General features: G+C 45.0%; 3 protein-coding genes and 1 long non-coding RNA gene across 5 annotated transcripts; 3 read left to right on the top strand and 1 right to left on the bottom strand.

Annotated features, from left to right (window-relative positions):
* The first annotated feature begins 867 nt into the window (after positions 1–867).
* Positions 868–13,840, top strand: UBE2M (ubiquitin conjugating enzyme E2 M). The gene is made up of 6 exons (XM_083708446.1): positions 868–1,698; positions 2,931–3,025; positions 5,586–5,624; positions 8,926–9,029; positions 9,712–9,775; positions 12,765–13,840. Exons 1-6 carry the CDS (start codon positions 1,590–1,592, stop codon positions 12,903–12,905), a joined length of 552 nt encoding a protein of 183 aa, XP_083564572.1. The 5' UTR covers positions 868–1,589; the 3' UTR covers positions 12,906–13,840.
* Positions 13,841–18,681: 4,841 nt separating this feature from the next.
* On the top strand, positions 18,682–26,753 carry CHMP2A (charged multivesicular body protein 2A). 2 transcript variants are annotated; one of them, XM_083708441.1, is made up of 6 exons: positions 18,682–18,836; positions 22,582–22,770; positions 22,846–23,025; positions 23,841–23,971; positions 25,029–25,090; positions 26,019–26,753. In XM_083708441.1, the coding sequence occupies exons 2-6, from the start codon at positions 22,603–22,605 to the stop codon at positions 26,141–26,143; spliced, it is 666 nt and encodes a 221-aa protein (XP_083564567.1). In that variant the 5' UTR covers positions 18,682–18,836; positions 22,582–22,602; the 3' UTR covers positions 26,144–26,753. The 2 variants fall into 2 exon arrangements, with proteins under 2 accessions (XP_083564567.1, XP_083564568.1); XM_083708442.1 differs by lacking the exon at positions 18,682–18,836 and adding an exon at positions 21,644–21,785.
* Positions 26,754–28,653: 1,900 nt separating this feature from the next.
* LOC310829712 (uncharacterized protein) lies at positions 28,654–45,331 on the bottom strand. Its single transcript, XM_083708452.1, has 3 exons — positions 45,093–45,331; positions 29,883–29,988; positions 28,654–28,824 (listed from the first exon to the last, which is right to left on the bottom strand). The coding sequence occupies exons 1-3, from the start codon at positions 45,194–45,196 to the stop codon at positions 28,810–28,812; spliced, it is 225 nt and encodes a 74-aa protein (XP_083564578.1). The 5' UTR covers positions 45,197–45,331; the 3' UTR covers positions 28,654–28,809.
* LOC310829726 lies at positions 32,669–35,510 on the top strand. The gene is made up of 2 exons (XR_014557337.1): positions 32,669–33,922; positions 34,974–35,510. It is a non-coding gene; the product is annotated as an uncharacterized lncRNA (long non-coding RNA).
* Positions 45,332–55,309: the final 9,978 nt, after the last annotated feature.

Here is a 55,309-nt window from a genome sequence, read left to right as displayed (position 1 = left end):
ATTAATTTTTTGCTTGTTGAAAACAGCTGTTAATGCATATAATATCTTGTACAAACTTGGCGATTTTAATACAAGTAGTTATGTTTCAGAGTTTTGCTTCTGCAAGTCAGGATGGGATCAAAAGAGATTTTTTCATACTTTTTTAAAAAACATATTTTAATTGTTAATATCCTCGCTCTTTTAAGAAGCAGCAGGAAGCTATTTAAAAAGGAGCGGGTCAGGTCAGGTCAGATCTCCACCCGCCTTAGAAGCATTCCCTTCCCTTTTATTTGCATCAATTAAAACCAATACATGCGAACACGGAGTGGCTTTCCTCAACGATGCAACTGATGGAAAGAAGATTCCGGTTCGTAAAAGGGGGCAGAGAGGCAGCTGCGCGCTCTTAACAGAAAAACCACCACACTAATGTACCGATAGTGCAAAGCTGATCCACGCTTGAGTACGCGAAAATAAAGCCTGTGGGTTTCTACGAGGTTTCTTCCCATACAAGCGTGCACAGAATTGTACCCGTGGGGACAGAAGTCCGTTTATGCACAAAGGAGGCGGCGCGGCTTGCAAAGAACAGCCGCTTTCGCACATGCGGCTCAAAGAGACAAGAACAAGGGAGTTCCACGCTATTCCCTTACTGCCGGTTCTCGTGCGGGTGCCTCCTTTTGCGGGGCAGGGTGCATAGCGCAGAACGGAGCGGGGGAGGGCTCGTTGCTTTGCCCTCGCATTCGTCTCCGGTAAGGTTTTAAAGTACAGAACGGCAGCTTGGACAGTGTCTCGAAGCGGCGGCGTTTCTTCGCACGGCGTTCAACTGGGAGCCGGACGTGCCCATCGAGCTGCCTTTCGGGCTCCAGAATCCTATTGCTCGGAGCCCGAACGCCGGCCGGAAAGCGCCGACGCCGTTTCGTCACACGCACCCCGGCTCGTTGGGATTGGGGAGGGGCCTTCTCCCCCCCCTCCCACTACCCTGAGCCGTGTGGTAAAGAGAAGAAGAGGAGGAGCCGGAATTCACCGAGGGCAGCTCCGGAGAGTTCCGAGAGCTTCGAGCGAGCGTCGGGAGGACCCGAGTGCTTCCGGAGAGACGGCGGGCGGAGCTGGAGGGCGTGAGGCGGAAGTTGCCGACAGTCTTCCGGGAAGGGCCGAAGGGGGCTGTCCGTTGCCGTCCGACACACTCACGCACGAACAGAGCCCGCAGTAGGGAAAAGCGGCGGCGCTCTGAGGCGGGGCGGCCCCGGTTTCTTGGCCCCTTCGCTCCTTCCTTCTCTTTCTCTCCTCTCTCTTTTCTCCTCCTCGTTCTTCTCCTCTCCCTGCCCCGCTCCCTCCCTCTCTCCCCCCCTCCATCCCCGCCCCGGCCGCCCCGTCCCTCGGCCGACCCCGGCGGGCCAGACCAGGCCAGGCCTCGGGAGGCGCTTCCTCCGCCGCCGGCGCCCCCTCTTCCCCCCTCTCTCTCCTCCCCCCTCGTCCCTCCCTCCCCTCCCTCTCACCCCCCACAAGACGGGCCAGGCCGGGCCTCGGTAGCCGGGTGGGAGAGGCCCCGGCCGGAAGGGCGAGAGACCAGCCAGCCATCCCTACGCCGCCGCCAGCCAGCCAAGCCAGTCAGGATGATCAAGCTTTTCTCGTTAAAGCAGCAGAAGAAGGAGGAGGAATCGGCCGGCGGCACCAAGGGCTCCAGCAAGAAAGCCTCCGCCGCGCAGCTCCGCATCCAGAAAGGTTGGGGAGGGGGGAAAGGAAAGGGGGGAAAGTACCTTGTCCTGCCTATCACTCAAACACCCATAATAATAGGCACTCTGGACTGTAGATCAGTCCGAGTACGTGGCCTCTGTGCACACAGCAAGTGAGAATAATGTTTTAAGAGGACGGCGCCCCTCTCTCCTGGGGATATGAGGGGCTTGCAATGTGGGGGGAAAAGAAGAAGAAGCTAAAATAGTTTATGCACTGCTGATAAAGAGGTGCTCACTTGCTTTATTGGTAGGACAGTATGACTAGCGTTGCAGAACTGGGTGGGCTTTCCAAATGCCTCTTTATCGTTGTTTTTAGAGCATCTGTACCCCCACTGTGCAAACTACGATAAATGCTGCCTAGGGAGTGGCAGAGGTGAAACTTGGAACTGGAGAGTGCCCACTATTTTAAGTGACTGTGGATGTTGGGGTACATACTCTGGGTTGGAATTCTGAAATTCAAGCCTGAGGAAGTGTTGGATGAGCAGTGCCTCTTTGGCTGATGACGCCAAAGCACGGTTTCATGCCCAAGGTGGTCTCGTGTTCGTTTGAGTCCTGGCGCCCTTGCTCAGACTATATATTTACTTATTTATTACTGCTTTTTCTTCTATCCTGTCTTTCTCCAGGGAACTCACGGTGGCATCCATTGTGTCTTCACATTTTTACCCCTATGGCAAATCTATGACTTCAAATAGACTTTATAGAGGCCATCTTTAGGGAGCTTAATGGCTGAGCAAGAATTTGAAGCCCCATCTAACAGAGAACTAAGTATATAGTTCTTAAAATAAGCTCTTTCCCCTGTTTTGTCTTAGAGTGAGAAATGAAACAAATCTTCAGGTCCTCTTCCATGTTTGATTACTCATAGGTAGTTGCCAGCTCTTGTACATGCACACCCGTCGCTCTTTTTAATTTTTGCGTACGGTTCCATAGATCTCTATTTCCAACATGCTAGCATGGACTTGTATTCAGATGGAAGCATTTCCTTTTGTTCCTGACTTGTGACCAGGGAGCTGATGGTATGTCTGTGCCCCCTTTTTCTAATTTTTTAAAAAAAGAAATGGCACCTCATTTCAGCAAATCACAAAGCTTGCAAGGCCACTGGGAAAAAAGGGATAGAATAGATTTTGATTTAAAAAGTGGGAGGTTTATTTTGGTTTTGGCCTGATCACCAGTCTTGTGAAGTAGTCTGTCCCTGCAACTGACCACTTCTGCTTTTCCTCCCAGATATTAATGAATTGAATTTGCCGAAAACATGCGAAATAGACTTTTCAGACCAGGATGACCTCCTCAACTTCAAGCTAGTTATCTGCCCTGATGAGGTAAGTGGTAGAGAGAGGAGTCATGTAGCCAGACCACTCTGCTGGGGCTTGCCATTCTATTTGTCACCATAGAAAGGCCTGGTGGGTGTGCCAGGAAACTCCATTGCATAATAGCACAATTCTAAGGTACAGCTAAAGCAGGGAGGAGTCTTGCATCAGTTGACAGGAGATGATATCCACCACCATGAGGTTGACAGAATTCTAAGATCTGGCTGTTTTTCTTTTTATTCTGCCTGTGTAAGAAACCTGTGCAAGGAATCTATTGTTGAACTTTAGATTTCTGTGATTGTTTTACTTTTAAAAAATGTTTCTAGTCGGGGCTGTGGTGGCATTTTGAATTGCTTAAGGACTGTGTCTTAAGTGACACCAGTGATCAGGGATGCTCCATCCTTCCCTCTCCCATAGAACTCTCTCATGTTTCCTATTTTTTAATCTATCTTGACCTCTTTCTTACCTATACCTTTTATCCTCATTCCGTACAATGGAGGCTGCAATCTACCTGCCCAGCCTCTGTGCCTGCCAGCTTGTTACTTCTAGGTAAAATAATTGAGATGCTCCCAAAACTTAAAATATCAGGTACAAAATGCATGCCAAGTAAGTGGGTATTTTATTTTATTTTAATTTCACTTTGACATCTTACAAATTTCGGAGGCACAAGTTAGCTTCCTTGATCCAGAATACAAAAGTCCAACAATATCACATGATGCTACCCACACTTTAAAAGATCTTTTTCAGAAGCACTGTCCAGGATCCCTAGGCTGTCTAGGATCCAGAAGAGTCTTGGCTGGGAATGCTCTCCAGCAGGGGTGATTAACTTATGGTTCTCCAGAGGGTGATGGATTAAAACTTCCATCATTGTGGCCAGGGATGATGGAAGTTGTAGTCTGACAAAAACTGAAAGGCCACAGGTTAACCACCTCTACCCTGTGGGAAGGTTCCTTCTCTGCCCCTTTGCTCCTCATTCTTCGATTTAAAGCCAAGATCTCTAGAACCCTGTTATATCTGCTAATGTCTGCAAGGAATTACTTAAGTTTCTACTGCTTATTTAAATTGCTGTTTGTTACCTTGTTTTTCGTGTCTTGTAGTTGATTGTGTGTTTTGATTGTTTAATTTTTCACATTGAGCCACCTTGGAGACCTGCTAGGTCAAAAAGAAAGGATAAAATGTTTTAATGCATCCATATTAGTGCAATATATATTTTATCAGCAAGAGAGGTAAGATTAACCATACCTTAGCATTTTGTAGTGCTTATTCTTTATCTGCCTTGGCATGCTGTCCCTAAAGAGGAGTTCAGCATGTTTTATACACTTCATGATCAAGGTGCATCTTTATTTTCCTGTCCTAGGTCTTTGCTGTACTCAAGTGTACTCAAGTCTCCTGGTTTAGCTAATTCCATGCAACCAGAACTAATTGGCCATATTCCCTTCTATTCCGTAGCATGTTCATATGAGCATTTTTTTCAGGCAGTACTGCTTGCAATTTCAACTACATACACATACTCTGGCTGCAGTTCTCTCTTATCTTGGGCAGTGGTTTATTTGAGCACAGGTGTACTAAACCTTCAGACAGTGGTGTTTTTCTCTACCTGTGTGTTTGGCATTGTAACCCTGCATGTAGCGGGTTAAAGTGTGAGCTGTGAGATGAAAGAAGGAGATTAATTATGTGTAACTGACTTTGGGCCACAGACCATCAAATCTGGCATTTGATTTGCACAGATTTCAAGTATTGGCTGATATGATAATCTAGGTACATGGAACATTTTTGGATTGATTCTTATTTTGAGATGGCTGTTGATAGCACTTCATTTCAGGAAACTTCTTTCTGAATGTACCTTTTCCTCATGGTGATATGGCAAACGAACAAGGCCCGGGGTTCCTCAGAGTGGGTGTCACATAGGCGCACATTCGGTTTTCATGTTTTTGTGAAAATGACAGGAGGAAACTGCCTTGTGTATATTTACTGTTTCAAAAACTGGGGCCGTGAGTCACCATTCATTGTTGCCTTCCACCAACTGAGGCAAGCACTGAAAGTTGGAGCCCTGCTGGGGTGGCACAATAAGTAGTAATCTGTGATGATTGGTGCTGGCCATTACTGAAAGCCTCAACTTAAAAACCTGAGAATCTTTGTTTGCATTTTCAGACAAAGGGGTTTTTGCAGTCAAGGATACTGATAAGTGTTGGTAGATGGTGGAAAATAGAGAAAAAGCACCTCTGCCAAACACAGTCCTTCTACTATGGTTCAAAGTCTCTCTTCTGATCTTCTGTGCACATAAACACATTTTAGCGCATCAGAATTTCCACCCACGCCTGTTTTCCCAACTAGTTTACCATTTTGTTTTCTGGTTTGGGAAAATTAGCTGTACATCCATAATACTGGGTTTGCAAAAGTGCAGAGATTTATGAAGCTGTACACATTCAATTTTGACTGTTTGGATGAGGGATTCTAGAGTTGATTAAAATGTTTTATCATTAACCTGCCTTCCCCCACCCAAAAAGGTGAATCTTGTTCTCTTTTATATGGTGCCAAAATTGCTTAAAATGTTTAAATTTTTGCCTTGCAGGGCTTCTATAAAGGTGGGAAATTCGTTTTCAGTTTTAAAGTAAGTAACCTCCCTGTTTTCTCTTGCCCAAGCTCCAGGCTTTTAACGGGGTGGTGTGGTGGAGGTATACGTTTGGTTGTAGGAGTTTGTCTTGGCACACTATCAAGCTGCCTGCTTTTCACTGCATTTTAGCCACCCTTTTTTACTCGGGCTAGTTATAAGAGGCTATATATTGTGTCAACAGCGATGTAGATGAGTAAAAGTACTAATAATTGGGGCAGAGGGGGCAGGAAAGGAGGGGAAGTAATAGATTGGTTCATTGTGAGGTACAATGTGACTGTGTGCTTCCTTGGGTGTATCCCCAACCCCCAAATCTGACTTTACTTCTGGGAGTACCTGAGCTTTCTTGGGCACACGCAGAACCCTGTGGTTTATTTTATGAACGTAGATCCAGGCATGACTGGGAATGGGGTGGGGCAGCAGGACAGGGTTTGTCATTTTTCTGCCTCAAAGCTGCCTGGTTCAGGGAAAACCATTTGATGGGAAAGAGAGACCTTTTTTAAAATAAATAAACACCCCCCAAAAAACAACAACCAAGAGAGAATGATTGGGGAGGGATTGAAGGCATGTCCTAAATGGGCTGTTGCCTGATGTAAGACTTCCTACTTAGAGAATCTCAAACTGGGGATTGTCTGTGCTTGAAGACATGGTTGCTGAATGATTTATAAATTGAAGAAATTCTACTTCTTTGTGTAGAATAAATTCCGCAGCTACATGCATTGTTTGGGATTTTGGGGCTGCTTGTTTGTTTTTTACTGTTGTTGCTTTTACCAAACATATATATATATATATATATATATAGAGAGAGAGAGAGAGAGAGAGAGAGAGAGTGTGAGTGAGTTTGAAGTGACTTTAGCCAAGGAATGGGCTGGAGTGAGGAGCCCTTGTGTGAATTCTCTTGTTCTGCCTGCTGCCTATTCGAATGTTTTGGACTACAGCTTGCATCATCCCTGACCATTGTCCATGCTGTCTGGGGCTGATGGAAGTTGCGATCTGAAAACATAGAAGGGAAAGGCTGCCCTGGTTCTGATCATCTAGTAAACATTGTTTTTTTGTTTTCAAACTTGCCAGCCCCTTGAAACATGAGGTTTATAAACCAGATTTTTAAAAAAAGTGATCTAGGAAGTTCTTCTCACTTTAAAACATACCTGCTTCCAAATTGGGGTATCTCATAGCACCTAGTGTTTAGCCCCATTGGTCTTGAGTTAATCTATCTGGGGTACACATTCCATTGCTCAGAACCCAGCATCCCTGCAATCTTGGCTTTCATTTAAACTTTCCGTTTCACTTTTTAAAAACACCTAGTTCTGAGAAGATCAGTGAGCACACAGGCTACTAATGAATCAAAACAAAAGGGTAACTGAAATGTTTCCTCTACAGCTCTGACCCTCTCTATTTATTTATTTTTTGTTAGAAGTTTTATTTTTTTTAATTCATGACTTTCCAGTAAAAAGTGCTCAAGGTGGATCTTCTCTCTCCATGTCAGGGCCATTTCTGTGAAAGCCCAGTAGCAGCTGGGCTAAATGATGCAAATGAAGAAAAATGTTGGGTGTGTAGCTTGGCAAGGAACCTGGCTTGTTTTGAACTTGGAGGTGAAAGAGGAAAGAAACTTGGTGCTGTTTAGGCCTCTGCGCTGTCTTGGCAATTCTTAAAGTGTACTTGCCCAATGAGCCAGAGCTGTCAGTAGAAATTAGGAGTTCTGATGAGGATGTGGAGGAGTTAGGAAAGGGGCTGCCAGCCATGGTGAAGGGTTTATCTGCTAATTATTCATCTTTCTTGACTAGAGGGGGAAAGTGACAAAAGTATGAAATGTAAACAATTGAAATTAACTTTAATCACAGCTATTTAAAGGCAGCATTAATGGGGAAAACCTTGGAAAGTTTCTAGAAATGTAGTGAGGGTGTTCGTAATTGTGAGTGGGCCCCAAGATTTCCCTTCCTTTGTCAGTTGGGCTTGATGCATAAATGTTGGCCGTAATTATATTTTTATCCCACCCTTCAGGCTGTTATGCATGGTTCTTCTTCCTCCCTCACCTGCTGTTTGATTATTGTAACAGCCATGTGGGATAGGCCTGGCTGGGTGCTGGTTACTTGTCATAAGGCACCCATGGAGCTGCTTGGTTGCTTGAGGGATTGTTCCTGGGTCTCCCCAATCCATGTCCCAACAACATATTCTCTATATAGCCCATTGGTTCCTGAAGCTTAATCCACAATAAAATCTGTCACCAAGGTGGTGCCTTCTTCTATCAAGCTATCAAATTTGATTTTAAAGCTGTTTCTTTCCTGAAGACATTGGAAGCATTTATCTCAACCTAATTTAAAACAGACATAGATCCCTGTATCTTGAGAGCATGTTGGGCTTCTTCCCTTCACCTTTTCTGTTGGAGCCTCCCAGTGTCTCCACTCATAAAGATCTGGATCTCACCGTTTCAGCACTCAAGTCACAGCAGTTTCCTTGTTTTTATTTATTTAAAAAGTGTTTATTTATATGATCCTTGAGTCATATTCCCCAGGCAATTGACAAAATAAATATACACAATTACTATCTGAAAGGCATTCTGTAGAATCACCTGTTTGCTTCTGGAACCAGCGTTTCACTGCGCACATGAATAAGAGATGCCAGAGATTTCTAAGAGAAGATTGTGCATTAAGTGCTTCAAGGAATGACTTGATTACAGTCATACCTTGGTTTGCAAACAGCTTAGTTCTCGAATGTTTTGGTTCCTGAACTCCGCAAATCCGCAAGTTAGTGTTCCAGTTGGTGAACTATTTTTGGAAGCCGAACGTCCGACGGGGCTCCCACAGAGCTTCCTGCAGCCCATCAGAAGCTGCACTTTGGTTTCCAAATGTTTTGGAAGTCGAACGGACTTCTGGAACGGATTCTGTTTGACTTCCAAGGTACAACTATATTTGCATGTCTTTGGGACAAACTTACTAGAGGAAAGGTGGGGCACCTATCACTCAGCAAATATTGCTGGACTACACTTCCCATTGTTCCTCACCATTGGGCATTCTGGCTAGGTCTGATGGGAGTTGTAGTCTTAACAAGATAAGGAGTCTATCAGGTTCTACACCCTGTGACCTAGGACAAACAGGTTGCAAAACCTAGAGTGTATGAAGATAAGATACCATGTTAGGAAATTAGTTTGTTGGTATGAGAGAAGTTGATCTGCTAGGTATGGCTTATGTGTGTCCAGGATTTTGTGACTGGTAATCTTAAGGTTTTGCTGTGCATTATGGAATCTCTTATAATGAACCCAAGGAGGCCAACAGCTCTTATTTTTCTTTTATTTCATTTGCAGGTGGGACAAGGGTACCCACATGACCCACCCAAGGTGAAGTGTGAGACCATGGTGTATCATCCCAACATAGACCTAGAAGGCAATGTCTGCCTAAATATCCTCAGGTACAGAGGCTGCTCTGCTGTCCTAAGCCCTATATTCCATTCACTTCTATATATTGTTTTTCTGCAGCTGTCTGTGAACTTCTCTAAAATTATAAAGTAACCACATATGCCAAGCATCATCACTATGTCTCCCTATTGATTACCCTAACATTTTTCAATTGGATATGAAAACATTATTTTCATTTTGGGTCATCAGTAACATTTCCTGCTTTTGCCTTCGTAATAATAATAATCAGTTGATTTGCTGGACTTTGATAGAACTGCATTGATGTGAACAAACAAAGGAGAACCAAGGAGAGTAAAAGTTCGGAACTAGCTTGACAGTACTAAGGCCTGTTCTTGGGCTATTTTTTATGGAGTTTAAGAATTTTATTCAAATGTGTTTCAGTAATAGAGTTCTACTATATGCCCCTTCAAGCATTAAGATTTTAAACATAATGTCCTGGTCCTTAGGGAAATTGCTTCTTCAACCCGTTTGGTGCAGTGTCACACAGTGATCTTATTATTTATGACATTTGTTGTTTGCCTTATACAAAAAACATCTCAATATGACTTGACTTAAGATAAAATACAAAATAAATAAATAAATCTTGAATCCTATCCTACATTTCATTCTGCTGTTACTATTCCTTTTGGGAGGTTTTCCTTTCCCTACACTCACTTTTCTCTCTCTCACACACAGAGAGGACTGGAAGCCTGTACTAACAATAAACTCTATAATTTATGGCCTGCAGTATCTCTTCTTGGTGAGTATACGTGAAGTTGAAAGTCGAAAACGCAGAAAGAAACATGTCTTTCCTCACTTGAGCCTGAGCAGAAAGTGTGGGTGTAGGAATGGGAGACACACGGCACAGAAGGTAGAAGAAATGCAGCACTGGCTTGATGATTCTGTGGGTGTTAGTGTGAGACAGGGTGTGCATAAGGTAAAGGCAGTTTTGGCTTTATATAGTTGTGCTTGGGTAGGATGTGTGTATTGTGCTGTCTGTCAGCCTTCAAGAATAGCTTGAGATGGGGATTTGCCTTTGCACAGCAGTGTACTTGACAGATTTGGCAAAGAAGCGTTCTGACAGCCTCTGATCCAGGGTAGCTTGACGTAAACCAGTGTTTTTCATCCTTGTGTCATCACATGTCAGTGGACTGCAGCTCCCATATTCCCCAACCATTTTCACCAATGACGAAAAATAAGAGTTGTAGTTCAGTAACATCTGGGAACCTATGGTTGAAGAGTACTGACTGAAATCTTGTTTTAGCTTCCTAATACATTTATTTCCTAAACAGTTATGCATATTAATATGTGGTTGCAACAGTGAAAACATACCTGTTTGTAATAAGATGAAGCCCCAGGAGCATAATCTGGAAACCTCTCGTCATCCACCCTCTGATGCATTTTCCACTACAAAATCTATTAGTGCAGTCATGTGCATGTTTACTAAAATGCAAGTCTTGCTATCTTAATAGGGTTTTCTCCTACACAGAATTTCAGTCTCTCCTTAAATTAGGGACAGTTCGTAAAATTAAGTAGTTTTGTTTAGCTTTCTGTATATGTGTAAGGACACACTAATTACTTCCCTGGTGACCAAGTACCACCAACTTTCCGTATGCAGTAGGTGGTAGTTACTGAGCAGAAAGTCTATAAATACTCACTGTTCATACAATAAATACATTCCAGGAGCAATGAGCCCTGTAATGCTGGTCTGCAAGGTACCCACATCTTTTGCTCTTGGATTATAATTTTACATAGAAAATTAAGCTTTAATTCATTGCTTTTAATTGGGGATCCAGCTTTAAAAGACCTGTTTGTATTACATCAATATTTATTCTATTGTATTCTGAAAAACCAGGTTATTTTAAAGGGGTGCTTAATATAACTTTTTAAAAACTCTTGATTTAAAAAGTTTTTGCCGTTTTAAGGTATTTAAATCATTTTTTATACAGCCTGATTTGCGTGGATTTGCAATACAGCTGGTGCTGCTGTTCCTCTGGGTTGTGTCTCTCAACCCTTCTGACAACTGTAGATCTTGTTGTCATGGCCCCTCCCAGCATAGTTGTCAGAAAGCGAAATGATATACCATAATGTCTCATAACTCCCAACTCAGACTTGCCATGCTTTTTTGTCTATTATGTGCTTTTGGAGCTGAATTGGAGTGTGGTGATCATTATTTTCTCAAATAGGCTTGGAGCCTATTTGCTTCAGGGAATGGGGAAGCTGAAACTGACCCAGTTATTCGGTTACAACTCTCATTGGCAGGGTGAGAGGCAGAGGAACATTTGAGGTCATGTGCCCCGGTAGTTCTAAAAGCCTTGGTTGACCTTGTGTCCAAAGAGTGTAGAGGAAGAGGGTGTAGCACACTGTCTCCTAGGAGACAGGTTCGTGGTGAGAGGCTGGCAGCTCTCAGGTGGTGTGGGCTGTTTCTAGGCAAATTCAAGCCTCTCCTGGAAACCATCCCTGTGAGTGCTTTCATGAGGTCAGGAGGCAAAGTGCCAACGTAATGGGGAAACACAGCGTGTGGCTATACATCAGTTCCTACATTTGTGATCATTGCTGAGGTTGCTAGAGGTTATTATGCTATTTCTGTAGGCTGGCTAATGTATTCCTGCCCCCTCCTCTGAGTTCCTCACATGAAGCCTTTCAGAGGCTTCTGTGGACTTACTTGCCCCACTCCTTTTGTATTTCCCTCCCTGCTAAGTGCAAGAGGTGATGCTGGAAGGCGATGTTACATTAGGATAGCCTCAAATGTTCTCTCTGTTTGACGGGGAGGGGAAGGAAAAGGAGGCTGTCTTCCCTGAAGCCCCTCTTGTTATTCCTAGAACAGGCAAGGGGAATCTCCAGCCTCTGTGCTGGACTAGGTGCTACAGGGTCCCTAATTCCATTTCAGAGATTGCTTTTCCTCAGCCATATCCACCTGAAGTTGAGTGGCATTAACTGTTGGGTAGCTAAAGCTTGTCTGCAAAGGAACAACCAGGAGCCTTCGATTGCGCTCCTGCTTTTCTCCATTGGCATCATGGTTTGTGCTTGGTGCCTTTTGAATTCAGCACTGAAAGTTAGCTCTGCTGAGATAAGCTCCATTTGGGAGCTCCCAGTAGGAGTTCCTAAGTGGAGCTGATCACTGCCAAGAGCGGGACTTTAGTTCAGCTCTGAATTTAAACACTGCCAAATGCAAGTTCATCTGACAAGCAACAATTGGGAGCACATGGCTTAGAGCACACTCCCTGTTGTTTCTTTGCAATGGGACTTGGGTGCGGTTCAGATTCAGTGTTCAAGTGCAAGCCCTGCTTCTTCCTGGCAAACACTGGTCCGCCTGATGTCATTTGACTGGTGACTGACAGCTGGATGGACTTGCCCACCCCTTAAAAGTGGCCCACGTAGGGATGGCTGCTTTTCCCACCCGTTAAAAGTGGCCCATGTAAGGATGGCTGCTTTTGGATTCACCCTGCCTGCTCAAAGAGATTCTCCACCCCTGCTCTAGAACATCAGCTATTCACCTTGGACCATGAGTAAGGCATCTGCACTCCAGTATGGAAATTGGGATTTGTGATGGGCGGGGGGGGGGGGAGTCGAGTGAGCCCCAGGCAGCTCTGTGAACAGGTAACAGGAATGTGGGTTGGCATTTAATCTTGCATCTGACGAAGTGGACTCTGCTCCATGAAAGCTTGTGCCATAACAAGTCCATGTCTTTGAAGGTGCTGCAAATCTCTTTGGCATTTAATAATAGAGCTTTTCCTCCCTCCCCACAGGAGCCAAACCCTGAAGACCCCCTGAACAAAGAGGCTGCTGAAGTCCTCCAGAACAACAGACGCCTGTTTGAGCAGAACGTCCAGCGCTCCATGCGGGGTGGCTACATTGGCTCCACCTACTTTGAACGCTGCCTCAAATAGAACTGACCGGCTCCGGGCACAAACCTGCCCTCCCCATGCCCCTTCATCTCCCTTCCAGCTCTCCTAAGGGACTCTGCCAACACCGCTGCCTTCAGCCACCAAGGGGGGCACAGGAGTCAGAAATTGGCAGGAGGCCCCCTCCATCCTCCTTTCCCCGCTTCCTCACCCCACCTGCCCGCCTTCCTCCCCCCCCCCCAAATTGTCATCCTGGGGCCCCAGCAGCTGCCGCCTCACTAAACCCTCGTACCTTTCTCGCCACTCTCCCTGTGTGCTGCTGCGGGGCGAGGGGTGAGGTTACTGCTGCTTCTCTGCCATGCCCCACCGCATTGGGGTAGCCACCTGCCCCATGGGGCTGGGTGTGCGGGACCCCATGATGGTGCCCGTTTGCCTTTCTGGGGGCTGTGGTTTTGCTGCTAAGAACAGAAGGCTCCCTCTGTGCTCTGGTACCCCCTGCCTGCAGTGTGGTATAGCTGCACTGCATGATCTGCAGGCCATTTGCCTCTCCTTTCCTCCTCCCTTGCTGGGCACCACGGCTTCCGAGCGTAACTATTTATTACACAGGGGAGGCTCTCGAGGGCTGGGTGAGTCTGGGAGGCTGAGAGGGGGTGTTGAGCCATCTCCATCCTGCCCCAGGCGCCGTGGCTCTGGGGAGGCTGGGTCAGGCCTGGAATATTCCTTTTAGAATCAACTCACTTGTGTGTCTGGTTTTTAAGGAAAAATAAAAAAAACCACAACCAAAACAACCAGTGCTAATAATAATAGTAGTAGTAAAAATGTAATGGGGGGCAGCGCTGTCTCCCAACTGTGTCCACCAGGGCCTGCCCAGCAACAAACACTCTCTGCCTCTCCAGTGACTCCTGCGAGCCCCTGGCCAAAATAAAGCCACTGTACTTCTAGTGTGTCAGGTTATTAAAGGGGAATGTTAGCGCACTCAATTGGCCCCTTGCCTCTCTCTCTCTTGTGTTCTGCTTCCTTCTGCCCTGGTGAGCGTCCAGTGAAGTCCAGTGTCCATAGGAACCTCTTGCATAGGATGCAGTTTTCTTCAGCCCCCCATTTGCCACCCACTGAGACAAGCAGGTCCTGTGTGCTCAAGGAAGAAAGGGGGGGGGGCAAGAGTTGGACGTGTGTGCCGAAGAGGGGCTAAAGAAACAATACCTTTTGCGAAAAACTTCACCTCCGCACCTCATTTTATTCCTTTGAAGACTTGGTTCAGTTCTGCGTTAGGACACCTTCAAAAATTAAAAGCAAATCAAGGGTTGGATCTCTCTATGAGTGAGATTCAGGGTGATGCCTAATTGTGTCAGTCTGCTCAGGTAACAGCCATTCTGCCAGCAAGAGCCTTGCTCTTGGCATAGTGTAACAGCCAAATCCAAATGTCCCACGAAAGATGTGTGATTCCTAGTGCAAACATTTCTACTCTGACAGTTAAGCTTTGTGTGGTCTTGCGCTGCTGCTTGCAGAACAGTGTCAGTGCTCAAAGCTCCTTGAATTGGATCTGGCTCTCAGTTGTTCCATGATACACAGCTAAGAAGTGTGTGTACGCTTTGCATTTGTCTACATAGAGCGTTGTGACCACAATTCTTTGCATATTTACACAGAAGCAAGTTTTGTATTGAGTGGGGCTTATTACCTACTCAAAACTGCTTTGCTATTAACCATTTTGCACAGTGACCATAGTGTTCTCCCTACTTCCCATTTTACAGATACAAACACTTTCCTAAGTATAGTCTAGGGATGAGTGTCATGAAGTCTGATTTGATTCTGCTATGAGAATTTCAGATCAGCTACTTTGGTGCAGCTATGCAAAGTTCTGTTGCAATGTAACTACTCTTCTTGGTGCTGGTTTCAGTGAAAGATTATGAAGGAATCTGCATGTAAAAAGGAGTTCTGCTCATATTTTCTGTGGAGATTCCTGGAGTAGTTATTCTGAATTCTTGGGTGCTGTTTCCTGCACTGGGATACTTGCAAGCACTACTTTTCGCTTGAACCACTCCCGTTGAAGTGTGGCTGGTATGCTTTGGACATTTTAGCAGGAACATGCTATGGTGAATACAACCAAAGATAAAAACATTTGGCAGTCTTCGGTTGATTCATTCAGAAATTGAGGATGTGAGAATTTTATTTGCAGGTAAAGGAACTGCATGTTCCCTAGTGTGTGCTATTCATTCCTGTCAATCAAAAGTCTGGACAGAAATTATAAAGCACCTCCCAAGTGTTGAGACTGAATATGGCCTGAGTGTTTTGTACAGGAATCGGAAATTTGGGTCCCAAATCTCCCCCCTCCAAAAGAAAGAATGACAAACGGACTCTAAGCAGTTATCTTTATACTCTTTGTATGCCTTATACTGTTAAAACATCTTGGGTGCGTTGGCAAGAGTTCTAGAATGATAAGTAGCTGTGGTATACCAGAGATGGCAACTCTGATCCCTGACCATTGACCATGCTGCCTTGGACTGATGGGGCGTGTAGCTTAGGCACCCCTTGATAAGGCTAACATTTCTGACGTGGGCAGGCTTAGCCCTCTTCCACCCCACTTGTCCTCCCCCTGAAATCCTAGTTATTTATCAAGCCTAGTTTGTCAGCTCTGGTTTGTGATTGCTTGGATATGGGGAGAAAATAGCCCCATGCTGGCCACCGGCTTTTTGGTGTTCTGTATTTTTGCCTAGCTGATCTCAGTTTCTTACGATCTTGCTGGAGACAGTTCTGGCTGACATCCCCCCCCCCCCCATGCACTAACACATGGACAACTGTGACAGCTGTTGTAGAAATCTCTGCATGTGTTTCTGGACATCTGCATTCACAGCATCATGACCCTCTGAGCAAGCCTGACTTGGTGACCACTACTATGGGGACTGAATGAGGAACTGAAATTTCACCCTAATTAATCCTTGTTTGGTGACATCATTCCCTTTCCACATGATCTTTCTATTTAGGAAGTTTAGTTTTTCAGTTTGAGGGAGTTGCCATCTTTATGATGGTTCCAAGTAATCCAGGGTTGCTATGCTATGAAACGTGTGCCTTCTAGGAATACATTAACGGGGCAGATGTCATCTGCTCTGCTGCAATAAGTAAATGCTGGCAGTGCAAGGTGGGTGATGCTGGTTTTTTGCATAAAAATTACAGCCTGCAACCTTGCTGGTTGATTCTGAAAAACACTGTGAGTTTACAGTGCCGGTAAACAGTTTAGTAGGGAGTTGGTGTATGCTCAAGACGTGTGAAGGTAGAGAAGGAATAAAAGGCGATAAATATTTGAAGAGCCTTTGCTAGTAGGAAATCTTTTCTGCAGTAGCTCTCTGCCTGACTTTCTGATCCTTGTCTTTAAATGCTGCTCTTGGAAACAACAGCAAACCACTGACCAGGTCTGACAACATGCTATTTATGGAATAGAAACTGCAACCCTCTGGGGTCTGCCTAGGTTAGATAGCACAATGAAACATCACTCATCATAGTGGTTCCTGTGCATAGAATAAGCCTGTTAGAAACTTAGTGCTTTGTGGTGCTGATTTTTGTGATTACCTGAGGTCCTCTGAATTTCTCAACTTGCCTTAGACTGTTGATGATTTTGTTTCAATTGATATAAGTCTCATTTTTGGTGGTAGTGTAATCTTTCATCCTATTTTCTTGGCTGTTGATTGGGAGGTAGTGAGTCTACCAATGGAACCTGGGGTTAGCAGCTAGAATTCTTGGCTGCATCTTCTTTCCCCAGTGAGCAGTCTGTCTGAATACTTCCAAGCAGTAATCTAGCCCACAGGAACGAACTGAGACATAACCAATGCACAGCACCATGCAGACTGAAAATGTTAAGAGTTCAAAGGAGCTGAGGGGTGGGGAGAAGAGGGCTTATGAAAATTGGTTTCCCTAGGCTATAACCCTGAAAAAGGATTGTTTGAGGGCTGAAATGTATGCTCAGCTCCATCTGGCACTGAAATTTCAATAGCTACTAGGCAACGTGATAATGGAACACATCTTTTATTATCAAGCTGGCCCAAATTGCTGACATTAAAAGCAACAGTCTGTGGTTAAAATAATGCTCCATAAATTTTTAGGTGCTTTTTGCAGCTGCATCTCAAAAGGGAGTCTTTCTATTACCCTCCCTTTCCTTCCACCGTCATTGGTCCGCTATCCTTTCGTGCTGACTTTAGGACACATGGAGGGGGGTGTACCAGAAGGGAGGGCTGATGCATTTAGGTCCTGCTCTTCCAATAAACATCTGGCTCAACACTGTGAAATGGTGTTCTCTGCTGGATGGGACCATTTGTGTGATTTGGCAGGGCAGCTCTTAAATCATCCCTTACACCGAATATTCAGTGTGGTTAATACTATACATACCAACAAAAGCATTTGTTGTGCCTGTATGTAACCTGCCACTGCTTGTGCATATCACGAATCCCTTGAATTAATTCAGTGGCGTTTGTATGATACCAAGCTTGTGCATAGGGAGCTGCCTTCAGGTTTTTTTGTACCTCTAAAGCACTACTGCCTACTCTGACTGACAGCGGGTCTTGAGGTGTGGTTTGCTAGGACTTTGCTTTCAGACTTCCCCAAACAAGGGCAAAAACATTTGTAGCATTTGTGAAAGCCATACTTCTTTTGGATCCCAGCACACAGTTGCATAGCATGAATCACATTACAGAAATGACAAACATAATGTGTCAGTCTAGAAAAACAACACCAAAGGGATTCTGCTGGTTTACCTCCCACCTTGCTGCCCCAAAGCTGGTTTCAGGTGGTGTTGAGGGCTCCTAGACTGCTGGCTTTGGGGTGGCTCAGGACCTAGTGGCAGTGAAGGCAGCAAAGAAGATTGCATTCTCGCTACACCATCCAGAACTTGCCCAGGTAGTGCGAGGCCTCTTACAGCCTGGCCAGAAGGAGGTGGTGGATCAGCTCACTGTGACTTGTTTGCAAAGCATTCTGGAGAAAAAAATCACTTGCATCCACCAGGATCTTGACTCTGCTATTATAGCAGATTAATCTCAAGGGGTTGGCTTTGTTCTTGTTGCTCTTATTATGAATTTTTCATTTTGTATTTTTTATTTTGTGAACTGCCCTGAGATCAGTGGATGACAGGTGGTATGCACATTTGATAAATAATAATAATGCAGGGAGTTGGGGCACCCTGAGCCTTGAATGCTCCATGCAGGCTAGGGCTGATGGTAACTAAAGTCCAACAACATCTAGGCTGGAGGGTTTTAGACTCCTCGCTCTTGCAAAGCACGTTTCTGCACGGTAAAACATGTTCCTTAATCTCTAGAGTCTAGACGCTTGTCCCGAGCATTTCCACGAGGCAATTCTGAGGTCTCTACACGTGAGAGGGAACAAGAGATCGACCTTTTTCATTATCTGAACAGGGGATTTCCGAGTAAACACAGAACCCACATTTAACTCTCCTCGCCTCGAAGCTATTCACTGATACCAATGCAGAAATTAATTTTTTAAAAACATCCCCCCCCCAGCGAAAGAGAACGAATTCCTGTATGTGGCGCTATCGCCACATTGTTCCATTGTTCTGCCATATAGACAACCCTCACTTCCGGCCGCACTCCCCCTAAAAATTAGTAAATGTGGGGAATATTTAAATGTGGTTTCTCGATGGGGACCCGGAAAGGATAAAGGAAAATAGTGAGATTGCCTTCTCTACACTTTTCTAACTCTGGCGCGATAACAGGCTCTATTAGAAAACGGCCGGCTGTGTTTGACTCTCTAGCCTTTCCCTTCCCTCTGTGTCTATGGTTCCTCCGATGTCCGGCTTCCTCTGTGTCTATGGTTCCTCCGCTGTCCGGCTTCCTCTTCCGCCCTCCCTCCGCGTGATCCTGACGTGAGAACCCCGCCCTATGACGTAAACTCGGCCAAGGCGGAAGAAGAAGGGGAAGAAATAACAAGGACTGGAAAGGAGGGGACTGAGGCTGCTGCTGCTTTTGTTGTTGCTGTTGGGTAAGGGGCTGCTTCCCTTTTTCTGGGTTATTATGGGGAGGGGGTGTCCTGTCCTTTTCCGGGAGGGGGATTGGGAAAGCCCGCAGGGGTCGGGGAGAGGGGAGCTGTGCTGATGGTGTCGGGTGTGGGGCAGCTGGTGGATTTAGGATTTAAGTGAGAAGATTGGGTACCTTATGTGGGGCTCTTCTTCCCCACCCTCGTTTATTTCCTGTTGTATTAACATAGTATATTATAGTATAATTATATGTAATGGTGTGTGTGTGTGTGTGTGTGTGTGTGTGAGAGAGAGAGAGAGAGAGAGAGAGAGAGAGAGATTTACGATGGAAAAATAAAAAAATAAAAAAATATTATTTATACCCCTGCCTATCTTGCTAGGTTTCCCCAGCCATTCTGGGCCGCTTCCAACAAAAGATTAAAAATACATTAAAGCATCAGTCATTAAAAACTTCCCTAAACAGGGCTGCCGTCAGATGACTTTTAAATGTCAGATAGTTGTTTATTTCGTTGACATCTGATGGGAGGGTATTCCACAGGGTGGGCGCCACTACCGAGAAGGCCCTCGATATAACTTTTCTGGTTGACCCAGAGTCACACAAAGTAAAATTTAGCAAATGCCCCTCCTTTCAGGCTGGTAAATCTCACCACATTATCCTATGAGTTGACATTCAGTAATTATTTTACAGTGCTTGCGTTTTCCTTTTTACTCTCCTCTCCCTCCCTCGCCAGGAGTTTATCACTTGCCTCGCAATGTAGATGCTGTCGCCGTCTGTTGAGCTGCCTTGGCAGCTTTCTTTGTAGTGGTCAGATAGTCTACTGTAAGCCTTTTATTTATTTTTTTGGTATTGCATTCTTTGGGTGCCATGGCAGAAAGACAACATATAAATGCAACAAACAAACAAACAAATAAACAAGTGTGGTATTACAGTAAAGAGTGTGTGGATCAGGGTGCAGAATCCTTTTCAGACGGGGGGGGGGGGGCATTCCCTTCTGTGCAATCAGTGATGGGTGAGGTCAGAGGCAAAACTGGTCAGAGCAACAGAAGTAAAGTTTACCTTTGTACAGTAGGCTATTATCTACACATGCTCCGATCTGTCCTTCATCTTGGCAAGCATGAGGCATTATCAGAGATCAAGGACGCATTCCAGTCAGGTGAAAACACTCAAGGAAGGTGTAAAATATGGCCAGGAAAGTTGGTATTTGTGATCTTGGGAGAGGGATGTGTGGCTGTGGAGGAGCTGGTCCTTAGGGCCAGCTAGATATGCCCTGGGGGCCACATTTGGGCCTCAGACCTGAGTTCCTTCACCCCTAGTATCGACCAATCTCCCTCCAGTCGACAGCATAAAATACTGAACAGCAGAGTTCTGTCAGTTTGTTGATGGTCTCAGTGGAGCTTAATGACACGAACTCCTTGGCCAGGTTTCATGCCTGTCAGAATCATTGTCTGTTTTTCACTCCTGTTTCTATTCTGGGAGAATCCTCTCTTGGGTAGCTTTTATAAGGAGGTTTAGTTGCTTTTGATCCTTGAATGGGAGACACGTTAGTGTATAAATGTACGTGAAAGTGGTAGCAGTTATAAGTGCAACATAAATACTTCAAAATGCCTTCCAGGTCTTGTTTATGGGTTTTCTTTTATATTTTATATTAGAGTCATTAATAGGGGTTAACCTTCATCCCCTTGTCCCTCTCCTTTAATAATTGAAGAATCACATTCAGAGCCAAAAATGCTTTATAGGGTAATTAATTTTTGTTACTTAAGCAGTCTATATGAATGTGATGCTAATGCAGAAGCTCTGTATGAGTATGAAAGAGATGGAGATCTCCAGGCTGGTTGCCAAGTGACACTCTTCCATGCCTGGCTTGTCTCTTTGGCAGCATCAGTCCTGTGCCCCTGTCATTCTGTTTAGGTATGTATTCATTTTGGATTTGTATCACTCTGATCTGCAGGTAACAGTAGACTGACAGAAAGAAGTCACACACAGAAAGAAGGGAGAAAGAAGTAAAGGAGGGTGTTGTGTGTGTACAGTTTGCCTCTGAGATACCTTGTTTCCTTTCCTCTCCAAATCTCTACTGCCGAATTTGCCCTGGGCTTTCCCAGATTGTGGCATGTGTCTGTAGACATTAAGGAAGCCAACTCCTACCTTCCTTGCTCCACCCCTTGGTTTACACCTCTCTTGGTCATACTAGAGAGTGGCAAAGAGACCCAATGGAGGGCCATGCCGTGTTGTGTGTGGTAGCCAGTTAAAATAATAAAGTTGAATAACACATTAAAAGGACACCCTACATTTTAACCTTGGTAAGGCTCTGCTCAACTTAAGTTATTTCACAGCTTTCTACCAAAATATACAATGATTCAGCTACCAGTAAACCTTCAGAGGAAAAATTTTTGTAACTAGCTGCGGGTTACAAAAGAAACTTTTGGATAATCATGGAGGTCAGAGGGTAGTGGTTTCTTAGATATGTTTGGTGCATGAACCATGTTATGGGATTTACCACCAATAGACTTTTGTAAGGGTAGGCATAGGGATCTTGTGTGTGGCATTTCTGAACATTTGTTATAGACCAGGCTTCCTCAAACTTGGCCCTCAAGATGTTATTGGTCTACAATTCCCATGATCCCTAGCTAGCAGGCCCAGTGGTCAGGGATGATGGGAATTGTAGTCTCAAAACATCTGGAGGGCAGAGTTTGAGGAAGCCTTTTATAGACCCTCCTCTCCCTTTCATTTTCCTCATATTGCTTGGTGGGCCTCTGGCCCAGCTAACTACAGCATTGTGATGCTAGCATTGTGATGTCACACAGGCTGTGTCTTGGGCTCTGCCACTAACCTTGAGTTAGTAGTCTACAGCCTGTGGCAGACAGAGGTTTGCTCAAAAATATGCCTGTGCTTTACTCCAGAAGTTCAGTATGCTGTCAGTGGCTGTTCAAAACATCAGATTGTGCTTTGGAACCGGGTAAGGCTGGCTGATACTGGGCATCTGCTCATGGCTAGAAGAGTGTTCCCTTTTTATTTTTCTGCTTGCTTTCTAGAAGTTACATTCTGTTTCTTTGGTTCTTTCATTCCATGCCCCTTCACTCAATTCATGAAGTTTCTATTATGTGCGCACAGCAGCAGAGAGCTGGTGCTGGGATGCGAGATTTGGAGAGTGTTAATATGATTGGTTGATTCAAACTGATATTTATTATTTTATTTTAATTGGAAGATTTCACCCTGTAGGACAGTGGCCTGAGTGGCTTATAAAATTAAAAAATAATTCCACATTGAACTACATAGCAGGTGCTTAGGTGTTTCATCATTATTATATTGAGTATTGGTAAGCAGTAAATGACAGCAGCCCCAAAAACTGAAACGGGTCAAAAACGGGGGTCAAAAACAGGGGTTAGTAAGCCGCTGTTGACTCAAGCCTGTTAGCAAAGCATGATCAAAGCAAGAGGGAAAAAAATGTGTATTTGCTCCTTTCAGAAAGGTGTATGGTCAAATCACCCATAGCTTGCTTTCTCTCTGCGATATTTTCATGGTCAGATATATTTTTCAGCCCTCGCTCTCTGGGCTTTTCTCAGTGCCCAGTATAATATGTTTATCATTAGGCTCTGGTAGTCGTTCCCCTCGAAACCCATTATTCCTCTTTTTAGTAGCCATCTAGTGGTCAGAGTTCACTTTCGCTCTTACTACAAAGCACTTCATAAGGATAGATGTATGTATCTGTCTCAAGTCTCTCATCATCTGACTCTCTGCCTTGACAATTGTAGGCTGACTCATCTTCTGCCACAATGGATATGCTGTTTGGACGCCGGAAAACCCCGGAAGAGATGCTCCGGCAAAACCAACGGGCTCTGAACCGTGCCATGCGAGAGCTGGACCGAGAACGGCAGAAGTTGGAAACCCAAGAGAAGAAAATAATTGCTGACATCAAGAAGATGGCTAAACAGGGGCAGATGGTGAGCTTGGAAGTGCAGATGTGCCATCGGAGGGCAACCCTTATCTCCGTCTCTAACTTGTTTCTCTAACCCCAGGATGCAGTGAAGATCATGGCGAAAGACCTGGTGAGGACAAGGCGCTACGTCAAGAAGTTCATCATGATGCGGGCTAATATCCAGGCAGTGTCCCTCAAGATACAGACCCTCAAGTCTAACAACTCTATGGCTCAAGCAATGAAAGGTGTCACCAAAGCCATGGCTACTATGAACAGACAGGTGGGTTGTCTCCAAGCCAGTCCAGCTAGGGGTCTGCAGTGCCAGGAGAGAGAGAGAGAGAGAGAGAGAAAGTCCACTTGAGGGGACATAGCCTGGTTCTGGAGCACCTTCTTTGTGTGCAGAAGGTGCCATGTTCCCTCTTTGGTATTTCCAGCATAAAGGATCCCAGGTAGCAGAGGATGGGAAAGGCCTCTCTTCCTGACACCCCGGGGGAGCTGCTGATAGAGTAGACAATATTTGACTATATGGACAAATAGTCTGGCCTGAGAAAAGACAGCTCTCTGTTTCTTGCAACAGGATGTGCAGTAAGACAGGCTTTCTTAAAATGGGGTGTCCTTGGTGGACACACGATGGGAGGATGTCAAGGGTGAGAATCGGCTGTGGGTGCCTAAGCAGAAAACAACAAGTGGGCAGGCCTTTTTCAAAAGCCCCTGAATCTTCAAAGGATGGGAAAAGATGTTACTAATGACCTAAATGGGGCACAGTTCTTCTTTCCTCAGTTTTGACCTTAGCTTCTCCCAGACAACAACAGCATCTGGAGCAGCTGACTTGTTTGCACTAAGGGAGGATTCACCAGACTGGATGTAAGGAGTTCTGGGCTGTTCATTCTGTTGTCTCTAATTATTGCTTCTTTAGAAATGAAAATTCAATCTGCCTCTTTCTTGGTAAGAAAGACAGCTTTCCATATTTAGTGATGTGATTGTGGTCCTACAAGTTCTTAAACCTACTACGGCTTCCACCTGTGTGGAAGACAGATGACTGCCTCTGTCTCTTTCTGGGATGCTGTAACAACAGGCTTCATGGGTTTCTTTCAGCTCAAGTTGCCGCAAATCCAGAAGATCATGATGGAGTTTGAGAAACAGTCAGAGATCATGGACATGAAGGAGGAGATGATGAATGATGCCATTGATGATGCCATGGGAGATGAAGAAGATGAAGAAGAAAGGTGTGTATACAATGGGGGACAGTTATGGGTCCACAAGCAAAGACAGTGGGGAGTGGGCGCCTCTGTGTCCCCATTGCTGCTTAGCTGCTGCTTCTCCTTGGTCACATGAAGGCAGCAGCTTCCACACCAGAATTCCTGCTAAACCTGTATGAAATCTGGGCTTGCCCACTCTGATTTCTTGATGAGGTTCCTGCAAAGGGTGTGTGCATGTGGTCATTGAGAGAGAGGTTATTGATGCTGCTTCCACCATCATTGAATGGTGAACATTGAAGGGAACAACGGAATGAGTTTGAGATCATTCAGATCATCTGTGGCATGTTAATCAAATGGAGAAGGAAGTGGGGATGAGCCTACTTGTCTTTCTCCTTCTGTTTCATTTCTGGCCATCATCAGTTAGAGGGCAACTGCTTTACTTTGTGCATTCTAGAACTCTGTTTTCTGTTCTAGAAGCTGTGCATTCTAGAACTCTTGTTTTCTATTGTGTAGGTTTCTTATGAGTTCCAGAACCCTGATTTTCCAAGGTTCTGAAATGCATGAGGTGTCTGCATGAGTAGAGAGGGCTCTGTACTAGAGCAGTCACCCTCTAGCTTGTGGACCACTGTGAATGCAACGGAGGGTGGGGTGAGTTGTACCCCTGGTTGCACCCTTGCTTCCTTCTCCATGACGTCATCACTTGAAGGGCAAGCTCCTCAATAGGGATATTATCCATGAGAAATATATACTCTTTGCCCATCTGTGCATGCACACAAAAATTTATTGTATGCTTGTATATTTGTGTGCGTAGCTGAGCAATACTCAAATGCAAGGGACATGGGCTGACTGCGGATAAGACATTTGAGGGTGGTTGGGAGCAGCAGAATCCCAGCTGCTGTATCCCTACTACCTCTGTGCACAACAAGTGGAGCCCTGTTCACAATGAAACAAAATACATAAGTTCACCCAAAATTTCACCAACAGTTGCTCCAGGGGGCAGGGCAGATAGGGGAGCAGGGAGAACAGGATGTGTAGGCACAGATGCATCTTGAGGTCTCATGTTCTCTTACCCTTCCATTCACAGTGACGCTGTTGTCTCCCAGGTGCTGGATGAGTTAGGTCTGACGCTGACGGATGAGCTATCCAGTGAGTATCTGTGCATAGTGAACATAGGAGTGGAAGGAACAGTTTGGCAAAGGCAAGAGGCCACAACTCACATTGCCCTTGCAGACCAGTGCAGTTCCACATGCTGGTAGGCACAAGTTCTGGTAGGCAGGGATACCAAGTCTGAGCAAGCAGGAACTGGACTGTGGTGAAATTTCTCTTGTTTAGCCCAGTAAGATTTCAAGCCTCATTATTTACCTCTTAAATCATGGATGGGTAACCTCTTGCCCTCCAGATACAGGGATGGTGGGTGTTGTAGTTCAACAACAACAACAACAGATTTATTATATATATGCCACCCATCAGACTGCGTTGCCCCGGCCACTCTGGGCAGCTCCCAACAAAATATTAAAAACAATAAAACATCACACATTAAAAGCTTTGATATACAGGGCTGCAATACCTAGAGGGCTGCAAGTTCCCCATCCCTGGCTTAAAAAAACACCCTGTTAGTGATGTAGAACCCAGAAGGGACACAGACTGAAACATAGTAAGGAAATGAAACAATGTACATTAGAAATGAAAGAAGGTAAAGGTTAAAGACTTAAGAGTCTTTAACACCCTCCAGGTGTTAAATTCAAAGCCACTTATACTACCTTAGCGGTCATGGCTTCCACCAATGAATCCTGGGAACTGTAGTTTAAGGTTGCCCTGACAACTCTCCATACTTTTACGAACTACAGTTCTTATCTTAGGATCCTTTGGAGGAAGCCATGATTGTTAAAGTGCTAGAAGAGGTAATGTATGGAGTGGTTGTGACCTACATCTCTTGCATGCATATGTAGTTCTATGCACTGCCCAGGGTCCATACTGGGTGTGGGGTGGGTGCCAAGGGTGTGGCGAGAACTGGGGGAAGGGCGGGGAAGGGCGTCCCTTCTGCCACCTCAGACTTTCCTCTTCTCCCTTTCAGACTTGCCTTCGACTGGCGGTTCTCTGAGCGTGGCGGCAGGGAAGAAAGCCGAAGCCTCCTCTGCAGCTCTTGCCGATGCAGATGCCGACCTGGAGGAGCGCCTCAAGAACCTGCGGCGGGACTAGCGGGCATGGAGCTTGGCTCTCCTCCCTCCGCCGTTACCTGGCTCTTTGAAACCCTCCTGGCGTTGGGATGACTTCTGCTGCGGCAGGGAGCAGGGCCTCACGGGCTCCTGAGGGGTGTGGCTGTGGGCAGCATGAGGGGTGGGAAAGGGTTCCATGGAGCTGTGTAGTGCTCTTGCTCCCCCCTCCCTTTCCTTTTTTTAAAAAAAAGGACTTTAAGCATCACTAGGCGAGGTCATGGAGGCGAAGGGTTTTCTTTTTCCTGTATCTTGTCAGTGCCTCCATTCCACAAGCCTGGGTGGTTTGGAGACTCGGATGAGCTCTCTTCTGAATGGTGGGGGAAGGTGTGTTTGGCATCCCTTACTGTAACCCCTGCCCAGTCCCTGATAATAATTCCCCCTCCCCTCTCCTTGGTGGTGACGGTGAGACGAGAAGAGAAGCACCAGGCAGCACCTTGGCTGATAACCTCCTGTTCCCGCGAACGGGGCGAGAGACACTCCGGCACTTTTCCTGGCTTAAAAGCTTTATATACAGCCCTGCTCCCTGGCCTCAGGTGGGCGTTGCCATTGCGTCTGTTTGTCTCTTGTAATAAAGGTTGTAGATTTGTATTGAACGTTCCTGTGGCGTCTGCTCTTGCTCCCATGGTGGAGTGTCAGAGCTGGGAGGCCCAATAGTCTTGGTCAGGCATAGGCAAACTCTGCCCTCCAGATGTTTTGAGACTACAATTCCCATCATCCCTGACCACTGGTCCTGTTAGCTAAGGATGATGGGAGTTGTAGTCCCAAAACATCTGGAGGGCCAAGTTTGCCTATGCCTGATCTCGGCACTGCTGTCGGTGTGTATCTGGCTTTCTGACACAACCCGTGACTTTTGGAGAAGTGTACATAGGTGTTGCATGCAGGGGATTATTGTAGGTTTTAGTGCAGGGGTAGAGAGTTTTGGCCCTCCAGGTTTTGTTGAGCCACAGCTCCCATCAGCCCCACCAAGCAGGTCTAGTGGCTGGGGTGAAGGGAGTTGTAGTTTGGCAACATCTGGAAAGCGAAAGGTTCCTTGCCCCTGGTTTAGTGTGTTGACTATGTTTGCTTGCCTCTTAAACATGACCACAGGCGCTGGTTGTGGAGCAGCCGCCAAGTTCCACTCTAACCCGGCCTGCCCATCACCTTGAAATTCTCAAAATGGACAACATGGGTTGAAATGCAGCACTCTTGAATGTTTAGCAGGGCCCTGTGCCACCAACTTCAGCTATGGTGTGACTGGAATATTGTGGCACCCTGATTGTCTTTCGAATTGGAGAGGCTGGAAAGTATTCTGCAAACATGAAAATTTGCAAGAGGCAACTAAGAAGAAAAGCCTGGACGTCACATAAAGCTTTTGGAGCAATCCTGAGAGTGGGTCTGGATCAGATAGGGCAGGTTTCTAACTTGTCTGATTTGTGTTTGTCTTTCTACTTATTTATTCATGTCCTTGTGAATCAGACTTTGCGAGTTCTGGGATGGGATCCAGATTCTGAGGTGCAATAAGTTCTGCTAGTAAGCAAGAGTGCGAACCCAGTTTTGAAATCTTTGTGCCACACTGGTAGAAGGAATGTTGCTAGTATCTTGAGCAACAAATGTAAGAATCTGCATGGGCAAGTCTTACACCCTGAAACACGAATGCCCAAATCCTACACAATCCTAGGCTGCAGTGGCCCCGAGAGAAGTTACGTTTGCAGCATGCTGTAGGTGGAGGAAGGAGCTGATCTCTTCCTATCCTTGAGATCAATGTGCAAAGCAGCCATGTGGGCTCAGTTGCCTCCCAGACTGGGCCATAGTGAGTGGCCTGGATACAGGCAAGAGAACGATCCCTTTAAAGCTGAGGGAGTGCACTGTGAAATATCCTTTTACGCCCCCCTTCCAGGTCAACACATTATTGTGTGCAGCATCAGTGTATGCAATTGTGCCTGATGTTTCCTTGCTAAAATGGCTGGTTGGGGCTGGACTGAAGAACCCCGGAAAGTAAAGGAAACTTAGAGATGGACTGAGTTTCTAATATTTGCACCACATTTTACTGTAAAAAGAGCTGCCCATTTTCTTGGATTATATGGGCACTTAACTTCTGCAGGCTGCATCAAGCCTGTTGAACCAAGGTCCACAGAGACAGTTCCCCTTTTCTTTTTCTTTTTTTACTGGGTTGCCCCAGAAGTTTAGTTGAAATGTCTTCTGAGATCTGGATGCAAAGGACTGTCTGTATGTGTGATGTCTAGGATTGGTTGTGGTGACAGCAATGAGGAGAAGTAGAAATGGACCTCTTTTGGGGCTGGCTCAGCGGGCACATGAGGCAAGAAAGGATCATAAAGCGCTTTTTCAAACTTTTCTTTTAAGGTGCTATATATAAATGATACATATTCGAAGCAGATACAGCAAAGGCAGGGTCAATAACCACCTGGGGGAGGCAAGGATTTCAAGGTGGGCCAGGAGCACCCTGATGTGGGTGGATTAAAGAGCAACGACTCGGTAACTAATGCAGGCCCAGCCTGTGTAAAATAAAAGGGCTTTATTGCACTTGGGAGCCCTTGCTCCAGCGGCTCCAGGGAGCGTCGCCTCCAGCTCTGCGCAGTCTCCACCCTGGAACTTTGCTTCTTGAGTGCCATGGAGTTTCCGGGAGCCGGAAGACTCAGTCAAGCAGGTCCCTCAGTGACTTGGCGGCTGTAAGAATAAGGAAGGGAAACCATAGGGTGATACAGCTGGGCGTTCCTCCCCTCGGCATTACAGTCTCCAGCTTCTCTCTCTTTCCCAGCCCCTACCTATTCTATACCTGTCAATTTCTGTGAAGAATGGATATAGCAAGGTGGCACTGTGGTCTAAACCACTGAGCCTCTTGGGCTTGCTGATTGGAAGGTCAGCAGTTTGAATCCCCACGATGGGGTGAGCTCCAGTTTCTCTGTCCCTGCTCCTGCCAACCTAGCAGTTCAAAAGCATACTAGTGCAAGTAGATAAATGGGTACCACTGCAGCGGGAAGGGAAATGGCATTTCTGTGCACTCTGGCTTCCATCATGATGTTCCATTGCGTCAGAAGCAGTTTAGTCCTGCTGGCCACATGACCCAGAAAGCTGCGGACAAACGCCGGCTTCCTCAGCCTGAAGTGAGATGAGCGCAGCAACCCCATAATCAAGTTTGACTAGATTTAACCGTCCAGGGGTCCTGAACTTTTACCTTTACCTTAGTATTGCTGACTGCAAGCCTCCCCCTAGTCTTAGATCTATGGCTGCTCACTCTTGTTTGGCAAGGCTCCTCTGACTAGCAGAAATCCAGCACGTGGAGCTTCCTCCCATCTTGTCATCTTGGGAGGAAAAGCTTTGATGTGCTAAAGGTTTTGCCTGCCGGGGCTCTTGTGTTAAATGCCCAGGCACCCTTTAGGGTGTGTGTGTCAGTACTAGTCTCGAAGGTGGGCTGATATGTTATTCTTCCCCATTCCTCATACTGCCTCTCATCTATGCTGTATTATCCCTGGTCCACAACTATATGTCCCAGAAGGGTCACTTTTGAAAAAGAGCTAGGAATGGAGAGCCTAGGTCTTGTTGCCACAGCCGCCACTACCTCAGGGACTTCCTTTGGTGGCAGGTAGTCCTGTGTCCCAGGGTGCTGCAGTTAATGCATCCCATTTACTGCTGAGTCCAGAGTATTGCTATTGTCTCTATACCTTTTAAATTCAGCACCCTCCCCTTCATTTCAACTGTTTGCGCTGTATAGGACAATATCTTACCAAGGGGTTGGTGTCTAGATCTTGGTGGGCCATGCCCAGTGCCCGCAGACACGAGTGGTACGCCTCCAGCAGCTCCTTGCATGCCTCTCCTCCCTTTTCTTTAATGCTACAGGAGGTAAATATAAACAGTGAAGAGCCTTTACATTTCCTGCCCTGTAAAGATTTTGACTTGCAAAAAACCCCAAACAAGCATGCACACTTGCAGCAGCTTGGAGTGGTTCAGTGCCTAGATGTTGTGCTTTGGCAACCCTTTTTTATTCTAGGTTTGTAGGACTACTCCATAATGTGCTTGTGAGCCTATTATCTGGAGTTTACCAAGGCAAACCTTTGCACCCTCTAAAACCATAACCTGGCAGCTCATACGGGAAGCACCCCACCCAGTGGAATGTGATGGAAGGAATTTAGCTTAACAAAGTGCGTTTAAACATGCTAGAAATTTGGGTTTGTGCAATTAAAGTGGATTAAAACACACTATTGCCCCGACCCTAGTGCAACAACTCCACTTAAACAACAGTTTTCTTGTGGTTAGGATAGTGAGGGGGAGTGCATGGCAAATGAATGGTTAACAGGAAGTAGTCTATAAACGCGTAGCAAGCAAAAAAAACGGGATTGCCTGTCACGTAAATCTCCCTGTAACCAAATCGGAAGTAGTGCTTAAGGATGATTGGGCATGTTCTAACCTTTGTGCGTGTTCAATAAGCAGGTCATTTAGAGGAGCCCCTCAAGGTTCCAAGGGCAAAACATTAATGTGATTTCTCCTGAAATTCGATAAAAAAGAAACGACCATCATTTTGCCATAACAAGGTCTTGGGTGTCTGAAGAGAAAGCCAATAAACATTTCCTCATGCAATTAGCAAATTGGGCTATAGATCAGGAGTGAAGATTTAAAAAATAGAGGTCACGAGGAATTCAGGACCTTGTTCTTGCTACCATTATAATCTGAGTGCTTTCGATGAGCAGCAACAGCACCTTCCCCTCACTTGTAACTTTCACCTTGCATATTTTGTGCCTTGTGTCAATTAACTTTAGATGGATTGGCCGCCAGGTGGTAGCAGAGGGCCACCCATAGCCAGGAGAGACTCGCTGCCTGCTTGATGCTTGCTGACCTTGCTAAAGGTGTCTTTGTTTCTGTTTTTCCTACTATGTGTTTTGATCAGCTGGATGGCTGGCCAAAATAAGGCAGCTGAACTTTTTTCTAACTGCAATGCTGGGCAAAGTGTCACCTATTTTCTCCTTCCTTTAAAAACAACAACAACAACAGAAAGACACATACTATGCAGTTGTTAATGGAAGCGCAATAAGCCCTCCCAGATAGGTGGTAGCCTGGGACAGGCTCATTCTCAAAAGGCTGCAAACTGCTTGCAGATACTACCTACCACCCTCCAACCAAGAGACCCAAGTGCTGGCGGTTAGGCCTGTGGGCCAGAGATAGCAGCAGCAAAGCTGGCAGAGGGAGGGTCGCTCCTGAGATAAGCATAGAGAAAGGTCCTGCTGGAGCCTGCAGATCTATTCGGAGTGAGCACCATTACCGTATTTTTCGCTCTATAAGACGCACAGACCACAAGACGCATCTAGTTTTTGGAGGAGGAAAACAAGAAAAAAAATATTCTGAATCTCAGAACCCAGAACAGCAAGAGGGATCGCTGTGCAGTGAAAGCATCATTCCCTCTTGCTGTTCTGGCTTCTGTGATAGCTGCGCAGCCTGCATTCACTCCATAAGACGCACACACATTTCCCCTTACTTTTTAGGAGGGAAAAAGTGAGTCTTATAGAGCAGAAAATACAGTAAATGCCAAGAGAATTGCTGCCTGTTTGCCCTGGCCCCTGTTCTGGTACTCTCACGGAAACTTAGCATATGAAGCCTTTGATGGCAGGGAGAAGAACTGCAAGTTTGGTGGAGATCTCCGTGGCACCAACTGGGAATTTTAGAGACCTAGGTCAGTTCAGTACCTTTTGGAGCTAAAGCGATTAGCAAAGGCTAGTTTCCCTTTCGTCGACTCGTCTACGCCTTAGGTGTTGTAGTATTTCAGTTGTAGTAGTTTGAGGTCACACACACTGTCTCATAAGTACATAAGTACATCAAGCTTACATCTCCTTTAGCTCACGTAGTCTCTGTTTTTGAGGGTGGCCCCATGCACAGGTTGGTTGTTCTTGATGCCTCTGAACTAGTGACCCTAAGATAGCAGCATGCAAGGTAAGCCGCTTGCAAGAAAAAGTCTGGGTGTTACTAGACAATGCAAGATATCTCATGGAGGAAGTAGACCAGCCTGAGCTTCACTGGGTTCTGGCAGAAGTGACACTGAAAAGAATATTTGTGAATCAAAAAGACTCGAGGGAAGGTCTTTATAAGAACACTTGCTTCAAATTATCAAATAATATTTCCATAATGGCAAGAGACGAGAGTGTATAGCACAGATAAAAACACAATGCAGTTGCACAGTGATAAAAAACATGTTTCAAAAGCCTTTTTAGAAGATTATTAAAATAGTTGTGCCTCTCCATAAAGAATCTTAACCGAAGTTATATTTATGAGTTTTTTTCCTCCAATAGAAAAAGCTCTGCTGAAATGTTAAGGATTATTCCTGCCCTCAAAGCCAGGGAGGTTCTCTTGGAAAGAACCTAATTTACAACATGAATGTATATTTATAGAGGTTTCCGATTGGCTTATGTACAACCATTTATGTGCGTCCAACTGATTGCGCACGTGTGCATCACAGCAACCCAGAAGTGGCTGGAAAAGGGGTCAGAACAGGGGCGTAATGGGCTTATGCACACTCAGCCAATGCCTGCGTAAATGGGGGGGGGGGCTGTATTACAGTTAACAAAGAAAGGGACTAAGTTTAGTGTACTTTAACAATGAACTATTAATTTTATTATACGTTTCAGACCTTATCCAGGAATATTTTCCCCAGCATCTTCGAAATGACAGATTTCCTTTAAGTTCCAAAATAAGATACTGTACTTGAATTTCTGGTTATTACTGAGTTCCCTTCCTTTGACTCCTGTGGCCTTTCAGCAAGCCTAACTGGTTTAATGTCAATTCATTCAATAAACCATTCCATCTACAACCATTTACATCACATGAGAAGTATTAACAACACTAACTTTACTAATTTCTGAGTTTCCTCTGAATTCCTGAACTGCACCACTTTTCTAGAGTTTTTGTCCTTCGTGCTTCCCCCACCTCTAAGGATTGCTGGACTTCTGCAGATTTTGAAGTTTGCCTTTCCTGCACAGCTGAATCAACTGAGTCTCCACAGAAGAGAGAGGTCATCATGCGGCAAAAAGTCAATTATGGTCAATCCTGATGTACACTTGGGTGTAAGTAAGGCCTTTTGACTTCAGTGGGGCTTCTCAGTAGTAAAATGCATACCCACCAACATTTCTCCGATGAAAATAGGGACATCCCATTCCATAATAAGTTTACTATTTATACTCCCCGCATCTTACTGAGTTGCCCCAGCCACTCTGGGCACCTTCCAACATATATAAAAACACAATAAAACATTAAACACTTCTCTATACAGGATTGCCTTCAGACGCCTCAGGGGTCGGATAAATCCATCCCCTCCAACATTTCTCCAATGAAAATAGGGACATCCTAAGTAAAAGTGGGACATTCTGGGATCAAATCAGAAACTGGGACGTCGTCTCTAAATCTGGGACTGTCCCTGGAAAATAGGGACACTTGGAGGGCCTGAAAGTTTGACGGGTTTTCATAAAAGGTAAAGGAAGAACACCCCCACTTCATGAATTGAGAATATTAAGTGAATTATTCTGCTAACAATGAGACCATGATGGCACCTCCATGGTAACTGTCTCTCTTGGCATGGAGGGCATCCAGCCCTTTGTGACCTGGTAGGAGAGGGGTTCCACCGAGATCAGAATAGTCTTCACTGCTGTTTCTGCCTCTCTCTGCCTGGTTCAGTTGCTCAAATTCCTCCTCACTTGGGCCCCTTTCCTGTCTGCTACAGCTGAGCACATTCCAGACAAAAAGAGCCTCAGGGCAACAGCTTTGTCCCTTTGTTGGAAGCCAGTAGGTATGGGCCATTCTTGGATGTTAACTTATGGTTACCAGAATTTTTTCAATGACTCTGGGGACACTTTTTTTTTTTTTTTTGAAGCTGAGTAGCAACAGGGAGTCAGCAGTGGGGATGGTGAGGCAAAAGACCCTGGGCCCAAGCGCACATGCAAATTGTATAAAGGTGCAAAGCCCTTCTTTCGCACCCTGTGAAACATTTTTTTTTTATAAAAACTGGGCAATGGCTGCCTGCCTGCGGCTGCCGAGCCTTTCCCGATCTGTCAAAACAAAGGGGGAAGGGGACAGGAGATTGGGGGAGGCTCGGGAGTCATGCGCAGGTGACGCGTCATTGCCCAGTTTTAAAAAACACTGCACATTTATGTTTCACAGGGTGCGAAAGAAGGGCTTTGCACCTTGCCCGGCAGAGAAACTGCGTGCCTTGCACCCCTCCTGGGCAGCGGCCGCCTGCCCGCAACTCCCGAGCCTCCCTCATCAGTAAAAAAAAGGGGAAAGGGGGCAGGAGATTTGTACCACTACATGTCCCCAGTTCCCCTTTGGCAGTGGCGGCAGCAGTGAGCACTGAACAGCTCCTGAAGCCAGCCAGAGCCAACAGCGCTACCAGGCTGGCTCCAGGCTACTGAGGCTGCCACTGCCACGTTTCCCAGGGAGAGATTTGCAATTCTGGAGACATTCCGGGGACGGAATTTGTCCGGGGACAGATTTGCAAATCTGGGGACTGTCCCCAGGAACCTTATGTTAACTTCTTGGCATGTGTTTCTAAAGAAGGTGGAGTTAATCCAGCCATGTACCACCCTGTGTAGCTCATATCAGGCGCAGACAGATCTCAGGTTTGCAGGAACTTCCAGAGTGGCTGACGCAACCTAGCTGCATGGGTGGGGTACAGGTACTTATTATTATTACTGTGAGGTCCACAGGTGCAAAATGGTGTCTTGGAGGGGCCCGAGCTGGATGCAAAATGCTGGTGTGGGTGGAGTTAATTATCTCCTGTATTCCATAAGGCATACTCTGGGGTAAGCTATTTATGCAAGTTTGTATCTTCATTGATATAGCTCAGGGATTCTAACACCTAACTGAGCACAAAGGAGATATACCATTAGATGCAGAGATACCGAAGGATCAGAAACGACTGTTTATGACTGCAACAACAGCTACAAGGATGTTGGTTGTCCAGAGCTGGAAATACGACAAGGTCCGTACCAGAGTGGAATGGCAGAATGAGCTGTTGGACTATGCAGAAATGGCAAAAATGACTGGGAAAATCAGAAACCAGGAGGATAAGAACTTCAACAAAGAATCGGGGAAAATTTATATTATACTTGAGAGACCACTGTAAACACTTGAACTCTTTAGCAGGTCTTAAATAACTCTTGTAATGTTACATAGACTTTGGACACAATGGAAACATGAAAAACTAGAGTGATTTGTAATATGCAGTTGAAAAAGTTAACTAAAGAACCAATGGAGGGGACGAGGGAAGTCTAGAGATTCGGAAGAATCTTGTGTAATTTTTACTATTTGTGATTTGGAATGTGAATAAATTTGTAAAACCAAATAAAAATTATTTTAAAAGCAAAACAAAAAACAAAGGAGATATACCATTGATTCTAATAGCCCCTTGGGGACTGTTAGCCCCTTGTTAGGTCAAGGTTTGGTTTGCCATCTTCTGCCCACCTTGACTTGCATCCCAAAGACTTTCTACATCTGTTTGGTTTGATGTATTGACTGGCAGCTCCTACACAGCGGTTTTAGATAGACTGCAGGAGAATGCTTTGCAGGCCTTAACAGCACACTCAAAACACTTCACGTTCTATTTATCCCATTACGTTGAGGCTAGCACAGACATGGCATACGCTAACAAGGAATGGCCAAGTGTGTTTGTTCGCTAACCTCCAAGTTTTGTCAGTCCCTCCTGGTTCAAATTGCATGGAACTAACAACGGTCAATTTTGTGTGTGTTTAATTCGGACGAAGGAGCTTTCTTCATTATTTTTTAATTGTGTGAGCGGAAGTGTGTACAGGGACACTCTGGCAAGTAAAGGGTTACTTGCGCGGGGCTAGACAAGCCACATTATTGCCGCATGGCTGTCCACTCTGTTTGGTCCTAATGAAGCCTGTGCTGAGTCAGCTTCTCTCCTGCTCCCTGCCTCTCTGGTTGCCATGCCATAACATCCTTCTCCATTTTGGACGTTCTGGAGTTAGTGTAGAAAATGGATGTGTGTTGCCCCATAGGGGGCTATGTGCTGGTTAGACCTGCCGCCTGGCCCCCTTTGTGTTTTGGCAGGAAATGGTGGGCGAGGGAAAACTTAGAAGCTACTTTAAAGCGCTGGGCGTATTTAAGAGTGCCAAAAGATGCAGAACAACTTGTAGGATGGTTGGTGAAACATCCAGCAGAACTCTACCCCCTCCCTGCCGTCCGCCCCACACCTGGCTCTGTTCACTGAACAGCATTAGCAGGCAGCAAATCAACCATTGACTCTTCTTCCGATAAGGAGACGGGGGAAAGCTTCCTTTGCTGAGCAGTGTGCTGGCACATAGGGAGTTATCACAGACCATCACACCAATCCCACAGTTCCACACAGGGCCTGTTGCCAGGGAAACGCAGCAAGAAGAGCCCAATGTGGGTCAGGGATGTGCTGCTGGCAGTGGATTAGTTGGGATCCACGTGGTTGTGCAGGTGCCAGCCATTGGAGACATTTGCTGCGTAGAGATAGGAGGATCTGGCTGGCTGCCTTTGCCTGTCGTCTCCCATCAGGTCCACAGATTAACAGGATTGAGCATGCAAACATACAGTGCAGAGTTCTTTCTTTCTTTCTTTCTTTCTTTCTTTCTTTCTTTCTTTCTTTCTTTCTTTCTTTCTTTCTTTCTTCCTTCCTTCCTTCCTTCCTTCCTTCCTTCCTTCCTTCCTTCCTTCCTTCCTTCCTTCCTTCCTTTTTCTTTGCAAAGCACAATTTTAAGTGTTTATAGATTTAAAAGATTCAGCACCTGCAGTTTTTAACACTGCAGTCACAATATGTCAGAAGTAAGATATTTGGTATATGCTCTTTTGGTCCCTTCCAACTCTACAGTTCTATGATTCTTCATTTAAAAAACCCAAACTCATTCAACTTGGATTGAATTTGGCCCAAATCCTGCACAGCGATCAGAGATCTTTCCTGTCTCCCCCTCACCATAACTGATAAACGTAAACTGAAACCTACCTATAAAGAGATTTTAAGTAGTAAGATCTCAACCTAATTTCAAATGACAAGAGATTATTTATTATTATTAAGGACTGAACTATTATCACCATTATCGTCAAAAATCCTAAAACTGAGTGCTTTAAAAAAATGCATTTTAAGGTTCTCTTTTGCCTTTTAGTCAGCAAAAGCTATGCTCCAATCCATCTGTAGGATAGATCAAGTTGATAGGACTTCCCCAAGCCAATACAGTCATACCTTGGATCCCAAATGCCTTGGTACTCGGATGTTTTGGCTCCAGAACGCTGCAAACCCAGAAGTGAGTGTTCTGGTTTGCAAACGTTCTTTGGAACCCAAATGTCCGACAGGGCTTCCGTGGCTTCTGATTGGCTGCAGGAGCTTCCTGCAGCCAATTGGAAGTCGTGCTTTGGTTTCTGAATGTTTTGGAAGTCGAACGGACTTCCAGAATGGATTCTGTTCGACTTCCCAGGTACGACTGTATAGTCAAGATCCGTCAGCCTTGTCGGCACCAACATCACAATAACAAACATTGATATTTATACAGTGCTCTCTTTCTCTTGACCACAGCTGCTCTAGGCCCACAGCTTGAGACAGGTTGCTCGCTAGACCAGGCCATGTGTCCTACTTTACAGAGGACAGTCCTCTATTTGAAAGGCCATCAGTCCTCTTGCCACAAACCTTTTTTTCTGTTGGAACTTGCCGAAACTCAGTTCCAGCACCTTTCAGGTGGGTGCCATTGCCATAATAAGAGGAGGTGTTCATGGTGAGTTCCAGCACCTCTTTTTCTAGAAAAATAGCACTGGTGACATATACTGCATTTCTATTTGAATTACTATATTATTTCTAAATTTTGCACCTGTAGATATACATTGAGCTGTGCATGTGTTATGTAAACCTGTATCTTCTGTCTTGGCAATTTGTAAGCGGACACATCACTGCTCCGGCTTTCCTCGATAAGGTTCAATGACGGGGACCGCACAACCTCTCTAGGTATCTGAGCACACATTGGATGTGAGTCATGACTTGTATGTACGAAGAGCGCTGCTGGATCAGGCCCATGGCTCATCTAGACCAGCTTCCTGCCCTCCCAGTGGCCAGCCCAGATGCCTATGGGAACCTGCAATCAGGACTTGAGCTTAGCAGCCCTCTCCCCACCCGTGACCCCCAGCGACTGATATTTAGAGACATATGCTGCCATTCCTTGTCCTGCCCCTTTGCTGACCTTGGCAAGTGTGCCGTGTCTCTCTTCCCTCAATAAGCCCCCCTCCCTGAGTCCAGTTATGTAATTGATTCTCCCCTGCTGATCAAAAATCCCTGCGGCCTCATTAGCGGCAGCTATGTCCCCATCCCCAACACAGCCTGGCAGATGGCAAGTCACAGGGCGTTCTTGTCATCCTGCATTAGTACCAACAGGCAGATCAGAGCTGCTGGGGTCGATCGGACTGTGTTGCGACATTTTTAATTCACAGATTTATTTACATGAAATGCACCCCACTTTTCCTGTCCAAGCATAAACCAGTCAGAGTGACTAATCTTAAAACCATGAAAGCACACACATAAAACACACCTACGCTAGGGCTGCTATGCATCTGAATTTTCCCCGACATTGCCAGGATTTCAAAGGCGGAATTGACGTCCAGGGGGTCTTATCTGAAAGGTGATGCTTTGTCCTGGATCTTAGACAAGTCAATAAAAAAACCCTGTTTTTTGGGGGGTGTTTTTGTAAAAAAAAGAAGAAGCTCAAAAACTTTGAGGGTTTCCTAAAAAAAAGGTCACTTTTTTAAGGTGTCCTTGTTGAAATATGACAACCATAACCTACACCCACAAGGTACTCCGAAAAAGTATAACAAAATAGTTACACAAAGGTCTGCTTACACAAAATCCCTATCTGCGCTATGATGTGGGGTGTGAGACACCCTGAATTCCTGGGTCCAATAAAAGCTAGAATTTAATTGAGGTTTGGAAAGTTACAGGCGAGGCCTGCCTGGTGATAGCTAGCTGAGTGTGGGTTGCTAAGGGGACAAAGACCAGGGTCACCCATCAAGAAAGTATTTAAGAAGGCAAGGCTATACCAGATAGCTATATCCAAAAGAACTGGATATAGGAGACCACCATTTTTCTCACCAAAGAAAATTGTTCCATCAAGAATGAGACATATGTGAAGCCATCTTTTATTGCTTTTGGTTTGTAAGCTGCCTCAGGCACTTTGCTTTGGAAAAGCAGTATAAAGAAAAATATCTTAAAATAATAAACAATAATGGTGTATATTTGTTATATGCGTGCAGTATTGCAATACTAGCACTTTTTTTTTTTTTTGCTTGAAGTGTGGTGGCTTTGCTCTGGAATGTATGTATGTATGTATGAATGTGCAAAATGACTGCTTTTCATTAGGTATCTGCCCTGTCTCTAGAGAGCAGCATATACCCTGCCAGCTCATCTTTTCTAAGTCTTTTTTAGCTCAAGCCACCTGGTCATTAGCAAAAAAAGAGAAAAAAAGGGGGAACGAGCTTGTTAGTGTATTATTTCTGGTAAATCCAAACTATCATCTTCCAAAAGAAAATCCCCTCCGCAGGCATTTTAGGATTAGCCTGGCAGACGGAAACAAGTGTGTGTGCGTGCGTGCGTGTGTGTGTGTGTGTGTGAGAGAGAGAGAGAGAGAGAGAGAGAGATTATAAAATCACAGTGATGTCACAAAAGAAAAAGCAGGGGACAGTAGGGTAGTGGTGAGGGGAGAGGTGCTTAAGGAAAGGAGAGAATATCTCCAAAATTACAAAGGGATGCAGGCTTTGTATTTGAGATTTAAAGCCTAGAGATCTCTAATAGGGTTGCTGTATTTCAAAGTGAAAATCCGGATAGAAAAGGTTATTTTTGCCACCCTTCCAATGTTTTTGAGCTATTTTTAGGGAAAATAACCAAAAGCAACATTGCCAACATGGGTTGTCACATGTCCAGATTTCCCCGGACATTTGTTTTTTAATGGATTTCCGCCTGGTCACTGCTTCCAATTGCAGTATTCCAGATATATCTGGGAAATTCCGGACATATGGCAACCCTGCACTATAGCCGAATTCTCAGCGTTCCTCACTGTACACAGAGCATTAGTCACAATCCATATCTATCCTATCATTTATTATGAAATGCTGCATTTATCCCAAACCAGCTTTGACCTGAATTGATAAAAAGAACAACCTAGCCATGTTCTAAGCCAACAATGTCTCTACACAGCTTGATTGTGGCTGCCGTGAGAGGGCTGTCGCTCTGGAAGATGGCATCAAAATACAGAAAACAAGCAAACAAAATAATTGTCCAAGATTATTTACTGAGCAAGAAGTAGGTCTTCTGGGTGCATTTGAAACCAGAGCTGAGAGTAAGTAAGACTATGTTGGAAGATTTCTAAACATAATCTGCTGCCTCTCCCTTCTCTATGGTTTCTAGCTGAAATATAGCCAGGGCAGAGGTGAGGAGTCCGTGTGTATACATAACCCTTTCCCCAATTACGACTCCCTCCAACTACTGTGGTGGAAAAATACAGGTAAAACTTGTGCCTTCCTATTCCTAAAACCACTGATCTAACCCAATAAATAAGGCTGCATACACAGTACACCTTTTAAAGCACATTTGAAGCACATTCGTTCACTCAGATAATTCTGGGTATTGTAGTTTGTTAAGCATTGCCGGGAATTGTAATTGTGTGAGGGCTAAACTACAGTGCCCAGAATCCTTTGAGGGGGGGGATGTGTTTTGAAGGGACTTTAAAGGTATACACAACTGTTTTGTGTCCTGAAGCTAGAGTGTGAACTTACAAAGGTAAATTCATTTACCCCCACCATACATTTAGAAAGCACATTGCTTTCCCCAAAGAATCCTACAGACTCTAGTTTACCCCCTCAGAGCTACAGTTTCCAGCACGTTTAATGCACAACAGTTCTAAAGATTCTTTGGGAGAACTCCCCCCCCCCCCCCAAATCTGGGATTTAACATGCTGAAACTTCTTACCTATTAATATTATGCAGGCACCCTCGCTATACTGTTTTAGACACTTGCCAAAGCCTTAATTTGGTTCAGCAATCGTATCCAGACATATACTTTAGTTACACATAGTTGTTTTAAACATTTGCTGATTAAATCAGTGTTATATTGATTATTGTTTTATATTCAGTGGCACCTTGGTTTTCTGATGTCTCCATTGTTGAACATTTCGGTTTTCAAACGCCGAAAACCCGGAAGTAAATGCTTCTGTTTTCGAACGTGCCTTGGAAGTTGAACAGCTTCCGCTGTGTGTATCTGTTGTTTTTCACAGTTGTCGCTATTGAATTGGCAGACTGCCTTTTGCACCTCGGTTTTTGAATGTTTCGGAAGTCAAATGGTCTTCCAGAACGGATTATGCTCGAAAACCAAGGTACCACTGTTTATTGTGCAGAGGTTTTTTAAAAATGTTTAAGTGGGTGTGTGGGTGTGTATATGCGCAAAATAAATTAAAGGATAGGCTCGGTTGGAGCCCTGTATTTTAAAAATATGATGCATTTGGCAAAATCCTGTTACCAGGAATGGGTCAGAGTGCTAGTTCCTGTGGGGAGCTTTGTGGGCCAAATGCATCCGTCACAGAATCACCCTGGCCTTTGGCCCAAGAGGAGGATTTACTCCTTACCCTCTAATCCTCCTAGTTGAGCTTTAGCTGCTTGAGTTAATTGAGGCTCAGGAGGCTCAGGGTCTGAATAGTATCACTGCAAAGAGCGGCAGAAGAAATGCAGAGCTGTCATTTCCTCTCCATCAATTCTCTCTCTCTCCCCCCCCCCATAGCACCTTTCATGTGCAAATACAATCTTCTACCTGTCTCCTCACAACCACCCAGCATAAAGTTACTCCCATTTCACAGAGAGGCAACTGAGGCTCCAAGACTGGTTCAAGCCACTCTGGGACTTGAACCTTAGGACAAATGCTGCACGTTGGTCCTCCACCAGACCATATGCAATTGGCTGCTGCGAGATGGTCTTCTACAATTAATAGTGATAACTGGCCACAGTTATGGACAACAGAGTACACACCGGAAAGGCAGTTACAACCAGAAACCTGTCTGTCTGATACGTGTCTTTCTTTTACTCATTCATTATATTTTTAAGCATACACTTCAAATAAAATTTTAGGTTCACATCTTTTTTCTCTCTTTTAAAGAAAGAGTAATATGTGAATTGGCCCTAGGAAACGCAGGACGGGTACTCCAGTGTCTTATTCAGCCATTATCTGTTGGTGTTTGCAAGCTTTTGGGTGTGGTGTTTTTGTGCCGATGAACTTTTTCAAACTGATAGAGAGAGACCTGTGTAACTTGAAAACTGACATCACTGACGTCGGCCTAGTAAAAGACATTGCCTTATTAGTCTGTATGATTATGATGATGTGTTGTGCTATTTCACAGCTGTGCTAAATAGTGCACACAATGTAAGTGTGAAATGACCCTTACCTGAAAAGTTGGCAGTTTTATTAGAGGAGTCCAGGCCTCATTTGTTTGTTTATATATTTATAATTTACACTTTCATAAAAAAATAATAATCAAGGCGGTATACAACATATAAGAATAAAATCAATAAAAGGCGCCTACAAAAATTAAAAGGCACCTACACCATTAAAAATCAGTAAATGCTGATCGGTTAAAAAGAGAAGAGGCAAACCAGCTGGACTTGGTAAGACGCACTCCTTGCCACAGACTTGGATGTCTGGTGACAGAGAGAGATCAAGGAGTCTGCCTAAAATGTGTCCCTGCTCCTTTTAGAAGGAGTGCAACCCCCTTCCAAACAGGCACTGGGCTTATCTCCGATTTAAATCAAATGTAGGTGCAGAGGTGACAGTCTGGAAAAAAACTGGAAGGAAAACCCAGAAGAAGGTAGGGAAATGGAAAAAAACGCCACAGGAAAAGTAAAAACCACATCTTTCCCCTGGGCTTTCACAACTGCTCCACATGACCAGTATAATGTTTCAAAACTGCTTTGTGTACCCCTGCCTCCATTTCCCTCCCTCCTTGCTCTGTTTCCCCCCTCTTGTGCTAAATTTGAGATGGTAAGCTGGGACACAGCCTCCTAGCACTAGAAGCGTACATGACACCTTACTGTCTCCAAATGTTGGCTGCTGACCAGTGACCCTTGGACTGGTTATAAGTAAAAAGGCAGGCAAGTTGGGTGTGGCTGAGGTTCGTTGGGCAATGCCCTACTTGCTTTAATGGGCAACCTCTACTGAATCTCAAGTTTTCTCTCTAGATAGGTATACAGTGGTACCTTGGTTCCCGAACGGCTTAGTTGTTGAACAAATCGGCTCCCGAACGCTGCAAACCCGGAAGTGTTCCGGTTTGCGAATGTTTTTTGGAAGCCGAATGTCCGAAGTGGCTTCTGTGGTTTCCGATTGAGTACAGGAAGCTCCTGCAGTCAATCGGAAGCCACACCTTGGTTTTTGAATAGTTTCAGGAGTCGAACGGACTTCTGGAACGGATTAAGTTCAAGAACCAAGGTACTGTTGTAGATAAAAATAAACAAAAGGATGCCCCACATATATATAGTGTGAATACAGCCAGTGAGAAACACAGACACCACCAGTAACATATATTCAAGGCCAGTCTGCTGCTCTGGAAGTTGCCACTTCTTATCCCTACTACTTCATTTAAATCAGTGAAACTAATAACTATTAACACATGCTCTTTCAATGTATACTGGAAGCAAAACATATCCTGTTACTTTTGCATTTCCTCCTCTCCTCACCTTTTTATCCCAAGTTCTCGTTGAAAGCCGGGACTAAGCCATGGCCTATTTATTATAAATATATACACAGGTTTCTGATCCAGAATACTAACATCTGTGTGGCCTCACAACTGGTAATCCCCAAGCAGTCACTTCCATTCCCTGCAGCCGTTCTTCCCCTACTCTGCTCCATATATATTTGAATGTGGTTATAGCTGGCTGGCAGCAGAAAGCCTAAGGTATTGCATTCTCAGTTTTTTCCAGGAGCTCCGAGCTAGCTTAACCAGCAGCTCAGGTCTTGCAAAGGTTTTATGCGAGTGATTTAGCCGAGGAGGCGAGGTTTTGCAGAGCGCTCAGCTTTGAGCTAACAAATGAAGCTCTCAAAAAACGCACCTGCCTGTTAGCTATGCTACACTTGATCTTAGCCAAAAGCCCAAGAAGCAATTAACGTGGTTTAGGAAATCCCATTGAAGCGGAAGCTGATCAGAACTAGAGGTGAAGCCAGGCGATTAGATGTCGAACCAGGTGGGTGGAGGAGGAATCCGTGTTAAAACTGTCCTAAGAGCTGGCAGATCTTTATACACAGCTCTGTGGTTTCAGCCACAAACTATGCCATGACCAGACATAAGCCTGGCCTGCTTAGGGCTGGCCTTTCTTTGAAGCTGAGTGACGCAGCTGCCTCTGGTGGCAGATTTTGGCTATCTTGATGAAATGGTGGCACGCTGGCAGTCATCCTTTTAAAAAATGAACCTTGCTTGATCATTTGCAGCCAATGAGGCAAGGACACCATTTGCATTTTCCGCACCAGGTGCCAAAATATGGGTAGCTGCCTCCCTCTAGGCATGTGTGTGAACAGCGGGGGCCTCTAACAATTTTCTGCTAGGCCAGTTTCCCAACACACATGTCTTTGGACTCTAAGCATGCTCCTTTCCTTGATTCAGCAGAGGTCGCTTGTATCCCTTTGTTACTCTTCCCAAGCTTTTGCCTCCAGGCATCCAACCCACCCTGTGACTCATCTGACCTAGAATCACCCTAGTACAGCTTCCCTTGGAAAGACAGATGGGAGTCAGGTTGGGGGGTGGGTGTCTTCCCACTCTTGCCTTCAGCAACCCACCAACCACATCCCTTCAGTGCATGAGTGCGCCACACTCCACAGCATCCTTCCTCAACTTCCCGGCGGGCTTTTGAAGCTGACATGTACCTGCCCTCAGGGGCTCTTCACTGCCCACTTCACCCCTCAGTCCCCTTACCATTTCTCAGAAGCGGCTTTCAGCTCGGCGCAGGGTGGCTCTTCCGTGGTGGGGTCAGGGGCGCCCTGTCCCTCTGCAGTGGCATCGCTGTGGCTCTCTGACATGCTGGGTCTGCTGGTTGTGCGTGCCTGTGTCTTCTGCACTGATCAAGAGGAGCGGTGCTGACAATTCCTCTGGCTAGAGGCAGCCGGAGCCCTGCCCAGTCATGCAGGATAGACAGATAGCTGGGCGTGTATTTGTGTGTGTGTGTGTGTGTGTGTGTGTGTGTGTGTGTATCTTCTTGGGTATTTGAGATAGGCTGCAGCCGCTGAGGTTTTTTAATTCGCAGAGAAGCTTAGCTGGGACAGAGCACCCTCCCTTCCTGCAACAGGGCTGGGGGCAAGCGAGGAACAGGAATCAAATCGCCTCTCTCGGTGAGATGGTGGACTTTGACCTGGAAGGTGGCCACAGAGTCAGGGCCAAGGAGATCAGCCGCAGCAGGGAGTGACAACTGATGGGCACCGTTCTTGCTGCCCACGCAACTTAAGGATAATTGGCTGCAGAAGGTGTGAAGCTTGATGAGATCTGTGGCCAGCCAAACCAGCTGTGATCTCAGTGGGGTTTGGAATCTGTTGAGTGGGCCGGGATCAATAGGTCCATCTCTGAGGAAGGAGATGGTTTGGTTTTGTGGCGCTTGTCTCAGGGAGTATGTGTCTTGCAGTAATGCAGTTATGTACACCTGAGTGGCACATGCGAGTGGATCTTGTACAAGTCCCTCTTTGGAGGCTGGAGTGGATTTAGTGTGGTGGAGAAGTGTTGGGGTTCAATCAAGCCCTGCTTCCAGATGTGTGGACACTGGCTGGGACTGCTCAGTGGTCCACTCTGCATGTGCTCAGAGGAACTGAAAGTTTGCAGCCTAGCACTGAATGCAGAGGCTTAAGCTTCAGAGCAGGTTAAGCTCTGGCACCATGGTTGATACGCCTTGATGACAGATGTGGAGCATTTTCCTGCATGCATAGCACAGCTGGAACTGTTTTTGGGAACTGGGGTGGCTTAAGGGCATGGTGGGATGTGCACCAGGGTTTGGGGGCATTTCTGTGCAGCTGTGAGGGGGGTGAGTCAGAGGCTTTTGACACTAATTGTGTTGCATGAATCCTGACTGTCGAATTGCTTGTGTGGAAGGGAGAGAGGTGAATGTGGAAGTTTTGGGTGTAAATGTCGGTGAGCTGTTGCATTGCACATTCAACTCTGGCAGCAGAGAACTGCTGAGGCAGAAAGGCATGGCATATAGCTGGCGTGTGTATGGGTGAAGCAGGACTTTTGGTAGCAGGATTGGCCACATCCTGGTAGGAGAACTAGATATATATTGCAGTACAATCCAGTGCATGTTGATTCAAAAGGAAGTCCTATTGGGTTCACTGGGGCTTACTCCTGGGAAAACACATGATTTCAGTCGGACCTGTTTGCAATATAGAATGTGGCCAGGGGGTGTATTTGTGTGTGTATGTGGGGGGTGCAGGATATATGGCTATCTGGATACACAAAATGTTTGTATGTGTTCAGCAGGGCCAGCCCTACCCTTAGGCACTTTGAAGCAGCCACCTCAATCCACTGACTCTGGAGGTCATGAAAGAACAGCAAATGGTTATTTCATTTATTATCCTTGTGTTTTTATTGTTGGGTGTGGACGTAGGTTTGTTTTGTTTTGCCTTAGGTGGTAAAGCAGATTGGTCGGCTCGAGAGTGTTGTGAAATGTCTTGAGCCGGCACTGATGTTTGATGTAGATATTTGGGGTTGTTTCTTTGTGTACATAATGGTGGATTTTTTTTGGTTAGTACAAGAAGAGGTTTGCTGTGTAAACTGCGTGTGGAGTGTGTCAAGTGTCTGACAGCGCCACTCCTATGCATGTCTTCTCAATATGTAAGCCCCATGGAATTCAATGGAACTTACTCCTGGGTAAACGCAAAAAGATTTGCATCCTTGGTGAGTCATTTGAAGAAAGCAGGACATTGTCATGCCCTGTGTGTGTGTGAGAGAGAGAGAGAGAGAGAGAGAGAGAGAGAGAGAGAAAGAGAGAGAGAGAGAGAGAGAGAGAGAGAGAGAGAGAGAGAGAGAGAGACTGGGGGGGGGGGGGAGACAAGAGCAAGCAAGAACGAGGTCACCCCCAGACAGTATTTTGTGGGAGGAATACAAGTATATACCCTACACTGGGCTTTGAGCAATTAAAGTGGACCAAAGTGTTCTGTAAAACACACACACTAATATAAATAGCTGCCAGAATTTTAGCAGTTAAGAAAGTGATAGGGAAATGAAGTAAAAGTTTGGGGCTGTGGTATTAAGACTGAACGAATGCTTAATGGGAAGATGTATAAACACCCGTCATGCAAATCAGAATGAATGCTCAATAAAGACCAGACTATGGCTGTGTACATGCTATACCTTTAAAACACATTCAAAGCACATTTTCCCCTCAAAGAATCCTGGGTAGTGTAGTTTACCCCTCACAGAGCTGCAATTCCCAGCAACCCTTAACAAACTGCAGTGCCCAGAATTCTTTGAGGGGGTAAATTATCCTTGGAGTGTGTCTTAAAAGTATAGTGTGCCTTCCATGTTAGCGTTGTGCAAGCGAATCAGGATGAACCCTGAGTGAAGAGGTAATATGGTCAAACTGTGAAACGGAGCACAGATTAATTATTTAAATATACCTATTAATTCAAACATCTGTAAATCTGAATAATAGAATCTTAGAATTGTAGGGTTGGAAGGCACTTCGAGGGTTGTCTAGTCCAACTCCTTGCAAGGCAGGAATCTCAACCAAGGCATCCTTGACGGATAGCTATCCAAACTCTGCTTAAAAACCTTTAAGGAAGGAGAGTCTGCCACCTCCCAAAGGAGGCTGTTCACTGCGAGTTGACCATTGCCTAGCAGTGCACTTAAGCTGAGCCAAACAAACAAGTTCAGGAGTAGTTGCAATAAACACCATACGTTTAAAGCACATATTTCGCCCAAATAATCCCAAGACCTGTAATTTGTTAAGGGTTCTAGAAATTCTCATTCTGTGAGGGGTAAGCAATAGTTCCAAGCAATCTTTGGGGAAAGTCATGAGTTTCAAATACATGGTGTGCCTACAGCTTTAGTAGGACCAGAAAACAAGGACAAACAGACAAAGAAAATAATAAAAGGTGTGTGTGTGGGGGGGGGGGGGGGAAGAATTGCATAAGTACAATGGTACCTCGGGTTACAAACACTTCGGGTTACAGACTCCACTAACCCGGAAGTATTACCTCAGGATGAGAACAGATATCGTGTGGTGGCGGCACAGCAGGCCCCATTAACTAAAGTGGTACCTCAGGTTAAGAACGGTTTCAGGTTAAGAACGGACCTCTGGAACGAATTAAGTTTATAACCAGAGGTACCACTGTATTCTGAACTTTAGTAGACCTGAAACTACCCACTCGTTTGATGAATGTCAGGCAGCAAGTTATTCACCACTGGCAAACAGCAGAGTTGGGAAACGGAAGGCTAAAAGGACTTAACGTCACTCTAGTTTGCCAGCAGCTTGTGCCTTATATTAAAACATCATGCTTTCACTCTCCTTGCAACCCTTTGGCTGCTCCTGCCCTGGTGAAACCGCTCTGCCGCCTGCTTTGAGCTGGGGAAACAATATAGGAAGAATGTAAGTTTTTGTATGGGCCTGCAACGACCCCTGGTGGTCCAGAGTCAAAAAGGCATTATGAAACTAAATGGGGTTTTGTGTGTGCCTGTTCTAGGTTTGTGGTGATGTGCTGTTTTTGTTTGTGCATTGCCCTGAGTGCTCTGGTAGGCAAAACCCCAGATCTATGCATATATAGTGAGGAGGTCCAAGTAGAGGCAAACTCTTTTATTTTATGTGAAAAGCAAACATTTCTCCATGGTTGAAGAATGACTTGATTTACATACCCTCCAACAGTGCTTTTTTTCCTGTGGGTACACAGGGGTACACATACCCCTAAACTGGTGTGAATCTAAGATTGGCCTCATTGAGGGGCAGTATTTCAATATGACTAGGAAAATGAGAGTACCCATAAATATTTTTTTTAAAGAAAAAAAGCACTGCCTTCCAACATTTCTTTGATGAAAATAGGGAAATCCCATTCCATAATGATAATCTTATTATTTATACCCCACACGTCTTACTGGGTTGCCTCAAACACTCTGGGCAGCTTCCAACAAATATAAAAACATAATATAACATTCAACATTTTAAAAAACCTTCCCTATACAGGATTGCTTTCAGACAGCTCAGGGGTTGGATAACTCCATACCCTCCAACATTTCTCCAGTGAAAATAGGGACATCCTTAGGAAAAGCAGGACATTCTGGGATCAAATCAGAAATCAGGATGGCTTCTCTAAATCAGGGACATCCCTGGAAAATAGGGACACTTGGAGGGTCTGGATTTACGAATTTAACTTGTTATATCAGAATAAGTATTAATACTCTCAACTTGACTTTGAAGCTGGTAACTGACCTTTTCAACATTCATGCTTAAAGGAAACTGTGGTAGAAGAGGATTTTTTGAAAAAAATCTGGAAACATCTACGAGACCTCAAAATAAATATTGGTTTGGACATTACTTTCAAAGATCCCAATCTAGCCCTGCACTAGAGATTGTAAAGTCCATAGCAACTGGTACCCAGAGGCTTACTGCCTGTGACAATGAAGGAAGAACATAGCATTCATGACAAGTAACCACTGACAGCTTTATCCTTCATGGGTGTGTCTAATCCTGTTTTAGAGGTTGGGTGCCCAGCAGGCGCTAGGGGTAGAGGATGTTTTTCACCCTTTACTCTCATCAAACCCTCGCTGCTGGAGATGGGCAGGGCACAGGGATCTCTGTGAGGGCTGGGGGCACTTGGTTCGTGCTCCCCCAAGATTCTGCACCTGGGGCCTCAGTCCCCCTGCTATACCACTGCATTTATAACCAATATATTGGACTCTGTGTGTCCACAGAATCCTGTAAGATAGACTATGAGAAAACACCTGTGAACCTAGCACACTTAATATGTTTAGGAAAATCTGGGAATAGCTGAGTATAATAAAACGAACAGTGATCTCACTATTAGAACACCACTTTCCGGCAAGGTTGTACAAAGACCAGGACAGAGTAGTGCTACACTATCAGGTGCTTATTTCCCCCCCAAAGATCCAGGCAGATGGCCTAAAACATAGTGGATTATATCCTTCAAAATATATGTTCTATGTGGTGCCTGATGTTTAAAGAAATAAAACATTAGCAAAGTCAGTGCCATAAGACATTGGATGGTATAATTTTCTGAATTTCTTCTCAAATGTGAAGCTTCTTAAAGAGAGAAAAGATACATAGACACTGGCTTCTTTTGGACCTCTACCAACTAGCACTGGGAGGAAGTGGTTGCCAGTGCTGCTTTGGTGGCGCGAGCTATAATGTCATGCCACTTTTAAGTTTATCTGTCACAGATTCTCCCCCAAGAATCCTGGGAGCTGTAGCTTGTTTAGGCTGCTTAGTGCTCTTGGCAACTCCAAGCCAAAGCAAAAAGAAGAAGCTGTTGGGTGGTGGGGTGGTGTAGTGCTTCAGGTTTCATACTATGACTGGTTCAAATCTGAACTTAGCCATGAATCTCACTTGCTAACACTCAGCCTAACCTGCCTCACACAGTTGTTAGGAGGATGGCATAGGGAGAAAAATGACCTGTACTGCCTTGAGCTTCTTGGAGGAAAGGCATGGCTATAAATTGGAGGAGGAGGAGAAAAAGAGAGGAAAAATATATACACATATCCACAATTATTTTCAGGGATTCTTTAAGTTGTATTCATTCAACTAGTTTTTATTATTGCTTGTTAGCCGCCCTGAGCCCGGCCTTGGCTGGGGAGGGCGGTGTATAAATAATAATAATAATAATAATAATAATAATAATAATAATAATAATAATTTTCACCCACAACCAGATTCAAATAGCAGGTCAAAAGATATGGCATAAAAGCTGTTATTTACCTTACCATACTAAAACATCCAACAGCTACAGTACAATATTCAAGTAGCAGGTCAAGAGCTATGGCATCCAGCACAGGCAGGTGGAATCAATAGGGTCTTTATAGCAACTGTAAGAGTCTGGCAACCAGCCAGCCCAGTCATGAGTTTACATTTAAAAGAGCCTCATTATCAGCACCTGCCTCTGCTGGTCAATCAATTCCTGACAGTTACATAACATCAACATGTCCTTCATGCAGCTCCATTGCACTCCCAATGTATTCTTTAATTTGGAAAGGGTTGAGTGGAAAAGGCTGCATGGACCTCCTCTTCAGTGCTCCTCTCTCCTATTTAATGACTCCCTTTTGTTCAGCTCAGGCCTGAACAAGATAATGTAGCATTTGGGGAAGAAGAGGCAAGTCAGCAACCCAGCACTGGAGGCTAAGATGGAGAAGATCTCCACAGACACCATGTATTTCCCTTTGGTGCTCAAGTAAGTTGGAACAAAGGACAACCAAACACTGCAAAACACCAACATGCTGAAAGTGATGAACTTGGCTTCATTGAAACTGTCAGGCAAGTTCTGGGCAAAGAAAGCTACAGTGAAGCTGGCCATGGCTAGCAAGCCCATGTAGCTCAGGACACAGTAAAACAGGATTGGGGATGACTCGTTACATTGCAATACAATCTTCTCAGTCATTGACTGGGCATCAGTATCTGGGAATGGAGGAGAGGTGGAAAGCCACACCAGGCAGATGCCCGCTTGGAGAATGGAGCAAGAAACCACAATGGAGATGGCCAGGCTTTTCCCCACCCACTTCCTGATCCTGGATGCTGGCTTGGTGGCCATAAAAGCCAGAACCACAGTAATAGTTTTTGCCAACACAGAAGAAACAGCCATTGTGAAGACAATGCCAAAAGCTGTTTGGCGGAGGAGACACGTCACCATTGTAGGTTGGCCAATGAAGAGCAATGCACAAAGGAAGCAGAGCAGGAGGGAGATGAGAAGGATGTAAGTGAGGTCCTGATTGTTGGCTTTGACTATTGGAGTATCTTGGTACTTCATGAATATTCTTAGCACCAGAGCTGTGGTCAAAGAAAATGAAAGAGCAGAAATGGTTGAAATGATGCCCAAAGGTTCTTCATAAGACAAGAAAGTTACTGTTTTGGGAATGCATAAATCCTGGTTCTCGTTTGCATATTGCTCATCTGGACATTTGAAGCAATGGGCCATGTCTGAAAAAGAAATGTTATATTGTCTGTACATAAATGTGAGTTATATTTTTCTTTTAAAAATAGTTTCTTGGGGAAAGTAGTTCCAATGTTTTTGGAGTTTTAAAGCACAATGTGGGGCTGTTTGAAAGCCCTTTTGCAAACAGCTATTTGCTGCGTTTTGAACCTCCAGTTTCCAGAGGATTAAATTGCATTACACAGCTGTTTGTAGGAGGACTTTCCAACAGCCCTGTGCTGAAATTTGTGGTACTCACATTTGGAACTTCAATGTGCAGCACCATCTGATGATGCCGGGATGTCAGATGATTGGCAGGTGGATAGCCCTACCGAAAGTGGGGAGATATGATCTGGTCTACCTGCCAAATAAAGTTCCCCTGCCTCTGAGCACATTAATGAATAATCATTAGAAATGATACAAAGCTGTTTGTCTTGCTCAGGTATTGCATTCTTTGTTGATGCTGTGAAATGTACCATTCTTTCCAAGGAATAATGGTTATGGGTTATGGGCCCTAGCCCTTTTGTTTTTGAGTCCTTTTTGAGTCCTTTTTGGTCCCCCCCTTTTTTTGCTGAGGGGAATAGTGACTTACCACCAACATTATATCTTGTTATTTTCCCCACCCATCAATTTTGTGTCCCATTTTTGGCTAATGTAAAAAATAAAATAAAATGCAATATTTTTGCAGTTGTGGCAGTTTTGTGCATTTTGTGAAACTTGTTTTTTAACGATAGCACCCCAGGATCTAATGAGTGGTCATAGTTTTACCCTTTTGGTCCATGGAAAATGGGATTGGATATCCTTTTAAGGGTGAAAGGGCATTAAATTGCACAAAAAGCCAAGACCCACAAACAATGTTGAGGAAGCATGCAAATGAGACAGAGAAAGCAGTTTTGCAATGGGAATCATTGTGCAAAGTTTAGAATACTCCCAGTTGATTCAAATTAAGCATTGTGAAACTGCAGCCAAAGCTTTAAAGAGGCTAGAATTTGAATTTGTTAGCAAGAAGTTTCAGGTCAAATGGATGAATCAACTATTGAGGCTAACATTGAATTCCAAAAGAGACTGTGGCAAGCATTTAAACTAGGTAGTAACACTGATTGACCAGTTTGGCCCTAGCAGGCTTTGTTCTTGGTGATCAGCAAAAGGTCTCTGTGCTGATCAGCTCACTAGGAGATAATTCTGATGTTTTTGCAACAGTATTGGAAGGAAGAGATGCCCTGGACTTTAACAAAAGCCATAGCATTTCTGAAACCGCATTGTTTTCAAAAGGAGGAAATAATACCATCTGCAAGCAGATCCTTCTGGCTCAAATTACGTCTCACATTCAAGGGGGGAAAGCCCAGCCCAAGAGGGAATATGTTACCTGTTTCAAATGTGGGATGGAGGGCACAGGATTATTGTGTGCTGGAGTAACAACCCCGCCTACAAGGCAACACATTCCAGGCAACAATGGGGGAAAACCCCAGAGCAACAAAGCAATATGCTCCTACAGTGCAAACTTGTTGCAGCTCAGAAAAATGCAGACACACTCCTATACAGTGTCTAACCATATTTTGAATTCTGAAGACTGGTAACTTAGTAGAACAAGGAAGCATGAAAGATCATTTCTCACACTGAAGTTATGCACCCAAGAAGCTCTGTGTGTGCACTGATGCTCTTGCATGCATGTTCGTTTGGATCCTCACCAGTCTTCTGATGTGTCTGTGCACTAGAACCCTCACCTTCATGGTCAGATATCCACCCTTTGGGGCATGGGATGCAATCATAGCAGCAGAAGGGCTCCCCTTCCTTCTTTTTCATACTGTAACCAGGCTGGCAGTTTGCACTGCAGACAGAAAGGGGTTGTACCTATCCACCAATGGAAGAGGAGAATGTTAGGCTTCAGAAGAATAGTCCTGGAATCATTGAGGTTCGGGAAACAACCTGCTTTGGATTTTTCTATTATCCTAAGCATGATCAGCAGCATTTGAGGCATCCCTCCCTTCAACTCCACAGCACTTGAGCTCAATTCCAGACATCTGACATGGGAAGGTGACATCTGTCCCAGGCTGTCTCCAAGACTCATCACCAGGGATTGGGAGTGTAGAGAAAAACCTGTTGGTCACGCCTTCCTGACACCAATTCAAATCAGATCCTGGATCCCAAGACCCTGTCTCGATAATGTATCTGCCACTGCATGTGTTTTGCCTTGCTGGTACCCTGCTTGAGGATTGCTGCACATCATGCATACAACAGGTTATTGGCACTCAGTCCAAATCCTTGCAGTGCATCAGAAGTACTAAAGGTATGTGGTGCTAGTAGAGTGTGAAGGATTCTAGACCATAAAGATACACTGCCTGGTAGCAGTTCTTCAGGGCTTCAAACAGGGCATCTCTCCCAGCCCTCAAGATGCCAAGGATTGAACCTGGAAGCTTCTCCATGCAAGGCAGATTCTCTGCCACTGAGCTATAACTCCTCTGCTCAAGAAATAATAACATAATAATAACAAATTGTAATTTCGTATGCACTAGTACACAGGTGAGAGTGTGAGGAATGCTCTAACAAACATATCTTGCAATAAAGGTACTGTATTTGACTATGAAATACCTTTAAATGAAAATACGTTATGCTTTCCTATTTAGGATAAACAGTGGAACCTTGGTTCACAAACTTAATCTGTTCCGGAAGTCTGTTTGACTCCTGAAACATTCGAAAACCAAGGCACCCCAGAAACAATAGCTGACAGCAGCATTGGGTGTCTGGCTTCTGAAAAACGTTTGAAAACTGGAACACTTACTTCCAAGTTTTTGGCGTTTGGGAGCCGATTTGTTCGTCAACTAAGCTGTTCAAGAACCAAGGTTCCACTGGATGACAATGTCTGATCTGGAGTCTGTCTTGCTGGTTTAGCTTTTGGGTATTTTTTTGTATTTAGAGGCCTTGTTACCTGGGATCCTAAGCTGTACCTTACTATCATGTGCAGGAAAACTAGTATTGCTTATACACCATACAAGTTAAAGGTTAAGGGGGGGGGGAATCACA

The sequence above is a fragment of the Podarcis gaigeae genome, assembly GCF_964106915.1.
Source record: "Podarcis gaigeae genome assembly, chromosome: 13".
Classification (NCBI taxonomy): Eukaryota; Metazoa; Chordata; class Lepidosauria; order Squamata; family Lacertidae; genus Podarcis; species Podarcis gaigeae.
This window is presented reverse-complemented; position numbering and strand designations above follow the sequence as displayed.

Excerpts from the sequence above, each read along its gene's own strand:
- UBE2M (XM_083708446.1), top strand. The coding sequence starts at position 1,590 with ATGATCAAGCTTTTCTCGTTAAAGCAGCAGAAGAAGGAGGAGGAATCG. Across the intron at positions 3,026-5,585 it reads TAGTTATCTGCCCTGATGAG|GGCTTCTATAAAGGTGGGAA; the intron begins GTAAGTGGTAGA and ends TTTGCCTTGCAG. Across the intron at positions 5,625-8,925 it reads AATTCGTTTTCAGTTTTAAA|GTGGGACAAGGGTACCCACA; the intron begins GTAAGTAACCTC and ends TTTCATTTGCAG.
- CHMP2A (XM_083708441.1), top strand. The coding sequence starts at position 22,603 with ATGGATATGCTGTTTGGACGCCGGAAAACCCCGGAAGAGATGCTCCGG. Across the intron at positions 23,972-25,028 it reads GAAGAAGATGAAGAAGAAAG|TGACGCTGTTGTCTCCCAGG; the intron begins GTGTGTATACAA and ends TTCCATTCACAG. Across the intron at positions 25,091-26,018 it reads GCTGACGGATGAGCTATCCA|ACTTGCCTTCGACTGGCGGT; the intron begins GTGAGTATCTGT and ends TCTCCCTTTCAG.
- LOC310829712 (XM_083708452.1), bottom strand. The coding sequence starts at position 45,196 with ATGTCAGAGAGCCACAGCGATGCCACTGCAGAGGGACAGGGCGCCCCT. Across the intron at positions 29,989-45,092 it reads AAAGCCGCTTCTGAGAAATG|CATTAAAGAAAAGGGAGGAG; the intron begins GTAAGGGGACTG and ends TACCTCCTGTAG.